Raw genomic sequence first — 72,089 nt, forward strand, 5'->3', positions numbered from 1 at the left:
ACTCAACTTCAAAATGTTGTGAACCAACCACTAAAAAAAACAGGTCATGTCTATGGGATTGCTTTCTAATTTAGATACCCAAAATAATTACAAAGAAACCAACATGTTTATCAATATGTCCAGCACAAGTCTGAAAAAAATATAAGACCTAAAAAACCAATAGGCAGAGCAAAAGAGGAAAGCATTCTTTCATGTCTTAGGTGTGCAGCTGCTTTGATTTTATAGAAGATGGTCTTGGTAAGAGGTAAAAGAGCATCAGCTTGTACTTTCAGGCACTTGTCTTTGTTCTGCAATCAAACAGCATTCAGTCTCATAATTAAGAAAGTCACTGGGTGAGATTTACAGCCTGATGCCTTTACCAGGATATTTGCATCAGATCCTGTTTCAATAGCAGAGATGTCGCAAATTTAACTGCAGATGCATAGTTGGGGTTCCCATGCTAATGTTCTGAGAAAAATCAGCACAGAGATTTGGCTTTAAGAAATAAAGCGTACCTGACTGGCAAAGTTTTACTGTTCAGAAGGGGTGGGAGTCGATGCGCAAATGAGAACCTGGTTGCAATGAAGTGCATGATCCAGGGGATGCAATTCCTGAGCTGAGCTTTCCGTTCCCTTGCAGCGCACCGTCCCACAGAGTGCCCCGGCATGGGTGGGACATGCATTTGCAGAGCAAACATGCTTGGTCTCCCTAAAGCTGGGCTGACAAGCAAACACTGAATCCTCCAGAGTGCATCCCTATGATGCAATACAAAGAGCATCACCACCTCAAGATGCAAGGATGTGCCTTCAGGCTTGTGTTTATGAATCAACTGTTTGATAATTAAGCGAGACTGAAAGATGAGAAGTCTATGCAAAACACAAAGATGTTAACTCACTTCTTACAGCTCATTAAGTTGGGAATCACATGCAAAAGCAAAAGCTACTGAGAGTAAGGAAGGAGGATAATTTACTTAATACCTACGCTGTGTACAGATACAGGATTTCCAGAAAAGCTAACATTAGAAAAGCAAAACAAGGATATTCTCCTCTTTTATATCTTATCTGACCAGGGGATAAATCAAAGATTTTTGTTTCCAGTAAAACTGCTGCTGCCTCCAGGAGCACAACAGATCTCCCTTCTGCTAGCTCTCCTTTCTGCTTTCTCAATTAAAGCCGACTTTGTGAAACAGAGAAATTTTACGTGGCGCTTTTTAATCCTGTACAGGATTCAGCCCTGTTTGACATGAAACAAGATCACAGTTGGTAGCTGATTTATTCCTAATACAGCTTTCATTTCCTCCCAGCCTTGGAAGGACTATTACTGCAAAATATATTTTATGTATAAACTAGATTTGTCAAAATGACAAGTTAGAGTTCTCCACAGTCTTTGCTCCTCTCGGTCTCCATCGCAGCACCATTTTGTGGACACACTGCAGCTGATAAAGTACTGCACATGATCTGGGAGGCCTGGCTACTGCCTACTGCTCATCAGCCATTGGAAATGATCCACTCCTGAAACTTCTTTTTATTTTTGCTTTCCTTTTTTTATTACCTGCTCTGGGGAGCATCTTCTTCCCGCATATTAAAACCAAGCACCTTTCAAAATTGTTTTCTTTGAAGCACAGTTTATTTTAGAAAATAACTTTTTCTTCTCTCATTATTCGGCTGGTCATTTTTTCAGCTTACTCCAGACCTGTGTATGGTAATTTAAGATTTGAAAACAATTTGCAATTGACTTTATATATAACTCAGGGTGACAAAACCTGCATGACTTACATAAATCATTTCTTGTGTTTGACATCATTTTCTATTAACCTCAGGGTGAAGACTGAACAACAACAACAGAAAGTAAACACACTAAAATTGGTTGTGACATTTTTGACTATTCAGTCTTTCAATTAAACATCACCGGACAGTTTTATAAAAGGTCTAATATAAGGCAGCTACAGAAGGGGCATAGCAATGTTTGCATAACTGAGGAGAGAAGGAGACATAAAATCTATACTAATTTCAGTTTTGCGTCATTAACCATGAAGTATTGATTATTGCTCCTTGCAACAAAATTTATGAAGCTAGCTATGCTGCTGCACCCACAGAAAGTGATTCAAATGCTCAGCCCTCAGCCCCCAACGCAGTAACTGATGGGTGGCAGTGACAGCTGCGATGCTGCTCTTCCAACCCACAGGCTTAGGAGATGCATCTCCCAGGACTACACCAGGAGTGACCCAGCTGCAAGCTCCAACTTCAGAAAATTAAATTGGAAGGGATCCATACTTCTGCTGGACACATGATGAATTACAATGCCTTTACAAAACCAGTTATAATGTAAACATACTGTAAAATTTACTACAGTTTTTGTTTTCCTACTTCATATACTTCAAATACAGACATTAATAGCAATCAGGTAGCTACAGACACATATAGGTACCTAAGGAAAAAAAAAAAAAAGCCAACAATGAAAGCTTGAAGTGCAAAAATGGTGTTAAAAGCAAACTAACGTGCTTTTCTAGTCTTTAATGGGTGCATTCTACTTATGCATTAATTATTTTTCAGCCTGTATATCTGTACTTTCAGGAAACTATTGTGATGACCTAACTATTGTCAGGAAACCCTGTAACCTTGTGGGACAGAAGAGATCAAGGGGCCCAAATCTGTAGAGTCTCACCAGGGAGAAGCCTATGTAAAAGACCTGTCTTGAGCTGCACAGTGCAGCACGCACATTATAAAAGCCTGCTTGGCTTTGCTGTCAGCATTTAGAGAAAAAAGATTTTAGGTCCCTCTGCCTTTTTCTGCTGCAAATCAGCTGTTTGGCTCCATGCAGACCAAGGGCAGGTTCTATGTGTGCATGGCCAGCACATACACACAGAGCATAGATTTAGCAACCTCACCCAGCTGTCTTCAGCAGTTTTCAGGGTCTTTTTTTTTAACTGAGGGACCCAGAGATCTCTGCAGACTTTGCGTGGTTCATGTCTGGGCTTGCACTGAAATGTCACCTCTTGTTTGACCAGCCACAATGATGATGCCAGCAGATACAGGGTCATCGAGGTAGGCAGAGGAGCAGAAATCTAAGACAAACTAAACACACTGGTCTCTAAATTCCCTTTGAAGAAGTCTGTCTTAAAAACCAGTTATTACTACAAATTCTAACGAAAGAAATCTGCAGACATTAAACCACACCTAGATAAATATTTACCTCCAGTAGCAGGCAATGATTCCTCTTTTGTTGCTATACCCAAAAGTATCCTTTCAGGTCTGTGGGGATATTTAAACCCGTGGGCTTAGACTAGCACAGAGAAATCAGGGCAGTGGCCACATATTAAAAATTAATTTTCAAAATCCTTTTTGGACATGCTTGTTATTGTTCGAGTACCTCTGCCTAAGAGGTCTGTCTCTTGCTGCTGAATAACAATAGTGCTTCCCAAGAGGTCAGAGAATGGAGACAGGAAGAGAAAGCTCTGATTTCAGTAGAACCACAGCCCAAAGATCGTAGTAAAAAAGGTTCCCCTCAGCTGCTTTGGGTAGTTCTCTCTTTCATTGGTGCTCTTCCAAATTTCAATTGAAATTTTGTTGAATGGTGGTTTTCTCTTATGTCGAAAAACTTCCAATCATGTGCATTTTTTCCTCTCCTTACTTCCAAGTCACTTGATGAAACACCATGATGCCAATTTGAGATCTTCCTGACACAGAAAGGCCACAGTGGCCAGAGAAACCCTATGTTAGAGTGGCATGGCTGCTTTTGCTCCATCAGAGCAGGATGCACCCTTCATTTTTGGCTGCGAGGTGCTAGTGAGCACAGGGAGGAGACTGGAAAAGAGCTGGAGCATGAGCACTGCCTGACAGCACCTGGGCAAGATGCAGGAGGGAAGAGCACAGCCCAAATGCTGCCTTGAAGAACTATGTCTCATCAGTCTGCCAGTGCTGTGCAGGGAGGGAGCTAGAGCCAAAAGCTTTAATATGAGAATTTCAATATGGATCACTAGAGCTTTCACAGCTGCCAGTGAACATGTTAGTCCATCTTATCATTACAGAGCCACTGCATTTAAAGACAAATGTATGAGTTCTTCTCTGTGTTGCACTGACACAAGCATGTGCAAACCCAATCATTCCTTTCCCAGCACCACTTCTGAAGTGATGTCATGGCTAGGACAAGCACAGCTGAAGGCAGTCTGAAGCCAGAAACACTGCAGTGCCTTCTGCCATGAAGGCCAGAAGCTGTGCAGGGTCCATCCTCTGATCAAAGCCACCTGATGCCTCTTTCTGTCACCTATTAGGAAGCCAATTTATGGGCTTTAAGTTTCTCACCTCCTGCCATTTTCCAATCCTGTGGTGATCAGAGCTGAATACAAGATAACGAAGCTCTCCCTGCTGGTGCTCACCTCACCTAGTCTGCCATGCCCATCTGGGGACAGTGCATGCAGTGCTTAATGACCTTTAGGACCAGCTCTGATCCATGTGTAGTTGATATTCCAGCACAGAAGCAGCAGCCTCAGCTGCTTTCTAAACATCCCAACTGCTTGTTGTTACTGAAAACAGTCCATTGTCAATGCTGTTCTGAGCTGCTTCCACCCTTGTCTGCTGTTACCCATATATTTAAGAATTTGTTTCCTATTTAACAAATAATTCCCTCACACACTCTTTGTGTGGCCAGGAAACATCTTGGGGTTTATTAATTTTATATTTTTTCATATTAATTTTATTAATTTTCATTTATGTTTTGCCCAGCTCTCCCTGGGAAAACCATGGCCCATGTATTAAATGAGGTAGAGTCCTCATTTCAGTCTGACAAGACCTGTCAAGCAGTGTGTTAATTAAGCCTTTTAACAAGATACAATGCGTCTAAAGAGGATAGAAAGTTCAGGATCCTTTGCAGTGAAGGCTTTTACTCACTACTACTTCAGGCACCCATCATACTGGCATGGAGGTGCTGCTCCAGTGGGAAATATACCGGATTACTTGAGCAGCCCTCTAAAGCTCCCATTCTCTCTCAGTAGTCAACAGTGCGGGCTGTTCCCAAAGGAACATCTCCAGTGACATCTGTGTGCCTGGCATGGTGGTACATCAGAGGTACAAGGAGCCCAGTTATGGGCAGACATGAAACCATCTGCATTAATTCTCATCTCAGGGATGTGTAGAACATTCAGCATCTCATTTCAGGGGCTGGAACTTAAAAGCTAATGCTATGCCCCAAATACACTGAGCATTCCATAAAGTTGATAATTAAATCTCTGATGGTAACAACTTCATATTTTGGAACAGAAAGACACATTGGTTGATAGTGGCTTTTGTATGCTGGGAGGGGAAAGATCCTATTTTATTTGCTCTGGCAACCCAACAGGGACCTTCAACACTTCAGCTATGAATGTTCAAGAAAAGTACATGAACTGCAGAAGATTAACATAACTACAGGGACTTCACAATCCACAGCTGTCAGAGCAATTTGTCAGGTAACTTTACAAAAATTATGCCATCCATAGAGTTACCTAAACCTACTTAAACAAGTTTCACATTCAGATTCAGAAACAAAATACAAATCGGAAACAAAATATGAATTAGTCTCATTAAACCAGGGAGACACAGCATGGACATTCAGGTTGGAACCTGTATTCTAGCCTGCCACTGATCTCTGATGGCACCATAGGTCTTTCCACCTCCTTTCTTGTTTGCACCTAGCCCATTTGGGTCATGATATCTTCAAGGAAGGGAACAGCTCTTATTTTTTGCTTCTGCATTAAGGCTCTGATCTTGATTAAGTAAAATAATAAAATGTGGTTATTAACTACAAATTAACAGCAAACAGCTACAGGCTCTTCCATTGCTCTTCCATCAAATGCTGTTTGTATTTCCCTTCCATGGTTCACCTTCACTGTAGGGGGACCACAGACCCTCTGATTACAAAGTTTTCTCCTGGTGAGCACAGAATGTGTGTGCAGGCTTTGTCCATGCACTTGTCTTTCCAAACACACCAAAGGAGGTGTCAATCAAAACCCAAGGACTGCTCAAGGAAAGAGTGTCTCACACTGAACAGAACATTAGGCCAAGAGGCAGAAACAAAGGGCAAGCATCTCTAAAGCATTTCAGGGTGGAAAAAGGCTGCCACTAATCAGAGTGCCACTGGGGTGAGCATTAAGCAGCTTGGCTGTTCAGCGCAAACAAGCATGCACTGATGCTGCAGCAAGGTTTCTGAGGATCTAGCTGATAAATGGAGCACAGTAGCCATTAGGTAATTAACTCCCACAGTTTACTGGTCATGTTTCCATTATTCTGAATACTTAAGAGATACTTCATTTAATATGCATTTTCTTAGCTTATTGAAAATCAAAATTATGCTTGTAGAGCCCAATTGCTACAATTTAGGTTTTTCTCCAAGAAGGACTACATTGCTTTCTACTGTTCTTCAGCACAGGCCAAGCCTCAGGGATTTTTTTTCCAAAACCAAGTTTCTTGTAAGTTCACTAGCTAATATCTCACATATTCACAGAATACGGTCTAATTTTGCAGAAGTCCCCTAAGGTACTCCTTACAATGCAACTCTATTGACAAGTCTTTTGCGGCTTCTTTCTTGCTCAGTTTGGAGTGTTTAGAAATCTGTTGTACCATTTTATACTTTTTTATCATTGTACCATTGTTTTTTATCCCCATCCTTCACATATAGTGCATATCTATACGTATACATCTGCTGTAGGTCCCCACACACACGGCAGTGCAGCATCATCTAAAACACTAGCACTCAGAAGTCCCTTCTGGCTAAGCAACTTCTCAACAAAGTGCTCTGTGCTGGTTTGAACTGCTTTCAGATTAACTCCTAAGGTTTCCATGGGAGTTCAAGATGGAGCTAGGGGTGCACTTTTGGGATCATTTGAATCAGTTCCTGTAACACTGCAATAGAATCAGAGTTTGTGTTGGAAGGCAACTTAAGGATCATGTAGTCACAAGCTTCCTGCCATGGCAGGGACACCTTCCACTAGACCAGGTTTCTCAAAGCCCCATCCAAACCGTCTCACAGAGAGAATCAAAAAAAAAAAAAAAAGGCGGGGGGGACGGGGAAGGGGCAGCACAAATTTCTCAGCACTTCTGATAGTTTCTGGATTGCTGCCTGCCTTTTGCACCCTGTGCTGTTCAGCACATGGTGCGCCTGCACAACTGGCAGCTGAGTAACCCACACCAGTCCTGCCTGCTAATCCAGCAGCAGCACAGCCCCACCTCCCACTTGGGCCTAGCTTGGGTTTCAGAAGCTGGAACCCATTGCTGGGTTGTAGGTATATCCCTTTGTTCTTTCACTGAAAAGCTAACAAGGCAGAGAAAGAAAAGCTTTGTTAGAGCAGCGGGTTTACTGTTCTGCCAAAGGTAAATTCCTCACTGCATTGTTTCTCAGAGTTTTACTCATTAGTGTTTGAAATTCCCATGGGATGCATATGCCTCCTATTTCACAGGACACTTTCATCACTAAATAGATGAATTAGAAATATTTTTATTTTCTTCATGTAAAGCCCTTCCTCCATTTTTATACCCTACGGACATAATATCTAATTGTTTCTCTTCCCAATCTTGTAAATCATGACATTGCTCTCTACTTACTCATCATTTTAACCAAGATAGGAATCAATGCAAAATTTCATTGACTAAGTGTAAGCCGAGCATAAGGAACAAAACCAGAAAGTCTTGGCCTTCGTATATTTGAACTGAGCTTGTGCCTAATCCTTTTGCTATGGTTTTGGCTACATAAGGAAGCCCAGGACAGCTGATGTATTAATTTCTCTCATAAGTGGGTGTAAATGGCCAGAAGGGAAATGCATATCAATGGTGATATCTCCCAGGGGACGGGAGCACTTACAGGATGACCTGTTGAGATCTTCTCCACTTTCTGTGACATCAATAAATTGTTTTCTTTTCCTTCCTTCAACACTGCCCTCAGGAAGAGTAATCTATCGCACTATGGCTACAGAGCATTATTTCATAGTTACAGCAGCTCTGGAAACCTTGCACAAGGATGAATACCATTTCAAAAATCTTGGATTACTTTTAAAAAGCCTCTTCTTTCTGATGCTGTCACTGTGGTCAGGGCTTTAAACAGTACCACTTCTGCCTCAAAATACACAAGCTTTTAACTTTTGCCAAGGAAACCAACTAGAGAGAATGAAGCCTATTGACATCTTGGCATCTCTGCTGCTGCCGCCAAAGTGCTTCTGAAAATACAGCCAGTCTGAACCCTGTAGGAAAGGTCTGGAACACAAGTGCTATAGGAGACTTGGCAAAGAGGTGTTTCATAGATTATAGTCCAAGGGACACCCTTCCTCTTCCCCCCTCCCCTCAACCCAGAGGAATCCAAGTCTGTGGCAAGAAAGCCAATTTCTTACTGAAATACAGAAAATTTTGAACTCAGATATAACAGTTACCCTGTAAGTGGCAGCAGGCCCTAAATGGGGCATGGGATCAGGAGGTGCTATAACTGTATCTAGGATTTTAATACCATTTGTATGGCACCTGATGTAACAGTGCAAAACCTGGTGTAAATCACCACAGCTTGAACAAAGCGGAGAATGTGTTCCATGTTGTCCCTTACATGTTGCCTTTACTACAGCGACAGCCTACTAGAGAGCTAGAGCTGGTGAAGACAGCAACCAGCATGCTGTAGGAAACACTGATTTGTTTTTCTTTCAAAAGCAAGTTTCCATTTGGAATGAAACTCAACAATTTTGATGTGCCAAATACCACCACACACACTGTTAGAGCAACTGGCCTTCCCTGAAAGCTGTGGACAGCAAAGGCAGCCACAATGGAGCATGTCCAGTGCTGGAAGAGCCATGGAGGCTACAGGGAAGAGCCTACCAGGGCTGACCACCCACTGCCAAGAGGGCAGCAAAGCCTAACAACAGTATGTTTCAGAAGAAATGAAGCTTTCTAACTCAGTACTGAGTTATGTGAAATGGTATTTTAGTCTTTGAAAAAATGAAAGGAAAAGGCAACCCTACTGTTGTATTTTATTTTATGGCACAAAAGCTGCATTTCAGAGAGAACAGCATTAGTCAAATTACATGGGGAATGGTAGGAGAATGTTTTTGTGAAGAAGACACCAGTCCATCCTTAAGCGTTACCAACAGTCCAAGTTTCTTCATCTTTACTGTTACTTTACCCTTTCTCTGAAGGGCTGCAGAATTATGTCTGCTAAAAGACACCAGTGTTTTGGTCTAAGGGTTACTTTCCCAAGAACACAAATCTGCACCCAACCCACCCTGCTGGAAGAAACCCACATCTTCCATCTCCCTCTAAGGTTTTCATTGCAGATTACAGTTTTATCCAGCTTAATTTTGAGAAAAATATGATGAGATTGCAACCAAGCCAGTGTGAATTTCAACATGCCAGGAAGGGGCAGACAGGGTGAAAATTTGACATGACAGATCCATCTTCTGAACTCCCAGTGGAGATTTTTCACCCCCAGAAAAAAAGTAGGCAGCTCTTTTTATAGCTCATGAGCATATTACTTCTAATGGCAACAACAGAGGACTCTTAAAACTGAAAAGAAATATATTAATCTAATTTTCAGCTTTTCAGCATGAGGTATTGTCTACTAATTTTCACAAAAGAAGACTGATGAGCTATTTTAAGAATCAGAAAGTTACCGTAAAAAAAAATAAAAATAAAAATATCCGCACCTCTATTACAGAAATGCTTTTCTACACTTCTTGCATTTCTGAAAGGCCCATTTAGGCCAGCAGTATGTATCTGGTCTCAAACCAAAGGAGCTGCTTTTTGGAAAGCATGAAAAATTATCTATTATATTGCACTGCAGCAGTACTTACAAAATGGTTCCCAAGCCATCAACTTCACAGGGTCTGCCTTTGTTTGGACAATGCACCTGTAGGGTTTAATGCCAGTGTCGGACTCCAACAGTACACACATGAGCATACCAATCCCTGGGCAGGTACCAGGGTGCTGAGGACAGAGGTGAGGCAGAAACATTAAGTAGCTCCAGGCCATGATAAGTGCAGATGGGACTGCATGGAGGAGGCTGCCAAGGAGAATGGATCCAGCATGGCATGGCTTATTAAGCCCTTCTATGCCATGTAGCTGATGTTTATACAGCACCTTTGTCCTTGGCCACAACATCAAGGAGCAGAGTTGGCTCCCAAAAGGTGCCACCAGTTCCCAGCCAGCCTGAATGCACAGGCCACCATGCTTTGCTCCAATTTTCAGTGGTTTGAGACATTATCACCAACATGGTCATGTCTCTTGTGAGGCATACAAGTCAGAGGTGCCAGCACAGCTGAGAGCCACAGGAAATCTCTGTTTGAGGACCCTAGAGAAGTCCCGCCACATCTAATGATTTTAGGTTCATGGAAGAATATGTGCATTCACGAAAACCGTTTTCTCTGTTACGATGAACTACATACCAAGCAATTTGATTGGGGTGTTAATCTTTACGTATATTGTAATTTCCAACAAATGTTATTGTGCTTGTCTTCAACATGAGAAATGGCTTTTCTATGCTGATAATAATGAATATACTCACTCATTCTCATGCTTGTAAGTATGCAAGCACACCAAGAAACCAGCAACCTGCTTATTAATGTGCCAGCTGAGCTGTGCTTGTTAGAGATAGTAAGCATAAATTATGTCAGTCTCCATCTCCGCACTACCTTTCTTTCCATCCCCAACATCTCTTGACCATACAGTACTATATTTTCTAATACAAGTGGAAAATATTTTATATTTAGAGTCCAGCAACTACTCATCCATGAAGATCATTACAAGTGAAGAAACACAGAAATAGTCCTCAGAAGGCAAAGCCGTCCTGCAGGAGTGCACCCTGCATCCAGCCTAGACATTGTCCCTCGTCATCCATCCCAGACATGACATCCCAGAAGTTAGGCAGTTACAAAAGTTTTGCATTTTTCTGTGTAGATCTAACTTCTGTAAAGCTTCCTGAGCACTCCCAAGAAGTAAATCTGCATCATATCTGTTTTAAGGATGGGCATAATTACACTAGGACACATGAACAGTCCAATTAAATCACTAGGGATATTAGCAAAAGAGCTTCCCAGGGTAAAGCTAACACCATGGTCCTCGCTTGGATTCCAACACCGAAAACATTTTAGGATTGAGATAGGAGCATCTTTAAAATCCATGTTTCATTATCACCTTGCAGAGCTGAGCTGTAAGCCAGGGAGCCAACATGTGCTCCTCATCAGCTACTGTTCTTTCGTGAGCCAGCAATTCCAACTAGCAACCTTTCACAAAACTCAACAGTTCAATTTTCCAGAGATTTTTTTTTTCTCTTTTTAATTGTCTTCAGCATTCATCTGGCTGTATGCAAACTGGATAGCAGATATATCAAGGCAGGGACCCCATGCTGGCAGAACGGTCACCATTTGTATGAGACTTCATATAAATAGAGCACCTTGACAAGAGATTTTTTTAAACTCCTTCAAAAAGAGATTGTTTATGCCCCAGCATTTCAGCCCAACACAGTTGGAAACAGCCACAGTACAACTTAAGAGGGGGATCACAGCAGAAATTCCTCTAACTTCTGTAGCACTGCTGGGGACCACTATAAAATGGTACCAAGCTAATTAGACAAGTCATAAAGATGTTCCCCTGGCAATCTCACAGGTGAAATAATCTAATCTTCTACACCCTGCCTTCCTATTTAATCTCTTGATAAAAGTCATTAACACAATTGCTCAGTCTACTGTAGTCACTTTGTAAAGTGCATATAATTTACAATCCCATTAAAAAGATGCCTACAGATTAGTCTCAAATTACAAAACTATTCAATTGTGGTTTTAGCACATTAGCTATAGCTATATGAATCCTGAAGGAAAAAAAAAAAAAAAATCACAGAACATTGCAGGTTTCAGAGCAAGTATACCCACCAAACCCCACCTATCTAATTTTCTGTATAAAAATTGAATATAATTGCAAATTGTGGGATATACTGTGCAGCAGCTGAGCAACCATGTGGACCTTTTTCTTTTGTGAATAGCAAGGGAAAAAAAAGTAATAGGAGAGCACAAAAGGTATACAAAGTTCTTTCATTTAAAAAGCTAGGATTTAGTTACTTCACACCTTATGATAAATTTCTGCTGCTATTCAGTATTCAAGTTATTTCTGTTATGTAATCTGAGGTGCTGGAGGATGCCAAGCATTAGGAGTTCCAACAGAGAGGAAAGAGTGAAGGCACTCGACCTTGTGAAAATATAATGAAACAGATGTTTGCTGCTTTTCTGTATTTATGCTTCCTAGTATTGACTTCTAAAATCCAGCATATGGAAGCTCTCAATATTATCTACTTCTTCCAATACTTCCAAGCTTCCAAACCCACCTTCAAGAAGCTCCCTTTCATCCAGGGAAGTCATTAGGAGATTGTTTCAAAAAAGCAGTAGAATACTCTGGTTTTGTCTGGGCTTCTCCAAAAGCTACAGAGGTCCTAAACAAAATGCTTGAGATAGACTCCGAGGGCACATATACTGTAAAACATCTACATCAGAGCCATGGCCCTGCCTGAAAATAGCTCGGGTGTGATTTTTCACAGGATACAAGAAAAAGCACTCAGATCCTATTAGTTTTCCACAAAGGTATTTGAGCACATTGGAGATCAGAAAACAGGATTTTCAGGGGTTAACATTACTGAACTTCTCAATGCAAAAGGCCTCTCATTCTTGTATTTCTAGTCCCTTCTCAACCTTCAGCAGCGCTTTACCTTCCTAAGTGCTCTCCATCTGTTTGTTTGCATTGGATTTTTTTATTTTCATAAACAATAAATCAGCAGAGGCATTTACGAAATTACAAAATTGATAGCACATATTTCTATTTTGTAAAAGAAATCCCCTCATATTTCTACACCAGCTGTAGGGAGACTTAAAAAGAAAAGCACACTAAAAGTGATAGCGCTTCCTAATAAACATCTTCCTGTTGCTTTTTGGAGGAAACTTGAGGAGTCTGTGGCACTTGGGAAGCAAAGGCTGCGTTTGCAATCTTTTATGTGAAGGTGTGCATCACATAGAGCATGACAATCTTCAGTCCATGCTGGAGTCCTTTGGAGTAGAAAGAAGGGACAAGCTATGACCATCACAGACCAGGGAAGATGGAGCAGAGGCAGGCAGTGGTGATGGACAGAGGTGGCAAAATCCTTTCAAAATCTAGACTTAATTCCATTTTGATAATTCATCAATTCATGAGAAGTATAAATGAGGACTCTTCCAGCACTTAGATCTGAAATCTGTGCGGAGGATAAGGTTGAGTCTTTCGCATTTCTATGCTTCCCAGGCCAGAAGTCAAAAAATCCTGAGGTCAGAGTTTTGTTCAAGCCTCCCTTCCACCTCAGAGTTGTCTGATGTTAACAAGATGCCTGCAACTGAAAACATTTAATGACAAGCATGTGCAGGAGTCAGAGCACTAACTTGGAGAGAAATAAAATAGAATTCTCAAGCTTTATATTATAGGTGAAGTGACAGCAACCACTGATGTAAAGGAGGAGGGATCTCTAGTACTATCTGCTAGGTTCAGAGGTTGCTCTTGTTTGAGCTCCTGAGGAGTTAAACCTAATTTCTCATATGCTGCAGATATCTAAGAAGATGTTTTAATTGAAGGCAGTTGCTTAGCAACTACCTCCTGTGTGCCGCAGCAATGCTTTTCACCTGGAGCAGATAAACATCAGGATGGTACTTTACAAATCTGATTAGCAGCAATGAAATAGCTGGCTACAACGAGCTGCAAGTGCTTTTCCAGAAGTTATACTTCTAACCTGATACCCATCAGCAAGGAAAAACCAGTGAAATTCATTTGCAGGTTAGAAGAATCTCTTCTCCTCTTGCCCAGCAAACATTTCAGTCTGATTCTCACAACCAGAGCTTATCAAGAGGGAAATAGCATTGAAAGGATTTTTCTTATTCAAAAGATTTCACTGCAGTTGAACACATAATGATAAAATACTAAAGCACTTGCAGCCATGCAGAGATGTTTTTCTGAACAGGCCTACGATTCTTTGAAAAGCATCAGGAAAAGCACATTTCCAGTCTGTAAACTGGGCATTGCTGCTTAAAGACTGCTACAATACTAGCCTTTAGAAGCTGTTTAAGAGCTGATTATTGGTGTATTTCTAACAAGGAATATTAAGTGCTTGAACAGGTCACTTTCAACATCTTTAAATTATAAGGTTAATATAAACATGAACATTTATACCTTCCTTCTGTCATGGTAGTGATCTGCTATATGGGGGTCTGATACAAGGTGACCAATTAAGCATTTATGATTTAGAAAAGATTTGTATGCATTTTTCCGTTCATTGCAAGGAAGCTACCCATCCCTGCATTATCAAATTGGGATCTGCCAAGGAAATAAAGGCAAGAAGAATAGCCTTATGTTCCAAAAATCCCTAATACCAAATGCAGAATAACAGGCTACAAGTACCCAGAGAGCTGAATGTTCAAGTGCTCAAACACATGAGCATGAGATTCACTTCTCAGGGCTTCAGATACCGCCAAGGAATTGTTCACCAGCAGCATTCCAGCTTACACGGTGTGGAGCAGCCTGGCTTAGGACCATGGGGCCAAGAGGTGGCAAAGGGGGCTGGTGGGAGTGCAAGCTTGCTGGATTGAGGATCAGGAGACATTCTGAATTAGCTTTAACATGCCAAATACCAAACCAAAGGGCTCCCAGGAAGGTCAGTCTTTTCTGGAAATATACAGATCTATACCCTGGGCAAGCACCAGAAGAAGATGTGCTGGGAGGGTTTTCAAGGGAAGTTTAACTTAACCAGCTGGGATGTGAACACCCAACAACCACAGAGGTGCCAGTTCAAAAAAGTCCCTTCCACTCTAGCTGGCGCTTGAACATCTGCTTAGATTTTTCATGTTAAATAAGACCTAGAAGAACATATTAATTTGCTGTACAGGATTAAAATGAACTTCAGCCCTGGAAATCTTTGTCATGATTACATGCACCAAGCTTCAGCCTTTACCATAAGAAGTATCCTTCGGCATAGCATCTCCATATCACAATACAACTATGACCATATACAGCAGGGGTCCGTCACGTCTTCTATTATCACACTGAAGTACTGAGCCAAGAACATCCTTATCAGAGCTTGGCTACAGTTACTGAGCTATTTGCTGAAGTCCATATTCTGGAGGGCTGTTACTGTAATGTAGACAAAGTAGTAATTAGCCTGAACCATAGAGAATTTGTCCCAAATGTATTCTTTATCTGTGGGATGATTCATGTTGAATCATTGGCTGTAACTCACACAAATCAATTAAGCTATAGGCAAGAATTTTTTTTTTTTTTTTTTTTTCCATTTAATCTTCTGTAATCTCTCAGGTAACTCTCTATTCTTTGTTATTATTTCTTGATTTAAATCTTCATTCTAATCTCAGCAAACGGCAGAACTACTGAGAAAGAGGACATGACACTAGGCAAGTGTAACACACAGGAGTAGCTTAAGCTTGTTGCCAGTTTTGAATGCTGCTCAGGTCATGACAATAAGGTTGTAATGCTTTACATAAGAATGCTGTTATTTGGTGGTTAAAAGAAAAAAAAAGTTAAATTAATATTTGTAAGCTCTTTTCTTGAGCTACTCAGGAAAAAATAAAGACAAAGAAAATACTTTCCTTCCTCAAAAATAAGATACTATAGATCTGATTTGTTGGGGGTTTTGGGGGTTGTTTTTTTTTTCTTTTTTTTCTTTTTTTTTTTTTACCAGAATATTGCTAGCAATATATTCAGACACTGATATTTTGAGTTCCATTTAGAAAAACTAGAAGAAAGTCATCCAACTAAGATGTGGCCCAGAAGCAAAATTTAAAGTCCTGTGTAGTCATTCATCTCAGACAGGTACACTCTAAGTATGTCCTTCTAATTATTAAGAGAGCAATCAAGACCTGTGTTTCAGGATTCAAGGAGCTCCAATAGGGCCAGAAAGACATTCCCTTCCTTCATTGCCATCTTCAGACTGGATTAGCTGAAGGCAGGGGTAGGAAAGCTAAACCATAGTACATTCCTGTAGCATCACACGTTTCCTGTGGGGAGGTTGAAGGGGTGGTGGATGCCCTGGTTGGACCCATGGCAATGTCTGGGGCACTGGGATGCAGAAGATTCTTAAAAATCAACACATTCATTTGGAGCTAAAGTGATAAATACTTTTTCCTTGGAGCCAGCACTCCAAAGTCAAAGCTGAACCACAACATTATTTCCAAGGTTTCTTAGCTCTTCAGTTAATACATTCCCTTGTTTCGTTGGCCCACCCTTCCACCAGCTGCCTTATTTGCTGTGTGAAACCCTCAGTATTAACCATAATACAGGTTCTTAATGTTTAATGTGTGGCTGATAGAATCCTGCAGAATCCAGCAGAGCCTTTGAATAAGGAGCACCCTGTAAAAAAACTTAAATGCAAACAAAAAAGGAGCATGTGAAACCATAAGATAGAAGCTGGTCACATTCAATCTCTGAAAGCAAAGAGCTACAGTTTATATGAATAATTCAAAAACAGCCTCAGACAAATGATTCCAGGTCTATAAGGAAATAGTAAAGCCCCTGGAGTCTGCAGCTCTTTTTATTACAGCCTGCTTCATGCTGAATGTTGTTTTCTCTGGGGTTATTTTTTACTCTTTGTATATATAGATATATATATGTAAAAGAACAGTCAGATAGGTTGTTCAGATAATATGTACAGTTCAAATAACATGTACAGCAGACCCCAGAGAAATATTTTAATTTTATTTTCATTTCTGACTTGCAAATTATTCATTGACATGGGTCCTGCAATGGGGTAAAAATTAAAAATTGGCAAATTAGTTTTCATTTGTTTATGTTAATTATTTAGTGTTCTTCCTTTTTATTAGAAAAAAGCACAAAGGGAGATTAGTCTTGTTCTGATGATCTGTGTTTGCTCCCTAGACAACACACAAATTAGCATTGCTATGGCTACTTTTATGCAACGTCTATAGAAATATGACTCCACTGCCCAGATCTGTTGCCGAGACATTGTGGCATATGCTGGATTTCTAAACTGCAAATCTGCCTTTGGACGGTTTTCAACATCACTTTGAAAAATAGGCTTTTGGGTCTTTATTTACAGATTAAATCAACAATTGTTTCCATGACCCTTCCATGAATTCAGCTGCGCTCTCCAGCCCTTGCCAGCACTGCTAATCTCCTCCACTGCCCCAGGGAAACTCCAGGCAGCGGGAGTTTTACCTCCAGATTAAGAGACAGTCAATTCGACTTTGATACAAGGTTTCAAAGATAGGGGGTCATCTCCAGGTTAAGGTCTGTTGATGGATTTAACTACATAAAGAAAAATCCAAGGGCCACCACAGCACACATAGTGAGAACCTGCTGGGTTAACTACTTTGTGTTTCCTGAGCAATGCACATCAACAGTATCTGTGTATTCAGAAACACTTATCCATTATTTTTAAATGTTTGAATGGCTTTTTTTTGTTTACTTTAAGATCTCTCTTGTTAGAAAGCAAGGACTGTGTCTACTCTCTACACAAGAGCAGTAGGACAGATGTTTTGCAGCTAGCTATGGGTCTGGCCCTGCTCAGGTTCGAGTTCAGGTATGATGTGACAAGGAGCTTAGGTTGCTCACCCTCCTCTATCCACATCCCTACTCCACCATTGCTTGGCTTACAAACCAGGTTTATTCAACCCACTGAGCTGCACTTGTCACCAATCCCAGATCCCAAGAGGAGAGCTAAATACACACTTCACAAGAAATTTTTCAGTGATATGTTATATACTCAGTGTATTCACCCTGCCCAGGTTATTTGCCTAGACATCAACTAGAGGTCATGTTAGACAAGGCTTTGAGTGACCTGGATGGTGGAAGGTGTTCCTGCACATGGCAGGGGGCCTGGAACTGCATGGTCCTTAAGGCCCCTTACAACCCAAACCATTCTATGATTCTATGATAAAGACAGCCCATTTTGTGTGTGCTAAGGTTCATCATGGTCACTCACCATCTCCTCTGTTGCTCAGATACTTCCCACCCAACTCACAGAGCTTTCTTCAATTGAAATCACTGGCAGCTGGCAACACAACTTTTCCACTCAGTACAGAGAGGGAGCATGAAGCACATTGTCTCTTCTTGCTCCCAGACACTTTTGAATACTAAGGAACACATTCTTCATGGTCAGTCTTCAGCTTTGCTGCTTGCTACGTGAGTTTTTAATATAATGTCAAGCACAGAAAATGCTCACTCATATGGTCTGGCAAGGAAAGTGAATAACCATTAACATGGTGCAATTCTGGTAGCTAAAAGGTTGCCTTATGTTACAGAAGGAATCTAAAACACTCCCACGCACATTCCTAATTACTTTGGATGCAAGAAATCAGTGCTGTAGGCTCTATAACTGCTACAGAGGGTTATAGATCAATTAATGATATCAGCAAATTAAAAAGAAAAAATATAAAATGAAAGCCCTAATACATATATAATGCGAGTCTTTCTCTACCCAAAAACTCATCACTTTTGCAAGATAGCTTCTCCTAAGGAATTAGGATGAGAACAAAGTAAGAAGACAAAATGCCAAAGCCCAAACCACAACAGTGAAATGTATGTCAGAAGCATTTCTAGCATTTCACTAGAATGTGACATATAACAATATTGATTAAAAACATTTTCCTGAGCCTTTAATTCCATTATTTCCAGGAATTGTCCCTGATGTCTGTATAAGATCCATCTTAATCTAATTACTGTGGGTAGATCCTCAAGGTAAACAATATTGCTGCTGCTTTTCAAAAGAAGAAATACAGCATGTTCTTTCCTCTGGCTGCGTTTGCTAGGCTGGATTTAGAGAAATTAAGAGCAGTGAAGATTATCTAAGGCACTTCAATTGCCTCTGCTGCCTGAAGGCGGAGGAGCTTCGTTGGAGCCGAGATTCACTCCCACCTCCAAGGTGAAAGCATGGTCCCTCACATTAAGGCTATTTACGAGAAAATTTTGTCCGTCTGACTTAGTTTTTCTGCATAGCAAGTATAAATACAAATAAACAGTGCAAAGCACATTGCAGCTCTTAAAATTTTCATGGTAAAAAGCAGAAAGACATTTTTATGAAGTGAATAATTAAAAAACAAGTTTCCTCCTTTGACCTACGTCTTGGAAAAATGCAGCAGATTTAAATTGTCATCAGAAACAACACCCCAGAGTCATTTTAAACCTGTGATTTACGCTTCACTTTGCACAGAGAGTCACAGTGTTTAAGTTATGTCTGTCCGTGGGACTCCAGAGCCTTCCTTGTTGTGTTAAAAACTGGGGTTGCTCATGCATGTTCTCCCCAAAGTCTAGGAGGGCTCTGCCCAGAAGTAAATCCTGGATTTCACGTAATGCATTTTATGACAAAATGTGAATTCTCCTCTGAATCCTAAATAAATTGAAAAGAGAGAAGAAAGAAAAAAATATACCCACTATTTTTCAAGCCTAATTTTGTAGCTAGCATATGTATATGTAGAAATTCCAAGCGTTTAAAGTCATGTATGAAAAGCAACTGCTGAACAATCACCCATTTAGGTGAAACACTAGTACTGCTTCCAGGTCCTTAATCCTGGTGGGATGAGAAAAGCAGTTGTTGTGGAGGAACTGGAATTTACATCAACCACACAGTATCCTTCTCTGCAGCACTGTGCTGTCTTCCTGGAGCAATGAGCTATGCAGATGCTGGCAAATACCACAAACCTCCACCCCTCTCCCACTGTTGGTATACATCAGCACTTCCACACTAGTGTGTTTGTGCACAGGTTTGAGGTTTTCGAACTTGTCACAGAAGGTTTTACACCAGGATAATTGGCAGACAAGCTCTCGGACGATGGAAGCAATTTTCATTATATCAGTGATATTCCCTAGAAAAATATCCCATTGGGAATGTTCATGCACCTACACATCAGGCCACCACACAGCCCCACAGCTCCTGAACCACTTGGCCAAACACTGACAGGCTTGTGTATCCAGGAAAGCCAGGGCAATTTGGCTGTGGGCCAAAAAGTCCAGAAACATCTTTGCAGCTGGAAACCAGCAGCACTTCGCAACATAGCCCATCTAAGTCGTCTTTGAAACTAATCAAGTTTCAAAACACTTTTAATGGAAAAAAGATTTCTCACAATAAAAACAATCCCAAGAACATTTATGGCTGCAAAGATTTTCAGAGCAGACCTAAAAACAGTTCTTCCTCCACTTCTGTTTTTTGCACAATAATGAGGAAGGTGAATTTCCATGTAACTAGAAATATCTTTATACAAATTAAGTTTTGTGTTAATTTAGATTTCTTCACCAGGAAGCAGATACATTCAGAAGACAGATGTAATTTATAAAATCTGGCAGACATCATTACAAAGTGGGGAAAAAAAAAAGAATTTAAATAGTTTCAAGCATAATATTGGTTGCACATGGCTAGCTTTTATTATGGACCTGTGTGAATACAATATCTTAATGAAAATTAATGGGGAAAGACTGTTTCACAGACAAGAGTCCCAAATGCAAGTAACTTTTTAATAGAACTTCACCTTTAGAGAAATTAGTTATAAAGCTTTGTTCTCTTTGATGCTACAGAAAAAGGAAGAGTCACCAAATTAATTGCTTTATGGTTGTCGGATCATATCTTTGAAAGCAAAAGTTCTATTAATTGCAATAGCAATTTACCCTGCTAGAGATGACACTTGGGCAACGCTTCGTTTCTGTTAGGTGGCATAATTGGTACTTTGTAAGAACAAGAAACAAATAGCTCTAGTATCATAATTCTGTAGAAATTATTTACATATTTGGGTCCCATACTCAAATAATTATAATCAACACTATTTCCCAAAATGAATTCACAGTTTCTTGTAACTCTAGAAACGGGGTTGTCATGGTGAATATTTATGAGGCTGATAAAACAATCTTATGGATACTGTTCTCTTTCAGACACATACATGATGCACAATAGGAATTTCTGCATTTTTATACAAATTGGTCTGTTAAAAAAAAACAAAAATCCCCCCAAAAAACCCACAGCAAAAACCAAAGTTTCCATAGGCCCAGCAGTTCCTGCACAGCTCCACACCCTCTACATGTCCACTCCATAGTTTCAGCTCTTCAAAGCATTGCTGCCCTTCCGAGAATTCAGCCCAGCTACTCACCCAGCTTCTTCCTTTCGACTTTCGCAAGAAGCGTGTCTGCACTACAAGGGGAATGAAATAAAAATATTCACAAGTAGCTGCATACCTCCCAGCAGTTAAATTCACTAATTGGGATGAGCACCTTCAGAGGTGACAGTCGCTTGTACCATGGCTTGTGAACTTGAAGAACCTTGGTTTCAAGAGCTTAGTTGACTTTCCTTCACTTAACATATGCCTAAAACAGCATCACTGCAATGAAAGAGATTTTACTAATGGGGTTGTCCCAGCTGCTCTAGTATAACTCCAAATATTAACTCTATGTATTTAACAGAAATTTCAATAATTTATAATTTGGATTACCAGAACTGCCTTATCGCTTTCCCTGTTAAGTCTTAATGCTGAGCAAACTGACACTGAACAACTCATCTAAACAATTTCATTCTTTATATTTACAGTTATAATTGCCAACAGGAAAAGCTCTTTTTTGTTCTTAGAATGCTCTGTTGAGTGATTTCACTTGTTTAAATCAACACTTTCACACAGACCCAAAGTGGTTTATCTTTAAAAATCTGAACCTGACTCCAAACCTAGAGAGGGTCATGCCCTGGTTATGGAACTGATGGCCTCAACTTCCCAATTTCTGTGAAATTTCTGTCCTTTTAAAAGAAGTGATCAGCATGCGTGCAATGCCTTTGGTCTAAACCTGTTTGGTTTTTTTTAATTTGGAAGATTAATGTACTTGCTTTTATAATTTAAACATGATTCTAGTTGCATATGTTGTGTCTTGTATTTACTTTGACTCATACTGTTTTCTTTTCCCCGAATGATTGAGTAACAAACAGATTTCAGAACAGAAAATACAGCGTTAAAAAAACTGTCCCAGTTAAGGGGCTGTGAGGCTGGCCTGTGAAACACTGCCAGAAGCTGCTCAAGCCCAATCATAACAGGAGACAGTCAGCTAGCCCATGCAGTCATTTGGATAAGTACACACCAAAAGAAGAACTATCACCCAATACTGATTCTCAACTTAGTACCTGCCAGCTCCACTGTGTGTGCCTTGGGTCTGTTAGTGGAAGAGGCTTGATCCTGCTCATCCTTTTCACTGCAATCACGGTTAGAAACCATCTACCATGTTCAGCCTCAGTTCTTTCCTTTGCGGACTGAAGAGCCCTTGCTTATTCATCCATGTACAACCCCTCTACAACTGACTTTGCTGCTTTCCTTCAAAGTGCTTCCAGCTCTGCTCTTCTCTGTCCTGTTGAGATGCAGGGTCACCACTGCAATCAGTAACATCAGGATAACATCTTCTCTGTTATTTTCCTAATAATGACTAGGATTGTATTTCCTTTCCTTACTTCTCCCAAGCATAGGGTTGACATTTTCTTCAAAATATCTATTACAGTGCTAATGTCTCATTCCCCTGTGGTAACGATCAGCTCAGAGCCCATCATTTTATATGTGAAGTAGAGATTTTCCCACCCATACACAGCAATTTACATTCTCCATAGTGAACTACTTCTGCAAATGTAATGCCTGGTCACACACTCGTTTAGCCACTCTTTACAACCAACCTACCCTCACTAACCTGAATAATGCAGCATCTCCAGGAAACATTTTCACTGCCCTAGCCACCCCTTTTTTCAGAAAGACATGGAGGGACAAAAACTTCAGACAAAATAGGCAACACATTGACCAGTGATTTGCCAGTAAATAAATATTCAAACAACAACTTAATTTTCAAAGCTTACTGCTGCCATGAAATTTCATCTTTGGATGATACAGTGGTAATTAGGTGTATTTATTGACCTAATCGGGAGATAAAAGTCCATTTTTCAGGACAGGCCTGCAGAGAAATTACATTCTAGTAAGATATCTACATTTTTATGGTCATGGAAAGAAGATTATCTAGTTTGTCATCTACTGCCATTTCATACACTAATATTTTCTAATGGCAAGTTTACAACTAGATAGTCATATTTGTTCTAATTCAGAACTCCAAAGGGAGAAAGGACATCTTGCTTCATTATTCATCAACCTGAGCAGAGTTATCTGTTCCATTCAGCATTTAAGAGAAATGTTTTAATATTAACAGAAAAGTAGACTTCAAAAACCTGGCAAAAAGAATTTCTTAATCATCAAGACTTTAAATCATAAACATATTTCAATTTTCTCTATTCCACTTCAAGTCTGGTATAAAAAGAACAAAATAAAAAAACAAACAAACAAACAAAAAGAACAATTCCAGCCTTCCCAGTTTAAAAGTGGAGTGAATTTGATTTTGCTTATGAAAATGGAAATTCTGTACAGTCAGAACAAGAGAGCTTACATCCCAGAGTCAAAAGTCAAGATTCAAGATCAGTTTAAGCATGACGGGAAAATGCAACCTTTCATTTACCACTGGATCTGAACCCGTCTGTTTGATCCACTGTTTCAACAAAACTCCTACTGATATTACCGTATGGTAGTGTGGGGTTGTTTTTCTCCCCTTGGAGTTTTAAGTCCAAGCACAACACATACTTATATTTAGAATCATAGAATGGTTAGGGTTGGAAAGTACCTTAAGATCACTTAGTTCCAAGCCCCCTGCCATGGGCAGGGACACCTCACAGTAGACCTGGTTGCCTAAGGCTCTGTCCAAACTGGCCTTGAAACTTTCAGGGATGAAGCATTCACAGCTTCCTTGGGCAGCCTGCGCCAGTGCCTCACCACTCTCACAGTAAAGAATTTCTTCCTTACATCTAACCTAAATCTGCCCTGTTTAAATTTAAACCCATTGTCCCTTGTTTTGTTGCTACAGTTGCTGATGAAGAGTCCCTCTCCAGCACCTTCATAGGCCTCTTTCAGATATTGGAAGGCTGCTATGAGGTCTCCACACAACCTTCTGTAGGTTGAATAGCCCCAACTTTCTCAGCCCGTCTTCAAGGGGGCTTGAGCATCTTCTATATATCTTCCTTCTGGCCCTCCTCTGGACTTGCTCTGACAGCTTCATGCCTTTCTTATACTGAGGACACCAGAACCGTACGCATTACTCCAAGTGTGGTCTCGCAAGACCAGGGTAGAGGGGCAGAATCACCTCCTTCGACCTGCTGGTCACACTTCTTTTGATGCAGCCCAGGGTACGGTTGGCTTTCTGGGGTGCAAGCACACACTGCCATCTCTTGTTCATGTCTACTTTATCTGTGCATGTGTATGTACTTTGGATATATTCATATATGCACACACCCCTATACATACAAGCCAAAAAGCTCACAAAAATATTTGTTCAGGTCTGAACTTCTTTTTTTCTTTTCTTTCCCCCCTACCTCACACCTATAAATGAATTATTCTTTCTCATGTTGCAATAAACTGTTCCAGAAACTTAAAAGGCTGTCTGAGGATTTACATTCTTCCTATAGTTTTACCATCAGGAAACAGATTTGAACCAACAGATTAGCCTTCAAAGGAAGAAAAGAACAAATATTTGAAAACAAATGCAGAGCTCAGTCTTGCAGCTTGCTTGAAGCAGAAGCTGAAGTGTCATCAGGAATTTCTGGTACCTTGCAGTGTGAATCCTCATTTTTGTTTTGATCTTTTATCCTGATTTGTTAGACCAACAATGATTTTTTTTGTTTCACAATTTAATACCCTGCTTTTCTACAGTGCTTACCGAGAAGAGTGTAGTAATAATATTGTAATATTCTGAATATCCCCAGAGAAATTGAGGCAAACTTTCCTGTTTGTGGACTGTGGAGGTCTCCTCATGTCTCAGCTGGAGAGGGACTGGCAAGAGGCACCATGGGTCTGTGGGAGACTTGGGGCAGAGAAAGGTACAGAGAGACAGACCTTGGGCATGGTGGGAACAGGCTGAGGTTGGGCATGAGCTCAAGGCTTGATTTCATGGTCATGTTGGAGAATAAATCATGCGCAAAAGGGACTACAGATGTAGTCATCCTCTGGGCTCAGAGGAACAAGTTCAGAGGCCACATAGAAATATTCAGACATGGTTTTTCCTGTTCCTATAGATATCTTTTGTGCATTCCTACATGTCACCATGGACAAAGGTATCAAGGTTTAAATAATCTAAGGTCCTACACTGCTAAGTCATGGTATGCTATTTATGCTTATGCACCTTTATGCCATATCAAATTGCAAAATGCAATAATACAGTAGTATCAGAAAAAAAAAATGCCTTTTTTTGCGATCTTAAAGTAAATCTACTCATGAAGACCTCATTCAAGGTGAGAGCAATGGGAGAGAGGGAGGGAGGTAGAGAAAAAAAATCCTTGAGGACAAAGCAAATCCGTAAGCCCCCATTTGGCTTATTCTTTAGCACTTCAGCAGTGCTGAAATGCAGCTAGAGACCTGAAAAACACCTACCAAAAAGCTGCAGTTTATGGAGCTGTAGACATTTGTGAGTTTAAATAATGTCAGTCAGATAGACCCACAGAGCAGTTATACAGGGGGGAAAAAAAAAAAAAAAAAAGAAAAAAAGAAAGAAAAAAAAAAAAAAGTCACTTGGCTTTCACACATTGCACTCGGACTGTTTCGCATTTCCCTTCAGAGCAAGTCTAAAAAAAGAGAAATGAAGGGAGACTCACTAGGGCTGATAAGACACTGAATCCTTTCTTGGAAGCCCTGACCCAGCACAGGACTCTAGCATCTTCAGCCACTCAGTCTTCCCATTCACCATACACCCCAGTCTGCTGCAGGGCTTCCTCCCACCACCTCCCTCCTTGCAGACTTTCCCATTGATGCATTTGTTTGGGCAGGATTTACAGAGAGTTTGAAGTGATGGGACTAGATGTAGTATGGATCAACAGGGTTCAAAGAAACCCCAAAACTGGTGTACCTTTAAAGGTACACCAGTCACAGCATTAGTGCAAAACAGATTCCTCTCAGGGTGCAGATCCCAAAGCCTTAGCCATATGCAATTAAGTGTTCGCATCAACCTGTAATTGTTAAAGTGCTTTCAAGTAATAAGAAAATATACATGTATTGATGTTTAATGGACAGTGGAAATGGGATCCTCTCCAGAGAAATTTTGTTTTGATTTTATAGACTTGAAGCTCTGAAGAGCGAAAGTCAGGATAAGTTAATCACAAATGTTGAAGGCAGACTAAAAGTGATCTTTTCTTCAGAAGTCTCTAGGTCTCCCTAACCCTGCTTCTCACTTAGAACAGTTTTATGTAGCTTCACTGAGCTGACCCAGAGTTGACAGGAATGTTTGTTTGACATCTCATACAATTTTTGTTGCTTGTAACATCTGTGGCTGCTCTGTCCTTGGAGCTTGAAAAGCTCTCCCTCCTCAAAGCTTTTCTACCCAAGCAGACACACAGCTCCTAACCTCAATACTTCTACAATACTGCATAAGCAAAACCTGCTATGGGGCCACTCATATACCTATGTATATGAGATGCCAGTATAAAGTAATTAAAAAAAAAAAACAACCAAAAAACCCCAAACCCCGACTTTATGGGAGTCCCCAATCTGACAAGGCTGTAATTACTTGAAATTTTAAACCGGTTACAGATTTCCCTGAGAGACAAAACTGCACTTGCTGATGCTCAGCCAAGAACCAAGAACAAATAATCCCAGCTGAGAAATAACAGGGGAAGTTTAATTCTGCAATCACAGAGCAAAACATCTGTCCTTCGGACTTGCTGCCTTTGCGCAGCCTTTGTGCAGCATCCTTGGTCCACTGAATTTTCTTGCTGCAAAATCCGAAGGTGACTTCATGAACTGCATTATCTTCAGCTAATTCAGTCAGATGTAGTCAGTCTATAATGACCACATTATACAATATTGGCTTGATTTGGTTTGTTAATTCTGCCCTCCTCATTTTAGACGTGCAACTGTATTGTTGCAGATTAAATGTGCAGAAGGAACCTTTTCATATTCCCAGTTTCCTGAAAACATACATTGTTAGGAACCTTTCAAAGACAGATCCAACAGGACAGGAAATTAAGGCCCCATCTCCCAAACATCATAAGATCAGATAAAGAAAGAAAGAAAAAAAAAAAAGAATCAAATCACAGTGTTTCCAAACAAAAGAACTGCACATATTAAGCAGCCAAAAGATCAAAAGATCGTGTCAGCTGGGAAAGGTAAAACCAGCCCATTCATTTTAACATTTAGGTTTGTTAGTGTTTCAAGGATGGGCTTTGGACCTAACACATAGGTCCCATTAAAATCCTGAGCCATAGCATGGGAGCTGTTATGGTAATAAAACTGGCCTTGATGCACTTGTTGGAGCTGCTGGTGGACATCAAGGCTTCCCTCCTCCTTTCCCAAGCTACACCACCACTATGACCAATGTTTTCCCTGATGGCAAGCAGAAGACCATGGTGGATGTACTTTCTGAGCAGCGCCCGGGGCAAAGGCAAAAAGCATGCCCCCAGTTCAATATATTCTTGTAAATACTTTCCATCTCTTTCACTGCATAATAGGGATCAGCAGAATGACATCTGAGGATCATTAGTAAATCAGGCAGGCAGAACACGTAGTCCCCGTTTCCACTAATGAGCCTATTAATTTGTGCTCTAAGAGAAGCTTGGCTGGTCAACGAGCAGAGAGACTGAAGTCTTTGATACAGTGTGCAAATCCAGATAGTCTGGGGGACATTAATGTGGGCTTGCTTTGAGGTAGCCTACACAGCTGGAACCATAATATCATTCACTGTGCAAGATGCAATGCGGCTGTGGCTTGCACACTGTGATAATGGTAATTAAGGTTTTGGATGGCTTCAGAAAAAAAGCAAACACAAAACACCAAAAAAACCAACAAAAAAACAGAAAAAAAACACAAACAAAAACAACCTAACAGCAACCAACAACAAAGCAACAACAAAATAAAAGCAAACCTGCATCACTCTTCACTCACCGAAAACTCGCAGGGGCAGTATCACTAGTGCTGGTTCTTATTTAGCTATATTAAAAAATTCTGACATAATCTGGAGCTCCATATCCATCTTTTCTCCAAACTAAACAAAAATGCTGAAAAATTACTCCTAGTAAAGTAAAACCCAAATACTTAGTAACAAGCAAACCCCTGTCCTCACTGTCCAGTGTCACCACACAGATCTCTGCCACGAATGCAGGTGCATTAGCCTCTGTGTTGGGCTCCCAAGCGCAAAACCAAATATAACTGAAATGACAAGCATGAAATGACAGAAACAGCACAGCAAGAAGCCTTCCTTTTAAATGCCTGCATCTTTCCTCCATCTAGGTGGCAGAAAGAACAAAAACTCAATTCATGAGAAGTTTGAAATTTTCTGTCATCAAAAAGCAAGATAGTGCCTTTAGTTTCGCACATGAAAGAATGTGCCTGATTATCTCTCTTCTTTGCAAGGGGCTTTTATAGTGCCTTCAACTTTTAAAGTTAGCCCATTACACCAAAAATCTTTCACAGCTGAGCCTACAAGTGAAACATCCCATTTTTGCTAAGTTTAATAGTACAAGAATGTAAGAAATACCACTATCATAACACAGAACCACTGCCAAGCTACAATAAGGTCACAGGAATGAGCTTTATTGACTGAAAAGCTGAAGAAAAGGTCAAACGGTCACAAAGAGTCACATCCCCACAGATTCAGTTTGTGTGTGTGTGTGCATGGCGGGGTGAAGGTGGAAGCTATAGTGAAATGTTATATAAATGTTAAGTTGAAGATGCTGCCTTAATGCTACGGTTATATCTCTGGAAACTGCAGGATTAACAGGATATATCTGTCAAAATCTAGAGATTCAGGTTTGAAAAAAAGCAAATGTTGGCGCTGGGTGTTCATCTGCTCCATTTATCATGGTTTGCTGAAAGCAGTAAAGGTCAAATCACTGCTTCTACAGAAAACTCTTTACAAGTGGATAAAGTTTGGCCATGGGAAAGAAAGGTCAGATCAATAATGCTATGTAATCTCTCAGAGCCAGCAAACACTCATCATTTGAAAGATTGCAAAGATTCTTTCATTGCTGGGGCAGTTTTGGATGCATCAGCAGGTACCAGCCATGCAAAGGAAAACAATCTCTTCCACCTCCCATGCTGGGCTCTCTGGTGTGAAATGGAAGTATTGACTGGGTTAATTTTAAGCACATAGTATTCCATCAGACTCTTCTGTAAAGCAATAAAAATTGCCACAAAACATAAACTCTAAGCTTAAGCCTGGAAGTATCAAGTGGTTATGCAAGAGATTTCTCTGGCTCATTGAGCACTCCCTTGCCGAGCAGCCCATTTTCATAGGCAGAGGAAGCCAACACAAAATGCAAGAGTATCGTGATCCCAAAGCACTGCCATCCCAACCCAAGGAACTTCTGCTGAGGCCCAAGCCTTACTAGCACCTTCTCCTACTGGAGAAAGAATTTGGCATATGTGCCTCCAGCCCAGCAGCATTTCCTGAGAAGCCAGGAATAGCTTCAAGGCCAAAGTGATCTTATGCTGTACCCTTACAAGGGGACTTACAGTTTCAGAGGTAAGTAAGAATTGCTGTGCTTCTCTATGAGCACAGCCAAGCTCATCTCTATACAAAAGAAAGCCAACTACAACTGGGATGATCTTTGTTGAACTTCATGAAGTGAAGTGCAAGGTCCTACATCTGGGTCTGGGCAATCCCAGGCACAGCTACAGGTTGGGAAGAGAAGAGATTCAGAGCAGCCCTGCAGAGAAGGACTTGGTTGATGAGAAGGTTGGTTGATGAGAAAATGAACATGAGCTGGCTTCAGTGTGTGCTCACAGCCCAGAAAGCCAACCGTATCCTGGGCTGCATCAAGAGGAGCGTGACCAGCAGGTCGAAGGAGGTGATCCTGCCTCTCTACTCTGCTCTCATGAGACCCCACTTGGAGTATTGTGTACAGTTCTGATGTCCTCAATGCAAAAAGGACATGGAACTGTTAGAACAAGTCCAGAGGAGGGCCACGAGGATGATCAGGGGACTGGAGCACCTCCCATATGGAGATAGGCTGAGGAAGTTGGGGCTGTTCAGCCTGGAGAAGAGAAGGCTGCGTGGAGACCTCATAGCAGCCTTCCAATATCTGAAGGAGGGCTATGAAGGGGCTGGAGAGGGACTCTTTGTCAGGGACTGTAGCGATAAGACAAGGGGTGATGGGTTAAACCTTAAACAGGGCAGATTAAGGTTAGATACAAGGAAGAAGTTCTTTACTGTGAGAGTGGTGAGGCAGTGCAGCAGGCTGCCCAAGGAAGCTGTGAATGCTTCATCCCTGAAAATTTCAAGGCCAGGTTGGACAGAGCCTTGGATGACATGGTTTAGTGTGGGGTGTCCCTGACCATGGCAGGGGGTTTGGATCTTAAGGTCCTTTCCAACCCTGACCATTCTATGATTCTATGAGGTATTTTTCTGAAATTTGCTTAGTGTTGAAATACCATTTTAAGAGCAAAATACCAAAAAGAAGCCTGGTTCTCATCAGTCAAGGCTCCTGTCCAGGTTGGCATGGATTATTCATAATTGCTTCTTTAACAGAATACAAGGAGCTACACAAACATTTGAATATCTATTATAAACAATATGCCCAGATGTTTTTCCTGTTGTGTGCAGAAGAAAACAAAGATTTTTCAACAAGGCTTTCTTGTCTACCCAAGAAACCCAAACCGTCTAATAAACAGAAAGGTTTACTCAGATAACTTGTTTCAGACTTGTCCCCATACTATAGGGCAATATGAGCTATTATGTGTTACAATGCTACTTGATAGCAGGAAACACTTGTGCTTCTGCAGAAAGACTGACCCCTGGGGATAGAGCTACCAGGAGAAGGAAGCACATTGTTACAGCACAGAGAACTTAATTATCACTAAATTTAGTACAGAGGCAGTAAAAGCTATTGAGAATGAAAATGGTTTTCTATTTAAATCTTATGTTTCCTCCTTCTAATTTCACCAGACAAAGAAGCAGCACAATACATTTAATCAATACTTTTTCTGTCTACAGTAGAGTCATTACTTGGCTTGCCATTGCACATTAGGTTGTTGCATGTTTTCAAAACCTGAATATAGGTAGCATGGGCTTCGTGAAACACCCTGGAGTGATGGCCCCATCTATAGTGCAGACGGAGGAGGAATTCTGGGCCTAATTCTTCTCACAGGTAGAACAAGCTTTTCTACTCTTATCCAATCAGATGCTTCTAATTAAATATTATAAGGTTTGAAAATATATTTATAGCATATTTAAGACCATCGCCTGGCTAAAACCTGGAGACTGATCCAGCTAGAAGAGCAGGCTGGTATTTCTTACACCAAAGCACCAAGGTATTCATGCGTAGCAGTTTCATATAATGAATTTCTAAGAACAATTGCTCAGTCTCATTTGCTATTTGACACAACACACAACTTCCCCTATCCATTCCAGCACTGAAGACCACAACCCCTGGCTGACCAGACACCTCTGGTAGAATCTAGGCCCCCGAACCTTAATGGAGAGACCTCAAGAAAGAGAGGACTCCCCACACCCGTAGGTGGCTCTGGTCGCTTATCCTTATAGCTGTCATTATTTTGACCTAATTTTCTACCTGCATCATCCTTTCTGTCAGCTGAGATATAAGGGCTTTCCAGGTGAGGCTGACCTATGTCCTGTGGAGATGCAGTGCTGAAAGCAGAGAGTTGTCAGCTAGGCTCATGCACCCTGGAAAGTGGATGTTCTGCGTCAATTCCTCCCAGCTGAAACTACCTAAAGGAGCCTAATGGCATCAAGTACAGACATAGTCATTCTTCTTCTAGGACTGTCCACAAGGAATACAGATTTTGCTTGGTTTGGGGGATTTTTTTGGGTTTTTTTTTGGTTTGGTTTGGTTTGTTTGTTGGGGTGGGGTTTTTTTTCCCTTTTTTGTTTGGGTTGTGTGTTTGGTAGTTTGGTTTTGGGTCTGGTTTTTTTTTTGTTTGTATTTTTTTTTTGTGGTGGTGGCATTTTGGTTTTTTTTTTGTAAAGCTCAGTAATGCCAAAGTGCCAGGAAGTGGCAAACAGAATGCATGTCCTTGTGCTGCACACAACAGCCCTGGTTCAGAAGAGCAGCCCAAAGACATGATTCAGTAGGAAACGCTACTCTGTAAGAACATGACCTATGGTGGCAACTAACTACTAGTGGTGTGGGCTGATGCTGGTCTCTTTAAAGGATCTAAAGATGAACCAGGGAATCTAAGCTTGAATTACTGCACAGACTTTGGACTCCACTGCAAGCACTGATTTATCCCTTTGGTCCTTTCCTGCACAACTCCCACTGACCAAAGCTATGCTTTGCCCTGGCTCTTTGAGGAGGTGGGAGTGACTCACAGCATGCAGCATGGGGCTGATGTGTTTCCTCACTCATTATCCCTGCCACAACAGGCTTTACTGATAACCTCTTCAAAGCTTGCCACACTTAGCTTGTTTCAAAAGAAAGACCAACTTTGCCAGTCCATTAGCTCAGTAATGCACAACTGAATCCTCAAAGAGTTGAGCATATACAGTGAAACACAAACCTGCAAAAACTCCAAGCTGCAGAGGCTCTCCTCTTCAGAGCTCTGTAATCTTCAGTTTAACCAGCATTGTCTCTGAAAACAATTCTGCTCCTCCACTGTCCAGCAACCCACTCTATAAAGCTATTAATACAGACTTTTCAGTCTAAGGTAAAAGCTGTGCCTCACAATATTGCTGACCCATTTCATTAAAGAGCAGTTTAATAAATAGCAGTAGAAACAGGCAAGGCACTCGGCTGCTTTGCAAGTTAGGAGAACAGTGAGCAAAAAAAAGAAAAAAAGGCACTGTGAAGTGTTTATCTGTTCAGCTCACAAATAATTATAAGTACATGAGATCGTGTTATGCTTTTTAAATAGGCTATAGTAATGGCATGTGGGAATACAATTCAGTGACAGTAGTTTATCATGGTAAGTCAGCTCTGTAGGGTTACAGTATGGCAAGTCTAAATAGGAACCACTGGTTTACCTTCTACATTGCAGCAGAAGCTTGTGCACTTTTTATGGGAGCATCATTGACAATCTCCAACTGTTATTTTTTTAAAATTAAATGCTGTGCCTTCTGAGTTAATAGGCATGCAGTCAGTAAGGTTTCTCTATAAGATCCTGTAATAGTGCACACAATACTTTGTAGTAACAGATAATAAAATTTGACAAAGCATTCTGTAATTACCGCTCTGCTATACAGATATTACTAATACGCATACGGTGCTGCTTCTGTAATGAATGACACATCACCAAAAGCCTGCTGCTTCCTTAAACTGGAGGCACACAAAAGTAGCTGAGTTGAAACATGTAAGTGCATTTGTTGAAAAGCCAAGAGGCTTTACTATTTGTGAGCATGTGAAGAACAAAACTGCACCTTTCTAGGCAGTCTTGTAAGTCCTTATCCCCAGTCAGCACCAATTTCTGTAACATGCTCTGCAGAAGTCTTGCCTTGGGACCTCTTGGGAACAAAAGACAAGACAATACCTGCTCATAAAGGGACATATTGCCCAGAAAACTCTCATCATTAGGTGATACAACTCTGAGATGTATGCTCCTCCAGCTCATGGGAGCTCTTCCTTTGGGAAGAAGAAACCAGACAAGTCTGCTCTAACAAAAGAGACATGGGGACAGCTAACATGCTAGGGAGGCATTAATTGCTGTAACCTTTTACCTGTCTAGTTCACATTTACTGCAAGAAATGTTACACATAGGATGGCTGCAGAACCTATCCTCTGCCCAACAATTTTCCAGCCAGATCTCATCACTTTTCCTCCTACCCTCACATTGCTGACTGGCCCCTGCACTCCTGCAGCTCTGGATATACCAGCTTTCCTTCCTGCTCCTTCTTTGCATCCTAACCTGCATTTTATTTGGTCCAAATAACAAGGAAGCCTTCAAACTCCCAAGTAGCTTTAAACAACTGTTTCATTCCTACTAAATTAAACTGGCTATTACAGAAGAATAGCTTTACCACTGGACTGTAGCAGGTGAATAAATTTTCCTAGAGCAGGTTGGTTTTATTCCATCAACCCTTCTCCCTTTTCAATGATACTCTGTCCCTCACATTGCCCAAACAGATTTTTGTATGCATAACTTTTTCCAGATGGCAGATCCAGTGCAGACAGTAATTTACATAATTTAAATTTGCTTACTAGCATAAATTATATCACAACACACTGTGGTTTTTTCTTACAGCTCCCTGTGATGCTTGCACTGAGGTCTCAGTAGTGCCTGTGCATGGTGGTGGATCGCAGGTGGCCTTGGAGGGCCATGCTGGGCTGCAAGCTCAGCAGTTGCACAGGGCAGCTCTGCAGGTGGAAAAGCTGAGTCAGAAAAAGATTTATTCATGGCTATAATTCATATCTGAGTGTGTTCCAAACAGCAACATCACTGTATTAAAGTGAACTCCATTAGTATACTTAGCTGGATGGCTACTTTGGAGCGAGAAGGTCAAGGTGAGCTTCTGGTTACATGTTTGGATTTTCTCACAAGGAAAAATGCAAAGGAGGTTGTGTTCCAAACAGGCTGAAATCAATACACTGTCAATGAATATCTTTTTCCTTACAATTCCTACACAAAGTATGTGTACAGTTCCTTAATTAAAAGAAAAGAGTTTTAATATTTTTAGTTTTAGCATTTATTTAATATTAACTTCTGAGAAAATGTAACAAACTTCCCTGCAAATATTTTATCATTTAAGCCTATTTATATCAAGTCTTGATTAGTCTGTTGGTCTTTATTTGGCAAACCATATCGTTACAGCTCAAAATAAACACTAAGGAAAATCTCAGAGAGACACGGGGATCTTCAGGATATCATCACATTTGCACCCCAAATGGGGTTTGAAGGGGAATTTGTACCAAGACCAATGTATTTATTCAGGCTTGCACAATGTACCTGTACCTACACATATGGCCACAGATAAGAAAAGTGTCCACATGATCAGCAAGTCAATACAAGAAAATCCTGGAGTTTTTCCATCTCTCCCCATGCTTCCCTGTGACACAATGCTTACAGCATTACAGAATAGCTTAAAAGCAGAATAAAAACAGAGCTATGCTTTGTTGAACAATAAAGACAACTGGCTCTAAGAAAACCCAGTTGCTGACTCTCCGAGAAATTGCAGACAAAGGCAAGGCAATTATTCCCACTGAGCCTAAAATGAGCAGAAAGGAAGCACTAAGCACATGATTTAAGACTTTCAGTAAGAGCAACTTAAGACTCATGAAAGTGATATTAAACCAGTGCAAAGTGGCTGTGCTTTCACATCAGTCTGCTTTCATTAAAACATGGGTAGGTAAGAGTAGGAAACATTTTAGAATAGCAGAGACAGGTCTATTCATACGAAAACGTGAATATCCATTTTTCTGCTGCTTTAACAAGGGAAGTCTTCCATGTCATACAACGGTCCCTACCAAAAAAAAAGAAAAATCATTCTGTTTATGGATATATAATAATTTCTCAACTTCCTTGCAAATTGATGGAGATACTACTAAGAGCAAGAATTGAAAGTCATGCTAACCACAAAAATCTGTTAGACCAGTGCTTTCTTGACCTTGTCAATAAAGTAAAGTAGATTAGGACTTTGAAAGTAGGGTAGATTAGGACTCTGAAAGATACCACTGTCATGCCTGCCTGGAAAGCTGGGATGAGCAGAAAAGTCTTATATCTTACATGTATAGCAAAAAAAAAAATGATGTCACACTAAATGTCAGCATTTATGTTGCCTGAATTAAATGCCAAATTAAATGCTAGAATTAAAGTAGCCTAACCCAAACACTCAGCCCCCTCATGCATTCCTGATACTTTTTCTAACTATACAACCCAACTGTATCCCACCTCTACCCTATTCCATAAGATGGGGCCCATCAAAGTTAAAATTATACCACAAAAAACTGTTTTATTACATAAATAGTATTCTATCCTATACAGCTTGCTTTCTCCTCTGTTGGTAAGGTAACCAACATCTTTGCACATACATTTCAAACTGTGGCCTACATTCCTATTTTTCTTTCTGGTCTGTCTTATATGTGTACTCATCACAATTTCATCAGGGTATATCATTATCCAGTCTGGGAAAGAAATTGAAGCAATTTCCATTTTGTATAGTGAATCAGAGCACAGAGAGACCAAGAGCAAATCTCTTCCTTCATTTTGTGTACACCGTCTGGAGTCAAGAGCAGGAAGGGAGAACTGGCAAATACTTGGATGTACTTCTAGATTTTAGCTGCACCTGTGACTTCTCAGACCCTAAGGTCATGAGCTGAGCATCCAGAAGAGTAAAGATCACAGCAGGATCTCCAAAACACGACCTGAATGGCCCCCACACAAATGCTGTCGTTGGAGAAAAGCTCAGAGGACAAGATTCCACCCTCCCATCCCTTCTCCTCCTTCCCCCTCTCCTCCTGTCCCCAACATTCAAATCCATTAGCTAGGATAATGCTTTTCATCTGTCTGCAGTCCCTTCTCTCACCTACACACTTTCCAAAATATTCAACAGGTGACATAGGGCTTGGCCAGTTATAACCTCGTGCACGCTATAGCCCTGCTTTATCTTCAGAACTTGTTCATAGTCTGCCTTTTAGTCACCACAAACCAGGCTGAGCTCAGGGCAATTGCCTCTTTGTAATTCAAAGCAACTCATTGATCAGAAATGCACGCCTGCGTGGCCAGTTGGGATGCAATCACTCAAAATAGAAACCTACTGCCAAATATGAAGTTACTTACCTTCTAGAGAGCCCAAGTTTATACTGAACATTTCTGTCCTGAAATACACCCAGTAGCAACTGAAACATGAAAGCACTCAAAACAAACACGAAATACAAATTTCATCTTCCAGAGAGCCCCACTATGTGCAGAACATAAGTCTGAATCCCAAAATAATACCCAGTACCAACTAAACCACACATATTTCCCCACATCTTGTCTTGCTTCCATCAATTTAGCACACAATGAAGCAGTTTCCATCGTTAACATATGCACCGTATTAAGGCTAGCCAAGATTTAACATTCTTTTGTTAATTTGGCAGAGGGGAAAGACACAATAGAAGAGAGCCCTACAATTTACAGCCATCTGCGATACTGAAAACAGTAATAAACTTGAAAAGTGCTGTTATTATACATTATCACTTGTAGCAAGCCAATGTCTTCAAACATTTATGCCTTTTATGTCTAAATTAATGCCTCAATTTCTGTATGAAGAAAATGTTTTCAAACTTCTCATTATACGATCATTAATCTTGCCCACTGGTTTGAGCTCCCCTAGTGCAATACAATTTACACCGTCAGAGATCACTGGATAAGTCATACTCAATTACAAATGTAAGATGCTAAATTACTTAATGCTCTTATTTTTAGGGTTGTGACAGGCACCACTAGTACTCAGTGTCTTAGGCCACTTCATCTTCACACTGAGAAGAACACCTCCCAGTCTGATGGGGCACATCCATCACTGAAATCATTGCTTTGCTTATAAAGTGAACATGAAGTTCCCCAACAGACAATTAAAACAATATTTTAAATTAAAATTTGTGTAAGAATATTCAGAGGCTTCTCATAGTGACAGGTCTCTGTGTAATTGCTTCTCCCACTCCTGCTTGAATATGTTTGCTGTCCTGATGATGAATCTCCCATCTACCTTCTGCTGGGGAAAAATGACACAGACTTTCCAGCATGCAAGCCCCACAAGTCACATCTATCATCCCCAGGCCTCAGTTTTACTTTTAATTACAACACTTCACTCAGCAACATTACTTCAAATCATAAAACTAAGGAGAAAGTAGCTTTTAATTTGCAGAACAGACATTAAATTCTTTGCTTCAGTGACATTAGTTTGCTGGTGTTTTTTGTACTAAGGAAGAGATGATGTTACCTTGCTTTCAGACTTCATGAAAAGACAAGTTTGTCCAAAGTCATGATCACTTTAAAATTAGTTGCATTTTAAGGCCACATGCTTCCTGTGATACTGCACGTAACTAAGACCTCCACTGAGAATTTTTTTCAATTAACAGCAATGTTTTTAAATGGATAATATAAGATCTATCATTTTGCTCAAGACACATTTCGGTTTTAACACTGTGGTTTAATTTTACCCAGTTTAGGTCTTTATTTTTATATATAAGTAGATCTCATTTCTGTGAGACCATTGTGATGAAGAGATTGACACAGGTTTAGTATGTTGCTGAAACACCAAAAAATTGACCTGAAAGTGGCTTACAGACATACATACATTCCTTGGCTCTCTGCTGAGCCTAACCCACCAGTGTCTCCAACCAGCGTCTCCAACCAGATTTTGCATCTCTTCCTTTGTGAAAGGACATTTTCCATCACAATTTCAAAGCAAATATGTGGCTGCCCAGATTTCAGATCAATAACCACTACAACAGCTGTGGTGGTTATTGCTGTTTGATGGAAAATGCCCCATCAGTCACTGCTAGCTTCGTTGGGTTGCGTCCTGCACTCCCTGAAGAAAGAAGGAAAGAGGGGCTAGAGCTCAGGCTATTTTGGGGAGAGGAAAAACAAGAAGGTAGACTAAATACTGCCATAAAATTTAGACACCTAGCTAAGGACTAACTTGGAAAAATTGAACGCTGCATTTTCTAGGTTCCTATAGAGTAGGAAATTATAGTTTCAAGGATCTTTTGTTGTGGATTTAAAATAAAGCATTAAAAAAAGGCAAAAGATAACAAAAAAGTAAATGTTTTAGTAGTGCTCAAAGCGCATCTACCATCACTGCGTAGTTGAAACAGAGTCTTTAAGATGGCATTTGCTCTCACTAGCAATTTTCATCCAAGGCAAGAGAACAAAAATAAACAGACAAAATGACTAAAGTCACACTGCTCTCTCCCAGGCAAAAGTGGTGAACAAGGTGGGGAGACCACAGAAATAACAAATGCACAAATGGGCTGCCTGAAAGCCTTTCCCAGTCCAAGGGTTCCAAAAGGTGCCCACTAACTCCAGAGATAAGCACATGAAAGATCCATTCCTCACCCAGCCGGGCTTTCTTGTCTGTCACACCAAGCGAAGATGCAAAACCACACCCAAAAAGGTAAAACAGAAGGAATATTTTTAACTACATATTTGGATTACATTTGAAAAATCACCTGCAGAACTTAAAGGCCAAAATGCCACTCAGCCTACAAAACCAGTAAGGCTTCATATTTGAGAGACAAGTCCAGCTTCACAAAGCACTTTCTACCTCTTTTTGATGGTATGAAAACAGGTAGGACATCCCAGACTAGTCCTATGTTGGTATATGTGTCTCAGAATGTAAGAAGGTAACTTAGCTGTTTGATTTATAATAATTTTCATAGTAAAACTGAAATCCTAAGACCAAAAATTATACACTTCTTTTATGATGTCAAGATTTTTCTTAGTTGGTTTTTTTTTTTTTTTAAACTATACCGAAGGGAATTTTAAATGCTCTCAGTATTTGTCTCAGCCCATTCCTGGTAAGGTCAACACAAAAAATCAGTATTACTGCTAATGAGAACATTACTTTCAGTGAGAACAGAGAGAACAAACCTTTGGGTTTCTGTTGCTCATCTGAGTTTTGAGGATTTTTTTTTTTTTCCCCTGCTCCCTCTTGCATGGTGAAGAGGTGGTGATTTCACCATCTTGTGTATCACATGCACATACATGAAATTCAGATGAGCAATGTATGGACTGGACAGCAATGACAACACATATTTCCCACATGAAGCAAAGCCCTGCATCAACTCTAGCAAGTAAAGCATTTAAGTTCAATACAGATGCAGACACCATAAGGTCAGCAATATTAAGGGTTTTGAGCATTTCGATTTACGCAGCAAGAACCAGCAAGAGCAGCCTCCTTCAGAATGACAAGGGAACAGCAGGAGGAATGCTTCCTAAGGTAGAAAATAGTATTGCTTTGCCACTTTTACTTCCATATAAATCAGAAGTTGCCCACCTAGGAGCACTGCCGATACCAAATTACTTTTTTACAATGAGCCTTTGCTCAAGGAAAAGAAATTCTTTCAGATATGCCTAAAATCCAGTAACCTTTTACCAGAATTAAGACTATTTGCCGCAAAGCACAAATGCAGAATCACCTAAAATGACTTTCTGACCTCAACCATGTGTTTCTATGGGAAATGCACAAGGCTGTCTTAAAACAAAATCTTGCTTAAAGAACTGCTTATTTATTCAGTTATGAGCATGTAAAACATTTTCAATACTTTTAAAAGGTTCATTAAAGCTGTTTAAAGCATTGATAGGAAACTCATCTGAAATGTCTATGTATTTCTGAAAGCAGCTGCTTTACACTAGGTTTTTTAAACAAACTTCGACAAATATTATTTACCTGTTTTTAATTAATGTACATAATATTCTGAAACAGGGACAAAATAGCAGTAGTTGAGGGATAGCCAAGATATACACAGCTTAAAAATGAATTCCCTGACTATCAAGATTTATACGTGCAGCATGCAGGAAAAAGGAAACAAAACTTCCACAGCTTGAAAAGAGCTCAACAGAGCTTCATAGCATTACTTTTATTATTGATACAGAAAACCAGATGAGCAGCAAGGGTGAAAGATTTGCAGGATTGACTGAGTAGCATTTGGTCAAACCTAACAGACCATAAAGAACGCTGAAGTTTGGTAAAATTGAGGGCAGATTAAACTTACCTATAATGAGTGAAACAACAGATACTGGAGTCTATAACTAGATTTATATGCAAACCTAATGGCACTAGTGTATTAGACCTACGTTCCTTCACTGAGAAACAAGAGCTTGGAGACCAGTTACCAGACTGGCCAGGCTATGGAGAAAGTTCATCCCCAGAGAACATGTTGGAGCTTCTCCCATCAGAAAAAGGATGGAGAGAAACAGTCCCCCATGAAACCTCCAGCTCATTGCTGGGACTTTAGGTCAGCAGTTTTCAGTACTGGGTATTAGCATTCCTTTGAAAATAAGCAGCAACTAAAAAATGACCAGAAGAAATGCTCTCACACAATGGGCTCTGAGTTTAGAAGCTCCTTGTCAGGAGAAGATACAGCTCAGCAGTATGCTAAGGGCAAGACAGGTCTAGATGTATAGGGAGAAAGGATAACACAGTGTATAGGTTACCACAGAAGGATGTATGCCCATCTATGCTTCTGAACTATGAGCTGGATTGTTACACCAAAGAGGATGTGAACTGCCCCAGCCACCACCGCTTGGGATCCAGGCTACTGCTGCAGTGGGAGCACTTCTGTATGATGGCCAGAGCAGTGCCCTGAGCCCATAACCTCAAGAAAAGATGGCTCTTTTTAAAAATAATGAAAGGAAAATAAGAACAGAGCAGGTTCCCCCTCCCCCTCAAGGCTGCACATTGCCAGTACAACACGCATAATGGCTGGTAAATCTAGATATTCAGACAATATAGTCTGACCATCTGACCAGAATTGACTATAACAATATAGTTAAAAATAAGCCTACCATCTATCACATTTTATAAAAAAGGACAATGCTGTACTCAGTCACTGCATGAAGGACTTGGAGTAGGAAGGAGATGAAAAGGGAAGAGAAAGATAAAACAGTAAAGATTTCAATTTTACTTTATTTCTTCTTTGCTTAAATAATTTCCAAGTAATTTATGAGATGAGAGGAAATCTCTTAAAACAGGATTCATAAAATACAGTTATATTTCTTTTTTTAAATAATGTTTTTCACATGGCAATTTATACCATTTATGATTAACTTACAGAATCTGATAGTGTTAGCAATTTGCAAGATACTTCAAAACCACTATTTTATCATTCAAAATCCATAAACCAAAACACCAAATGTCATGAAACTCAATTAAAAAAGAGTTACTCTAAAAAACCGTAAATATTGGTGTTTTATTTGCCTCTGGGGTTTTGAGCCTTTGGGCTTCACATTTGTAAGCTATCCTCTGCAAACACAGACAACCAGAAATATATTTTTTCATTAAAAACGTGAAGCAAGAATATTTCTGTGAAACATGGAGCTGGAAAACAAACAGCAAGCTCTTCTTAATACTGATGCATCAATATGTTATCCAACCCTGCCAGCAGATCTGATGCAAAAAGCTCTGCCAATCTGCAAAGTGTGATTTTAGCCATCTTCCCTCTTTAGGTTTTGCTCTTTCAGTACATTTTTGATGGTATAATGCTACACTAAAACCTGCCGTTGGGATTCACACTAGAGACTCAGAGACATCTACCGGCTTGAGAAATAAGAGCTGAGGTCACATTTTTGACTACAGCATTTCCAAACCTGTTCACTTCTACTGATGAATTTTATTACTAAAGGATGTTCTAACAGGCAGGGTCACAGGAAGGAAAGGGATAAATTAAAAAATTTGCATCTGGCTTCAAAATACCTTGAAAGTACCCAGGAACAAGACAAAGCCTTTGCTGGGTTCTACTACTGCTCTTAACATCCAGGCTTACGCAAGAATTTATCCAGAGCAAGATATTAACTGCTGGGAACATACAAAGGGGAAACAATACAGCTCTTACTGGAAGGGGAAAAAAAGCAACAAAACAAATACAACCCACAAAACCCAATAGCTGCTCTGCTTGTCACTGCTTCCAACAGTGTCCACAGTGTAGCTACAGATCAGGCAACACCCCCAAACACCTCTGCTTCCCCACACCTTCAAACTCCGTCCCAAAGGTTTTAAATTCCATTGTTTTCCATGAAGCTGATAAATTGGAGGGAGGATGCTTTGGCCAGCAGCTCACACCTGCTAACCCTTCTGGAGACAAGATGAAATCAAGAGCAGAGACAAGCGCACCCTCCCAGGGAATGACTGGTAACTCTTTGTGCACTAACCAGATGCTAGCTGCTCTGCAAACCTTCTTAGTGAAATACCATTTGCACAAGGACTAGAGTTTTTTGAGGAAAGTTCATTCCTGTATAGCCATTATTTAGCTATGCTTAATTGTGCTTTAGGAAGTAGGTTAACCAAATTGCATCACTCAAAAAGACTTAGGAATGACTTTGCTTTCAGAGCTGTGCACTCTGTGTTCCTAGAGAGCACAGGTATGTAATTTTTCAGAAGAATGATGCAATTTTCTTCCAAGGATAACAACAGTGACTTGAAGCATTTGACATCTGGCGACCTTTGCAGCTGCAGCTACATCCCAGAGAAGGATACGAAAACAAAAAGAAGAGGAATCCTACAGCTGGTGACAAAGGCACATCCACTATGACCCACTCCTGTCAGAAGTGGGTACCAATAGGTCAGTGATGGGAATAGCACACCAAGAACATCATTGGTTGTCCTCCACTGTTTTACAGGTTGTCATGCCCTGTTAATCTCCATATTCCTTGAGTTTGCATTCAAAGTATTTTTTTCTTTGTGCTTTCCTGGATTAAGTATGAAAGCCTGCAATATCTTACATTTCACAAGATGGGCTGTTGGCCACATCACATCATACCAGCAGAGATGGGTCAGCTGGGGAACTAGCCAATGTCATCCACCACCAGCCCTTGAGCTCCTCCTGCAACACCAGCGTCTGACTGATACCCAAGTATCAACACAGAAGTAGTTGCTTATTCAAAACTAGTCTACTAAAAACAAGAAAACAGAATATTAAGAAGGGTCCAAAAGGAAACAAGAGCTGATGAGTTTTGCTTTGCACTCATGAATAACCTGTTTCTAAATGGATGAATTCAGCTTGTTAGGCCATTTGTCGAGGTGTCGCCATTATTCCTGCTGCTTCCTGGCAAGGGACATGTTGGCAGGCAGCAAGCATAATCACCAGCCATTTTTGCTGAAAGGTTTCCAAACCTAATGTTTCTGGGATTATGCCTGGGATGGCAAAAGAAAGATCAAGCTCAGCTACCTCCGGTGCTGCAGAAATTGACGAGAGGATATCTGCCAAGAGGCAATCTGAGGCAGGACTGCAGTAGATGTTAACATGCCCTAATTTGTTTCATGCTTATCAAGAATAAACAAGATGCAGTACTTTAACACACCAGAGTTAGAACTCACTAACAAGGATGAATGTATGATAACGACTTGTGCAAGGAGGTGGGGGACGGGAAGGAGGGAAAGTCACTCCAAAAGGATTTTCCTCATTTCTGATCATTCTCAGAGTGAGTAGAGTTGTAAAGGGTAGGAAACAGCATTTTTGGGGTGTTTTCTAACATTGTATAAAGATGTTTCTGCTCCTTAAACAAAGCTAGTACAGAAAAGCCTACAAAGCAGTCTGTTAGGTCTTCATCTTCAAAAAAAAAAAAAAAAAAAAAAAACAGGAAAGGATTAAAAAGTTTCTAGCAAATTGATTTACCTTTTCCTTAGGAGCTTCTCAAAACACTCCTAGCAGTCAAGGAACAACTTATATTTTCTATAAACAAAAGCTTCTGTTATCCTGAACAGTTGCAACCCCAGACATGCCTTTGCAAAGGAGAAACATGGCCACTTACTTTCAAACAAGTAGAAGTTGATTGCAAGCTCTTGGAAATAGATATTTGCCACTGTACAATTCATCCAGCAGGAAAGCTGGAGCTTTGAAGGGCAGGGACTAATATTCTACGGAGGGCATCCTTCCAAAGGGTATCCAAAGACTATTAAAAATTAATATCGAGCTTTACAATGCTATACCATATCACATCTCGCTCAAATGCTACAAACCATATTAGTTTATCTGCAAATAAACTGGCTGCAGGTAACCCTTGCAACTCTTCCAGAAGGCATTGCATTGCCCAGCCTATCTTTAGTACAGCAAATTAAAAATATTGTGCCCTGAAACTGCAGATGGAACAAAATCACCTGTTTCAACTTCCAAACGTTGTTTTCTCTCTTGTGGGAGAGAGCAGGTTTGTGGGCAGATCTAATCTTTCATTAACACCTGCTGATGCTGCTGGAAACACTAGCCAAGCTCCCAGACTCAGGAGCCATCGTCAGTGCCAAGAGAGCTAATACCAGACGGCAATGAAAGACACACGATGAGAAATAAAGCTCATCCTGTAGATACACAAAGCAAGATGACCACAACTTAGAGCATGACCCTGCTAGATGGTATAACAAGGACATGAAGGACACCACAATGCTGCCACCACCCAATCCCTTTCCCTCCAATTGGAGGGTCTGGCATGGCCAACAACAACCCATGCATGTGTGAAGCCACCTTTAACCACCGTGAACTTTCTATTTGGAGCCCATCCCACATTAAAGATTTGTCAGGATTGTGGATTATAGGTGATGGTTCATATCTGCAAGCTATCTCACCCATCTGTAACACTGCATTCTGTCAAAATATCAGAACATTTCTAACTTCACCCATGGTTTGGAAACAGCACGACCACAGATCTTCCACTATAACGGTACCAAACAGTTATTGCGACCTCTCAGATATCAAAATGCTGCATAGCTTCCAGACAAAGAGGCAGAAGTTTTTTGCCTCTTCCTTTGCTAAACCACTGGTCTCTTCCAGATCTGATCACAGCCCATTCCTTGCAGGTCTTGCTCCACAGGGAAGGACTGGAAGAGGGATCTTCCTTGATCCCATCTATGCCCAGGAGCCCTGGCTGCACCCCTTTGTGAGGGGGTAGCAGGTAGAGAGCATGGACCAGAGCCACACTTCCAGCATCAGCACACACCAACAGAATATCTTCCTTGCATTTGGCACCATTAATAGCAGAGGGCATTTTATAATTAGCATACACACACCATACCTCCCACTTTGTTTGTGATCAGGGAAACTGCTTCCTCTCGAATCTGGACCTTACCAATATCTATCCCCAAAGAAAATATTACCTTGTGTTCTTCAGGAAGACAAACACACCATGTGAACATCACAAAGTACTGTCCACTCCCTTGTGTAAAAATTTGATCAAACACAGCCATTACATTTGGAAGCAGTAACACAACTGAGGCTAGGTCAGGAACATCTTACTGACATCTAATAAAAAAAAGGCACTTAGCTACAGGGCCTGTGGAGGTAATTCCGCTTTAGGTTGCAGAATCCAGTGCCCGGAGTCACAGAAACTTTGCATGGACAACATGATTGTAAGCTACTTGCTCAGAAAAGCAGGTTCTGCCCAAGAGTATCTCAACAGATTTTCCCATTCTCACCTCACCACCACCTAGGGAGAAATGCTGCTTTCCAGAGAGACATAGGATAAATGCAGCAGCACACCAGACCCAGCTGCAACCTGTGCAAACAGACAGTGTCAAAAAAAACCAGCCATCTCTCTCCAGAGTCTGCAGGTTATTGCTATATAGCAAGTTACACATTTTCCCTCCTGTGACATGCTTTAATATTCTGTTTTTAAGGTGCAAATGTGAAAGAAAGATAAATAACCACAGGAGATCTCTCTCCTGCAAGCAGGCACAGCACTCACATTCCCAGCCTTACCAAGAAGAGGAATAATACTCTCTTACCATAATAATTACTCCCCACCACTACACAAGTACCACAGAAGGTAGATGACAGCTCTAATATCTGGCAACAGAAAGGCAAACCTGCCCACTCCCAGGTCCAGAAAATAGTGGATCTCACTCAAAGGGACAAGCAGAAAAAAAAACAACACTAACTCCCACCCCACTAAGGTGGATGCTAGCACCTAAGTAATTGGCTTCCTGCACTCTCAGCCAGCCAGGCTGAGGCTAATTACAGGCATTTCAGGTGCAGCAATAAGAGTAATTACAACCAAAACACTGCAGTAGAAGCTGCCCTTGGTTTCAGCTTGATGCACTAAAATAGTACTCAATGCATGAAGACGAGAGCATTTCATAAAACCTCAGAATCACTGCACAGGCTAAACCTTCCAGGAGGGGAGTGTGCTCGGAGACCACCAACACATTTAATTTCTTCCTGTTCCTGTGCTCTTTGCCCAAGAATGGGAGCTTTGGACACAGAAAGTTCAGCAAAATGTCTTGCGGTTGGGAGCAGTGGATTCATGCTGCCATGAATACTACAAAGTGGTTTTACAAGTACTTTTGGGTAATTCTATAGAGTGACTGGCAACTGTGCTGTCACCCCTCAGAGAGGCAAAAGGCTTGGGAGCACCTTCCTGCAAATGCCTTTGCATTTAAGTAGCTTAGCTGTTTTCAGATCTGTCAGTTAAAATTGGGCATGGTGGGTTGATTACACCAATCTCCACATCCAGCTGGCTAGCGCAGAGCATCAGATACAATATGTTCAGTCCTGTGCAAGAATTATTGGAAAAGTTTATCATGTTCTCCTAATTTTATTGTTCTCATTTCTTGCCAGAAAGGTTGAACAGTGCTGCTGATGTGAAAATGCACCTCAGCTACACTTTGCGTTTAATAGTCCTGTTGAACACCTATATTTTATAGGTGTTTTAAACACTTACAATTTAATAGTCCTATTTAAACACCTCATTGAATTCTGAAAATAACTTCAAGTTTTACTACATATTTCTTTTGCCACAGAACGGTAATAGAGATTTTTTTTTCAAATGAATCCAGTTGCCTCATCCAACATGTGCCATATTCATTTGGGCACAGAGCTTGTCACAGCTCTTTTTCAGTGCTTAAGTAGTAAAATTTCATTTGGCTCCCTGTAGAGGTTATTTTGCATACTATAAAGAAGACCATACAACAGGAAAATTTTCCTATATTCAGCATAACTATGCCTTCATCATCTTATTCATTACATCTCTTCCTACCACAATAAATCATTCCTTTCAATTCTCTTCCTTGAAAGCTACAAAGTTTCAGACTGATGACTGGTTTATGTTCCAAATCCTTTCCCCTTTAGCCCAATTATATGTACTTCACTTTTAACATCTTCCCAGGAACCAACTCCTCTGAGACATCATGGCCAGCAGGAGGGCTGACCACAGCTGAGGTGCATTGTTACAGTCAATGCTAGGGGTGAAATGCCATCTCCAAAGGTGGCCACCTCCACTCTGAAGCCTCTTGCTTCAAGATATTTTTACATCCATCATGCAAACTGCATGGGAAATGCACCCAGTCTTATGGGCTGGGAGCTTCTCTCCACTTTGCCTCCCAAGAGCTCAGGCTGGATCGTCTAGTCCAATCTAATGGCCCATTTCAGTGACTACAAACCATGTTAGCCTGGTTCTACCAACACCCACTTATCATCATTCACAGTTTTCCTAAGGACAATTTTAGGCCACGTTTAATCTTCACTTCTTTGACATACCTTTAAATGAAGTATTGTCTTAAGTTCAATTGACTCTCCTGTTCCTATAGAGATGCTGAAGAAGAGACTTGATTATTACTCTTGCCTAGTAGATATTTTCCCAGCATTGTTTTTCCTCAAAACCACATTATATACTATTGGATTTATCTGACCTTGCTAAATGAAAATGTCTCCATGTCTAGCTTCTGTCAAATCCAGGAAGAGCAGAGCTGACTTCATCTGTCTTGTGACCAAACTCTAATTAAACTCCCTACATCATCATTGTTTCATTAGAAATTTTTATGTTATCTCTGGTGTTGCTGCAGGTGATTTTGCACATTGTATTTACTCATCCAACCTGTTGTAGAGGAGTGTATCTGAACTCAGTTGCCCTTGTTGCTCAGTCGACAGCATAGCAACTTGGGACAAAATCTGGAGTCTACACTTCTATCCACCTGAATTACTGCCTTTTCTAATGCTCTGAGATGTAACAATGCAAGCTTTTCAGATATAAAAATTGTTAGGTATTGGTTTTACTGTAAAGCTTACATACAGCTACAAGTCTGTATAATAGTTACAGGCATTCTGAAATAATACGATTTCACCTTCACAGAGCATACTAACAAACTATGTAATTTATTACTCTATTTTCTTTAGGAAAATCCAGGGAAATTACTGTAAATGAAAATATTTTCCTTGCAATTTGATCTAATTTTTTGTATTTCAAGCTTTTAAACAAAACAGATGGTCTAGCCCTTAGGCACATAAATAGCCTTCTTGGTTTTATTGAGATTACACAAGTCCACAAACTGCAAAAGTAAGAACCTTCAAAAGTAAGGACCCTCAAGTAATATAAAATCAGAGTTTTAAGAGGCCAGAGATTTAAAGCAAGTGAAGGTCTCATACAGTATCTGTACTTTGAATGCATAGTGCAAGCAGGTGAATCCTAGCATCCTACTACTAAGGTAAATCCTTCGTGTATTTCTTTTGTTTGTAAGACTACCTATACAGTTTCTCTAGCCTATTGGAAAGCTGAAAAAACTTGAAACAGGCAATAAAGGGAATCAAAATACATCCAGCTCTAGGTAAATTAGATATTCCTAATGCATTCCTTTTTCCTGTGTAATTTAGCAAATTAGTTTATATTGTCTGACAAGTTGTCCTGGAAAACAGAAAAGCTCAGATTAATTTTAGCTTTGTAGAAATGATAATTCAATATTTGCTTATTTACATCCACCCACACTAGAACTAAGAGCCATATCTTCTATGTCATGTCAGATATATCAATATCAACATGTTAAACCTCCTCCTCCTTTCCCACTGAATTAAGAAAAGCAACGGATGCTACGTGGTGAAGAATTGCTTGTGCAGGATGTATCCTCATCTGCTGCATCAGAACCCTCACTGTGAGATGCCTGAGCTACCACTCACAATTAGCTTTACCTTCAAATGTTGTCTCAGAAGCAGGTTAGTCTGTTCTATCTCTTCAGAGTTAATAGCACCTAGTTTTATTTTTTACTCTGTGGTGTTTACATATAGTCATTTCAATACATTGCCTTCTGATGGATAGCTCTGTAATGAGGCATAAAACATTTAAGCTGTCTGTTTGTAAGCAGAAGAAAATGAAAAAGCCTCGTGGGCTATTTCTGCACTGTACTGAGATGATGTACAGTTTATCATCAGGTGTGAAGATAACACACTGTGTAAGCTAGTCTTGAGGGAAGTCTTGCTGAAGGAAAACAGGCAGAATTTGCTCTTAAAAGAGCTCTGATGCTAAATACAGACAAGTAGCTCCTCCAAACTAAATCTTTGCTTATTACAATTACTGTTCTAGGAATGGAAAAAAAAATTAAAAAATAAATCTGAGATTAATTACTTCAGTCCTTTGACCACTGTCAGAGCCAGGATTGGTTCCCGCAGCATTTCCTGGATGACTTCATAGGAATCTAAGAAGCTGCTTGTACTGCACCCGATGAGAGCTGTGAATTTTTACATGTTGACAAACAGCTGAACTCTTGGTTACAGGAGCCCTACATTGATCTGCTTACTATTCAGAGGCTTCCATTTAGAGGAGCTGAAATGCCTGCTGAATACCAAAGCTGAAAAGCCCGGTAGGGTTACCCCATGAACCCATAGCCACATTATTTTCTAATAATTGCAGAGCAAAAGAAAAGGGCAGTTAAACCTAGGGAAATTCTGCCACAGCAGCATGACCACTGCTCAGCAGAGCCTTCTGAATCCTCAGGCATCTTTCTCAAACACTGTTTTAAATTGTTAGCACATGAAGACAATTCTTTCCTTTCTGAGCCTACAGCATAACACAGCCTTAAATTTCAGTTTCACTAATAAACTTACTGCAGCTCTGTGCACATTAGAAATTTCATCTGCTAATCTGTATTTGTTCAAGCTTTCTTATCTAAAGGAAAAAGTGCTGCTTGATCTAAGATTCCTTGAGGAAATCTGCCTCTACATCTCTGGCTGGAGAGTAAAACAAACAGCATCCATGTCCCAGTAGGCATCCGCCACCTCCCGACATCTCTTCATTTAATTAGTTGTAAGAATGCCGGTCTATCCAAAAGCTGACAAAGCTGCACGAGAGGAATGCTTAAGTATTTATTTAGAAAATTAAATACATTACCAGCCGCATTGTGAAGTTTCTGAGTCACCTGCAGGGAAACAAGGCAGAAATCCGATGTTCACACACTACTCCTGACTGTACCGGCACCCAGGCTGGCTCTTACAGAATAGCAGACGAGAGCGAAGCTGCAAACCTTTGAGTTGAGCTCACTCTATAGGCATCAGAAAAGCCTCAAAGAAAAAAAAAAAAGAAAGAGCCAGAGCGGGAGCGAGCAGCCCACAGACAGCGAGATGAGAAACTTCTGGCAAGTCTCCAGCGCAGGAATGAATTTGCTGTCATTCAGAGACGTATAGCGATGGAAATGAAGGGAAACTTGAATTTACAGGCGGATTTGGATCCTGCTCTAATCGTTCTGCAAAGATGTGCAGGTTGCAGCTCAGCTCATTTCACAAGGTTCATCTAGGAACAATGCTGGATCAGAAATTAAATAGCACGGTAGGTATGTATACACACACACATATAAGCCAAAGTGCCAGCACAAAGTTCAAATGGCTCATACCATCAGCTATTTGATGTGAATTTTGTTAAACCCAGCACAGAGGTACAGTGGCAACTCAAATTCCTGTTATATATGAAGGTGGATTCACAGGATTTTAGAATGCTCTTTAGTCACATAAACAAATTTGTTTAGTTTTTTTTTGCCAGGAAGCTAAAATACATTTTACAGAGATAATTCAGATGTTTTCAAGCATGTGGCAAAAGTGTCAGCACACTGAGACTAAACTTGTCTAAACATTTGTGTGTTTTCAGCCAACAGAAGGAAAATAAACAGCTCACAGCTGAAATAATAAGAAAAAATATTGCTAGTTGCAAATTTTTTATTGGTTATAAAACTCCATGAAGTATAATCAATCATAATCAATAAGAAAGTGTTTAAATATGAATTTGTAGAAAACACAAAAATTGGTGGTAGTAAATAGTTAATTTTGGTGTTGTGCACTGAATCCCAGCTCCAGCACGTCTCAGGGATGTGCTGTCTGCTGTGTTTAGATATTTTGCAATAGTGTATGCAAAGCGAATGTCGACTCAAGAAAAAATTGTAAATAAACACTTTCTTGGCATGAAAAGGGAAAAGAGGTTCCACACAGTGTGGGTTAAACTGTGCAACTGAATTTGTCTTCTTTTATTCCCTACCTTAATAACACACTCATTTAAAATCTGGTTACAAGTTCAGACAAGTGTCTTGGTAAATATAGCTCCTAATAATTACAGCTCTCCAAATTAGAAGTAGGGTTCCTGTAGATCTGGATTGTTTCTAATTTAGCCAACAAAGAAGAGTAAGAAGTCAAGCTAAGCTAAATAACTGGAGGGATTCTTTATTGCTTGTTTTCTTCCTATTAATAAATCAGTCCTCTGTGGGAAGAAAATCAAACGGTAACAAACAAACAAGAATTCATTGGTGACACAGAAGGCAATGCCATGGAAGGCAGCAGAGCTCCATGACAAAGAGCAAAATATTTGCTGCCCATTTTTGTATATATAGAAGCAGAAGCATCCTTAATGTCAGCAATGCTACAACATTTGGTTCATCTCCAGTGTTCAGTTCCAGCCCTGCAGATGGAGCAGCTAAGAGGTGCCAGCTGTGCCCAGCTGTGTGGATGTCAAGTTCAGCAAGGCACCGTATGGCTGTCGGAGCCCAGGCTGTCCCCACTGACCCAGTGCTAGGAACATGGCTGCATCTGGTAATCACCAGCCAAGTCCATCTGCCATTTGAATAAGCACAAAGGCATTTTTCAAATAATCCCATTTCTCCTCTCCTCTACACATCTCCCTTTGCATCAAAAGGCAGTGGCACACTGCAGCTGGATGGGTTTGATGAGGTCTATGATGCCGGAACCTATGGTTCTATGAGGTCTATTGATGAGGTCTATGCTGCAGGAACCTGAGGCTGGCTGGGTGTCCTGCTCAGGATCTCAGGTTATTTTTTCAGCACAGATACATGCATTGAAGCCAAGCTGATGCCATGGGTGGGCTGGGACAAGGAGGTTTCCTGGTGGTAGCTGAGCAATCAACCCACTACAGAACATCTCCTAAAATGTAAGATAAAAATGCTCTCCAAAACTTCCTCTCTGGTTTGCATTGCAAATCTGCATTTCTTAACAGGGAAGATGGGCATTTATATTGGTAGATAACATATTTTTTAATAACATCGTTAATACAAGCTACAGGGGGTGTCTCTAACAAATTAGGGAAGATCAGGCATTTCAGGACATGAAGAAATTGGCCCAGGCCAATTACTGTTGAAGGCAAAGGTGATGATTTGGACACTGCCTGTACTATCACATTCAGGTTGGTACTGGACACTTTGTCTAAACCTGTCATCAAACTCTACTTTGATTACAGGGCTGATGCCATTTTCTGCCTCCAAGCTGGATTGAAATTACTGAGCAAACCACAGGCTGGCAACACAAATGTAGGAAACTGAAGACTGGTGCAGAGGCAGGCAGAGCATCAGCGGGATGGCTGAAACCTGTAAATCTGGTTAAAAAATTGTGCTTCATTTCCTGGCAGAATCCCAGGTTGGGTGCATTGGGGTCAGAGCCCAGGGTGCTGCAGCAGAGCTAGCTGTCTCCTCACTTGCCTTGCCCACAGTACCATCACCCACTGGCTTCTCAGTGGGTGTGTTATTGCTGGCAGCAAGTAGGAAGGAGAACCAAGTTTGAGTTCCCAAGGCCAGACTGAGCTTGCAATGCTTGAATTTAGAGCAAGCCTGCTTTGACTGGTACACAAAGCAGCAGCAAAACCCCACCCCCTTATTTATTAGTAAAACAATAATGAAGGTAAAGGAACTGGCAGGAGCTGCCGCAGGAACGCACGCCTGAGCCAGGGACAGCAGAGCGAGGCCAGGCAGGTGGGGGTTAGCATGTGTCTTCTCACACCCGCTTGATTTTGTGTTTTTGATGTGAATCCATGCTGACCTTCAAACAATTGCTCATGCTGTCATTTACACCCACTTCTTTATCCACATTTCCCTAAGTTTCTCCAAAAAAAAATTTTTTTTTTTGAATTCCCTGGATTTAAGATTTCACGGGAATATTTTTTGTCTCAAGTTTGCTCTTCCACACATCTTCATTCACCTCCACCAACCACCTGAGAAATGTTTTCATTGGCAGTCTTGATTTGCATCAGACTTCCAGCCACCCTATTTTAATTTTCCCACCCTAACCTTATGTGATAGCTGCACTCTCCCCATTTTCCTCTCATACCACCATCAGCTCCCCGTCAGCCCTTCTTGTTGCCATGGTAGGAAAGGACCTAAGGACAGAAGCAGCCAGTTTCACCATCTAACAAGCAACTCCACCAAAAATTAAGAAAACATGTCGGGGCTATGAAAATAGAGAGAATCTCTGATTGCTTGGAGGAAGTGAAACCTGGGAGACTCAGGAAAGGTAGGAGCACAAATCTTATTTCAGCAGCTCCCTGACTGTACAGATGCTTCACACACCTGTGAAACTGAGTTTCTCAAGGGCTGTAACACTTGGGTCTAACTAATATCTGTGAGCTTAATACAGAGGCACTGGGGTGAGGCTTAATGGTCTGTGATGAAGAAAAGATCAGACCAGGTGATCAATGGTCCTTTCTAAGGACTGAGACTAAAAAAGATTGCCTAGCACTTGCAGGATTTAACCTGAGAAGTAATTGCGTGGCAGTAATTCCTGGGATTTGTGTAAGAGTGGGACCTGATGACTTCCATCCGCAGGTCCTGAAGGAGCTGGCGAATGAAGTTGCTAAGCCACTGGCCATCATATTTGAAAAATCATGGCAGTCAGGTGAAGTTCCCGACGACTGGAAAAAGGGAAATATAACCCCCATTTTCAAGAAGGGGAAAATGGATGACCTGGGGAATTACAGACCAGTCAGTCTCACCTCTGTGCCTGGCAAACTCTTGGAGCACATTCTCCTGGAAGGCATGCTAAGGCACATGAAAAACAAGGAGGTGGTTGGTGACAGCCAGCATGGCTTCACTAAGGGGAAATCCTGCCTGACCAATTTGGTGGCCTTCTATGATGGGGCTACAAAACTGATGGACCGGGGGCAAAGCAGTTGACGTCATCTACCTGGATTTGTGCAAAGCCTTTGACACTGTCCCACATTACATCCTTGTCTCTAAATTGGAGAGACATCCATTTGATGGGTGGACCACTCGGTGGATAAAGAACTGGCTGGATGGCTGCACGCAAAGAGTTGTGGTCAATGGCTCGATGTCCGGCTGGAGATCGGTAACGAGTGGTGTCCCTCAGGGATCAGTGTTGGGAAAGGTCTTGTTCAACATCTTTGTCGGTGACATGGACAGTGGGATTGAGTGCACCCTCAGCAAGTTTGCCGATGACACCAAGCTGTGTGGTTCTGTTGATACGCTGGAGGGAAGGGATGCCATCCAGAGGGACCTTCACACACTTGTGAGGTGGGCTGATGCCAACCTGATGAAGTTTAAGCATGCCAAGTGCAAGGTCCTACACCTGGGTCGGAGTAATCCCAGGCACAGCTACAGGTTGGGCAGAGAAGAGATTCAGAGCAGCCCTGCAGAGAAGGACTTGGGGGTGTTGGTTGATGAGAAAATGAGCATGAGCCGGCTTCAGTGTGTGCTCGCAGCCCAGAAAGCCAACCGTATCCTGGGCTGCATCAAAAGGAGTGTGACCAGCAGGTCAAAGGAGGTGATCCTGCCCCTCTGCTCTGCTCTCGTGAGACCTCACTTGGAGTATTGTGTGCCATTCTGGTGTCCTCAACATAAAAAGGAGATGGAACTGTTGGAACAAGTCCAGAGGAGCGCCACGAGGATGATCAGGGGACTGGAGCACCTCCCGTATGGAGACAGGCTGAGAAAGTTGGGGCTGTTCAGCCTGGAGAAGAGAAGGCTGCATGGAGACCTCATAGCAGCCTTCCAGTATCTGAAGGGGGCCTACAAGGATGCTGGGGAGGGACTCTTCATCAGGGACTGTAGTGACAGGACAAGGGGTAACGGGTTAAAACTTAAACAGGAGAAGTTTAGATTGGATATAAGGAAGAAATTCTTTACTGAGAGGGTGGTGAGGCCCTGGAATGGGTTGCCCAGGGAGGTTGTGAATGCTCCATCCCTGGAGGTGTTCAAGGCCAGGTTGGATGAGGCCTTGGGTGACACTGTTTAGTGTGGGGTGTCCCTGCCCATGGCAGGGGGGTTGGAACTAGGTGATCTTAAGGTCCTTTCCAACCCTAACTATTGTATGACTCTATGATTCTAAGTTTAAAGCATCCCTCAAAAATGACAGCTCCACACCTGGGGGAGAGCAGGAAACAAAATCTGTCGCAGCAAAACCACTCTGGATTTTGCAAAACTAAATCACAGTTACTTCTTTGCACCACAAGACTTTTCCATGCAGAGCCCCTGACATCTGAGATCCAGCCATGCAGACCCAGCATGGCTTCATGAGGAAGATGAGTAAATATTTAGAAAGTATCCTGCCCTCAGCTGCATTCCTTGTTGCTACATTTGCACATTTAGAATACCCATTTCTGTCAAATATCTTGGCATGTGGAAAGAAACAGGCACTTTTTTGACTGCGAAGATGCTGAAGCTGTCTTAATGTGTTAGAGTTACAGACTCCAGGCGGCTGGGCAGAGGAAGGAGCAGTAGCAGAGAGCCAGTGTGTGAATATTAGCTAGACAAGGGATTTTCCTAAGCTGGATTCTGTCTGAATTATTGCTCTGAAAGTCAGAAACGTGTAACATGCTCAGTAGATTACTTTTTTTTTAATTTGTCCTCTGTCTCCCTGTGACTGAAGAGACATCATCACCAACAGGTAATGAAAGTTGCCAAGCTGATGAAGCATATTTTGCTCGGAGCTAATGTCATTTGAGGTTGGGGGTTTTTTTGCTGATTTTCTATCTGCTGTTTGACAGCCCACTGTGCACAGCACTTCTCTTAGCCAGTGTGTCCCAACATCCATGCCAGCACAGCCATAACTCCCAGCTCCAGCACTTCTTCATTTATTCATGACATTGTTTTTCTCACAGAAATGGCAGAACTCAAAACACCCTGTCCTGGTACAGCTTTAAGGTCTCCGTTATACATCCTTTTTGTGCACCCAAGTTTGTCTTTTTCTCAGAGCATTGGATTTCTGCCTTTAGACACCTCACAAAGTTCCCTTCAGCAGACGATAGACTGGAAAATCTCTCTTCTTTGAGCAGCTTTGCAGAGAGCGGTACAACTGATACAGGTATATATAATCTAATAGCAAATGAAAATTAGTTGTTTGCACTCTTCACATGATGCCAATACCCAATTCCAGTGCCAAAAAGTTACAGTGCCAGGGGCTTGGACAACCATGAGGGAACACCGGACCCTTTCTCTGGGAAGCCTGAGGACACTGCCCACGCCCTCAGCCCCCACCCCCCACAGCTTCCTTAGCACCAGCGACAGCATTTCCAAATTCAGTCTTTGGTTTACACTTCGATTTCCAGGCTCGCTCATTTTTTATAAGAACACAGAAGTTCTGTCCACAAAAAAACGTGTGTCTAATCTGGATAATACTGGTTAGAGAAAATTTCAATTTTTTTCTCTCAAATAACAAGATAACTGGAAAGCTGCTCTTTGAGCCAAGTGCTGTATCAAGATCCCAAATTTCATTTCTGCCATTTGCTTATGCAAAAAAGGGAGGAAACAAGATCTTTGGCAGAGCTGCAGCTGCCCTGACCCACGTACGCTTACCCCCCACACCTGCTGCACTCTGGTCAGCTCAGTTTCATACACTCTATTAGAAGGATTTGGGTTTAACCAGGTTTTGTTCGTAATTACTTTTTCACATACTAAAATAAAAACAGTTTAGAAGAAGAAATAGCAAAGTAAACAGCAATCTTGTAACCATCTGCCTACCACGGATGAGCCATCTTGTGCACAAATCCATGTGCAGTGAGGGAAAAGGACTTTCCTCTGGCCTCGCTGTGATAAAACTAGATGCCTCCTCATGGAAGCAAGTTTTTGCCTGGACATCAGCCCTAAATTTTTTTATGCAAGTGATGATGCTTGTTGCTTCTTCCTCCAGACATGGGACCTGAACTGCGTGCATTGTCACCTGCCTAAGGCTGGAACCAGTGGGGCTGCTGGGTTCTCCCTGTCCCCACAGTGGGCTGTCTGTGGGGACCCAATTGCAGCATCCATATCCTCCTGGCAGACCTTGAACATTCCATGGCCACAGGCTACAGCCCCTTCAACAGAAGGACCAGCAAAATATAATTACACAAGACCTGTGGTGGTAACATGTACCAATCTGTCCTAGACAAGTCTATGGGAGAAAAGAAATGTGGATTTTCCTCTTAAAGAAAGGAAGACCTGGATATCTTGGAATAATTAATAAGCTGAATTACTCTATCTGTAAGATAATAATGCACTATTAGAAAAAGATCCAATTTTTATTATCCAATTTTTATCAGAAATTAAAATTAACTGTGGTTTAGTATAATTCAAAGTCAGCTAATTATAGCTCGGGCAAGGAGGAACTATTTTCTATGAATATACCAGCTTCATCAGACACAGAATGAACTGCTTCCCCTTGCCATGCCCTCCCTCCAGCCCTGCCTGGAGACTTTCATACACTAAGCCTCTTGCATGTAAAGGTGACCACTGTCCATGCAGTGCAAATCAAGTTCTCCTTTCTATTTACAGCAAACCTAGTTTTTAAGAGTCTTTTTGATTTCATAATAAACTGTGTGAATTAGAAAATAAATATCTACCTATTCCTGCAAATGAAGCCTGAGCACTGCTGTTTCACAGCCACTGAAAAGGTGCAAATTTTTTTTAATACCCTGTCTGTTTAAAGGAGGAATGAACAGAATTACTGATTTGGATTTTCCTATGGCTGCATGCTGCCTTTCTCTGCCCTGCAGTCGCCACAGGAGTTAGACATTGTACAGATGCTGCAGATGATGCCTTGCAAGAGTCAAGCTTGCCACATTATACCCTGATATAAAAAAAAAAAAAGACAGAGTGAAAATCCATCTCTAATATTAAATCTTTAAGCCTTTTTCAAGAAAGTTTGTAAGCCACACCATGAAATATTCCCCAGCAGGCTGCGCAGTTGCCTCCCACCATGCCACACAAAAGGTACATGTGCATCTGTTCTCAGCCACAAACCCTGATTTTTAAGCACAAAATAAAGCTGGAAAGATTGACAGTTCCCACATTGGGCAGTACATTCCTTAGTTCGTTCTCAAGTCGGATACCAAGAGGAGAAAACCAACCCTCAGTGCTTCTTCACACCTCCAAAATTCTAGTTTTCCATGAAGTTGTTTGGTCTCCTGTGCTTCAGCCTCTCTTCCTCACCTCTCCATGCAGGACAACCCTCACTACTCTCCCCAGGAGCCATGGTTGCCGTTCCCCACGTTCCCAAGACCTGGTGGGTCAGTAGCATGACCACAGTGAGAGCTTGATGGACGGACTTGGGACAGCAGATGGAAATGAAGAAGTGCTGTTTCCTGCTTGGTGCCTGGTAAAGCAGGAAGGATGCAAACAGCTATAGCTGTGAAAGCAAGGGTCTGTGCAAGTTGCTTGTATGCAATCTGCTTAATTCCTATTTTCTTCTTTAAATAACGAGGGATTTCTGCCCAACAAGCAGATTTTAAGACAGCCAGTCAGCCAAAATCCAGGAGCTCCTGCGTTCTTGTGCTTGTAAACCCTCTTGTAAATAGCCTTTAAAACAGGAGTTAAATTAACAAAGCTAAAGGCATATTTTCCTCACCCAGCTAATGCAATGTGGTCTACATGGCTAGTACTAAATATATATCCATCCATACATGTATATACATATAATTTAACTAGGGACAATATGGTTTAACCAGCTTTTTATGAAGAAGCAGTTCCCGTCTGCTGAAGTCAACTATATTTCTGGTATGTTTTACAAGCCATGGTGCTTTGGCCCTCACTGCCCAGGCAGAGCTGGAGCGGGGTGGTCCTGCTGGAGCAGGATGCGGCTCCTTGGCATTCCCAGGCACATCTCACACCTCTTCACCAGGGAATACCTTTGGCACAGGCAACTCCTCCTGAGCCATAGCCAGGGCAATCTGTCACCTATCACAGAAAAAAGGTTTTTAAGGTCTGTCCTTGACATCATCAGGCAGGATATGTGTCATATATGCTGTGTCAATACATCTTCACAAGACTGTAAGGCTATGTGATGAATTGTTTTAGGCTTTTGACCAGTGCCAGACCTAACAAGCAGTGCTTCACTGTAATCTGGTTTTAAGAGCCTTGAAAGGCTGATTAAAATGCACCTATTGCATACTGAAGAAATTGTATCCTATAAATAGCATATTAATCATTTATGGCGATCAGCTATGGCTGGAGATTTTAAGCTCTACACTCCTTGAATGCCAATGGAAAAGAAGAGCAAAGCTGGCTCCCTCTGCTCAAATCTCATACCTCTTGGGAGCTAATTAGCGTGGAAACACTTGCTGGAAATTTTCAGCAATCTCTTCGCACTGTATTTGTTTGGGATTTCAGCTCTTGGATACTAAAGCCAAACAAAAGCTACTGGACAGCTCTAACAGCCTTCACCAAATTTCAAGAATCAGACTTCAACATATGTAAGAATTCAATTATTAACTAATTATTAACTAATTCAAGTATTGTATTAAGAAAAAGTTGTCTCATCCCACCTGCACTCAGTCACTTCCAGATATATCTATTCAACAGAAAATAAATCCTGGTTGAGGCTCTCTGCTGTGTTATCACACAGGGGTAACTGTATGAAACTCTCCTTTCAAAACATCTGTTTTCATTTTAAGCCTGAAAAATGCAGTTTCCTAGCATCTCTGGAGATGCTGGTATCTTCTCCCATTTTGCAGAGAAAGGGGATTGAGGGGGCCAAGCACTACATACAAAAAGACACCTTTTCTAATAGAATGCAATGTGCCTATGCTGCAGAGCCCCAGTCTCAGTTCCCCCAAAATTTACCACTTTCAGACCTCAGATTTTGCTTCAGATTTCTTTGTCTGGATGAAAACATTCACCTATTTTGTGCATGAGATAGAAGCAACTGTGTATTTGAATAAGATTTTATAATTCAACAATTATCTTAAAATAAAATAATTCCACATAGAAACATCTGGCAAATACTGGATTTAGACATGAAAGCATCTGAAGATGACTTTGGATGCTCCCATCTACATCAGCATTTAGTGCCTGCATTCTGGTGGTGTGAAATTCCCCTCTTCAGAGAGGGAGATTACTAAAACCCAATGTTAAAAAATGTGTAATGGCTTAAGTGGAAACTGGTTTTATTTTCTCAACAGACAAAGAGCTAGGATTTACTATATAAAAGCAGAGGCAAGTGGCTTCGGCCATGATTTGCAGGTCCCTGCTGGCTGTTTGGGAGCTCTGATTGATTGATGTGCACGTAAAGATTTACAATGCAAAGTAAAGAATAACTGATTAATCCACAGCATTTCAGGACCTTAATGAGTTGTTGGAGGAAATCAATTTCCATGTTTAATATATGCGGACACTATGAGGAAATTTTAGAATTTAATTAATCACAGCATAAAAAAGTTATTGGATATAATTGTAAGTAAATACTGCTTAATTATTCTTCTAATACCATGGCTAATTTAGAAGTAATTTCCCCCGATACTGTTCCTGCTTCAGCCTGCTATATATTTATTGGTCCAACAATAGTCTCCACATTTTTTTTAAATAATGATACATTTTTGACATCTCTGTTCTAAAAACCTCTTTTAAGCCCCAGAGCAGATCTGTATGGTGCAAAGCCCAGCCTGCCCAAGAAGAGCAGCAGAAATAATGTATATTCAAATTAATTTCTCTTTAATTTTGGTGCTGTCATTCCTACCTCTTTTATTAGTTGTCATTTGTAATTAACTAGCCTGCCCAAGACCTATTTCAGCTATACTTCCTCTTTCTGGTTTTATTTTGAGTACTGTTCTATTTAGAGCTTTACAGTGCTTATTTTCTTCATTCAAGAAGCTTCCCAGAGCAATGATCAACTGTGTTTGGAGTGATTTATTTTAGAAACTCATTTATCTCAAAAATGTTTCTTTTGAATGCCCTTGCACTGTGCAAGACAAGTGGAAGCCCTTCGAAAGTATGATGTTTATCTTCCCATAGGCTACTCAGCAAGATGCCCTTGCTTGTTGAAAGCACAATCCCAACTGGATCCCATATAGCTCAGATCAAATTCAGACATCTCATCTGTCAGTCTGAAGTAGGAATGAATGGAAAAACCTCAAAAAACGTCCTGTTTCATACTGACTCAAGTTCTTTATAATGCCCTTTCCAGCCTGTACTTTCAGGAGTACAGGAATTACAGCCAGCTGAAACACCAAAGCTTTGCAAGGGAACATGAAGTCTTATGTGGATAAATACTGGTGTTGCATTAATAAAATGGTTTGGAGGTTTGGCTGCTGTTGAGTGACAAAACCCTTAAATAACTGAGTAATCATTGTATACATGCGCAGGTATCCATTGTTTTTTAGGTCTGCTCATTACTTCTCTTGCTTTAGTAATACCAGCTGAAGTCCACCACCCTTTCTGATTTTTTGAGCCAAAATTAATCTAGAAAAATTTAATCATCTTATTTATAAACTAAACCTTAATGTTGGTGAGCAAACTGCAAGAAAAGAAGTCATTACCTTGTTTGTGTCAGCACCCTTCTCAGGCCAGCCCTCAGGGTGCAAGCGTATGGGGAGATGCAATTCCAGGTGGTGGGGAGCTGCGTTTCTGCTGCCTTGCAATTTCTGCTGGTTTTGCTCCAGTTAATTATGGTTTTTAATTAGTCATTAGTGGTGCCTGGGGAATAAGATAAATGGTCTTTTCTGACTTATAAAATTTAAAAGATTGCATCAGTCTAAACAAAGTAAAACCTGGATTATCATTAATTGCGCCTGGATCTGACTGATGCACTGCTGCGGCAGCCTGGATGGCATCAATGGGGACCTCCTTCAAAAGGCACGGAAGGAACCACAATGAGGAACTCCACTGCCAGCATGGTATTCAAGACATATGGGAAACGCCCCAAAATAAGGAGCAGGGGAGATATATCTGCATTCCCTGGAGCACATGCCAAATGGCAGAGCTTGTAGCCCTCAAACAAGACAGGGTGCACTGCAGGAATCATTGTTTTCCAGTGCTGCAAAGACCTCAATGTCAGCACAGCAGCAGGCACCAGATTTGCAAACAAATTTTCCTGGTGGTAATGTTTAACTGAACCATAAAGGGCCACCAGAGGCTGTCACAGAAACCCACTACACAGGAAAGACAATGCCAGCAGTGCTAGCCCCCTTTGCAGCAGGATGTCGCCATTTTTTCTTTTTTTTTAATATAGAATCATAGAATAGCCAGGGTTGGAAAGGACCTTAAGATCATCTAGTTCCAACCCCCCTGCCATGGGCAGGGACACCCCACACTAAACCATATCACCCAAGGCCTCATCCAACCTGGCCTTGAACACCTCCAGGGATGGAGCATTCACAACCTCCCTGGGCAACCCATTCCAGTGCCTCACCACCCTCACAGTAAAGAAGTTCCTCCTTAGATCCAATCTAAACTTCTCCTGTTTAAGTTTTAACCCGTTACCCCTTGTCCTGTCACTACAGTCCCTGATGAACAGTCCATCCCCAGTATCCTTATAGTCACCCTTCAGATACTGGAAGGCTGCTATGAGGTCTCCATGCAGCCTTCTTCTCTCCAGGCTGAGCAGCCCCAACTTTCTCAGCCTATTTTCATACAGGAGGTGCTCCAGTCCCCTGATCATCCTCGTGGCCCTCCTCTGGACTTGTTCCAACAGTTCCATCTCCTTTTTATGTTGAGGACACCAGAACTGCACACAATACTCCAAGTGAGGTCTCACAAGAGCAGAGTAGAGGGGCAGGATCACCTCCTTTGACCTGCTGGTCACACTCCTCTTGATGCAGCCCAGGATACAGTTGGCTTTCTGGGCTGCGAGCGCACACTGAAGCCGGCTCATGTTCATTTTCTCATCAACCAACACCCCCAAGTCCTTCTCTGCAGGGCTGCTCTGAATCTCTTCTCTGCCCAACCTGTAGCTGTGCCTGGGATTACACCGACCCAGGTGTAGGACCTTGCACTTGGCATGGTTAAACTTCATCAGGTTGGCATCAGCCCACCTCATAAGCGTGTCGAGGTCCCTCTGGATGGCATCCCTTCCCTCCAGCGTATCAACAGAACCACACAGCTTGGTGTCATCGGCAAACTTGCTGAGGGTGCACTCAATCCCACTGTCCATGTCACCGACAAAGATGTTGAACAAGACCTTTCCCAACACCGATCCCTGAGGGACACCACTCGTTACCGGTCTCCAGCTGGACGTCGAGCCATTGACCACAACTCTTTGAGTGCGGCCAAACAGCCAGTTCTTTATCCACCGAGTGGTCCACCCATTAAATGGATGTCTCTCCAATTTAGAGACAAGGATGTCGTGTGGGACAGTGTTGAACGCTTTGCACAAATCCAGGTAGATGACGTCAACTGCTTTGCCCCGGTCCATCAGTTTCGTAGCCCCATCATATATATAGACATATATCATATAGACATTAGCATCTGCCAAATCCAATTTAACATAGTCCACAAGAACCGTGATCAATACCCACATTTAATATATAGGATGGCTACACTAAAAATAAACCAATTTGGAATAGGTAAAATAAAATAAATCAATGTTTTCCTTTGAAATATCAAAATGAAACTTTTAATGTAGAATTTTTCTTAAACAGAGGCATTTAACCAAAATCCGCAGGAATTCATAAAACATTTCCCTTGATCCACACCTACCTTTTCTCTGGGCAAAGAACCATAGCCAAAACATTTGGTTTTGACGTTAGAGGGACAATTTAAGCATTTTCTCCTCAGGTGACACTGAGGTACAGGGGGGCCAGAAAATGCTGACCTGTGTGAAATACGGCATTCATGTTGTGAATAAAATTAATTTCAACAGAAATGTACCATTTGTACCCACGCTTTGCCTTCACGTACATTTTTCAAGTAATGAAGGACTTGGTCACCACTTCCCACAACTGATACACTGACATGAGAAGCCCATTTCAAGGCCTGGTTTTTGAGAGAAGCGTGTCCATGCTGTGAGGAAGGGATGCAGACTTGTCTCCTGCCCAGCCCCAAGCATCACCATTACTTATCAGCATCTCTTGGCCTTCCTTCCCTGCAATCCTTCTCATGTGAAACATAAACACAGCTTCTGGGGAAAACAAAAATCAAACAAACAACTAAAGTTGCAAATATTACAGATTAGAGAGAGTCTTGCATTAAACGAGAACTTTGCAAACAGGTTTGAAAAATCAATAGCACAGATGTAGTCACAGGTAAGAAAATGACATTTCATTAACATGATTTTTGTTTTCTTTTTAACTAAATTCAATTAAAATTAGAAAATTAAAAATGTTTTGCCATTTTCAGATCATTTTGTGTCTGCCAAAAAAAGTAAGCCCTGTAAGGATGCAAAGCCCCGCTTCCCTTGCAAAGAGTGGCAACTGCAATGCTGATTTTTTCCTTCGTATATAAAAGGTGAATTCCTAGCACATTTCTACACACAGGTGCAAGCAACAGAGCCTACACCTGAGCAATTAATACTAAAACATGTTCTTCTTGCTCATACAAAGAACAGAGAATTAAGAATATTGCAATAAAGGCTGGTTCTTGCAGCACACGTAGGTCTGGTTTGTGGACTGACTTTGGGTTCATACTGTGATCAGTCCACTAAACTCACAGAAAATACTGCACCATGCAAAGCACAGAATCCAGCTTAAACTGTCATAGGAAGAAACCTACTAGAGAAAAGCAAGGTTTTTTCTTCCAGCACCAAAGAGCAGCTGCAGAGTTCCACTGCCAGGAAGGACTAAGAGGAATATTTTAATTGGACTTACAACTTTTCCTACTCAAACAGAACTAGAGCTGCCACAGACCAATGTGCCTGCAGAGCAGATACTCCTCTTACACATGAAATGGTGCAAAACTCTACAGAGGACTTTGTGGCTTCATTCCTTTTATTCTAGCTGGCTTTTCCACCCACAGCTATCTTGCCTAAGAGAAAGGACACATTTACTCACTATGCTCACTTGTTCTCTTCATCCTTACACAGAGAGGTACTTTCACAGAAGTCAAACTGAGGTTGAGGAAGAGAGAATCCCTACATCATCCCAATATTTTCACCAGCTAAAGTATTTCACAGGTCAGCTGTGGGATTTCACACGACTATGTACTAAGCTGCCAAAAGCAAGCTCAAAATTAAAACAATTTAACTTTCAAAGGCTTCACCCTGAAGAAAAGCATAATCTTATTTGTATTGAATTAATTTATTTTTTGAAATTAACTTTGTTGAAAGAAGCTTTTTTACAAGGCTTCTCTGATAAAGGACATCAACCACTATATAAATATAAATTATCCAATTTAAAAGCCTGTCTTTCGGCTCAAGGAAACACCACGACTACTCAGTAATTCCCCAAGGTGAGGCTGGGAATATAATGCACTGGTTGATATATAATAACTGTCTTGCATGTGAACAGTAAAGAGCCATTTATGGGATTTTAGCATGTAGGAAGACTAACATGTCTATTAAAAGAAAAATGTGAACTCTGGGTCTCTCATGAGGGACTCATCTAAATGCAATTTTGTAAATTAGCTGCACTAAGGATCCAGTGGAGGAAGGCCAACTGTAAACCCAGATGAAATAGTACTTCTTTGATAGTAGCAATTCATATTAAAGGACTCCAGTGGATAAGTCGTCATGAATAGGTAAACATAGTTTAAATACAATATATCCTAAAACAAGCCCCAAACTCAACACCTCATTCTGTTACCAGGTAAGCCGAGGTTTTACATATTTAATTGAAGAATTCCAAATGCATCATTTATATCTAAGCCATGAAGGGAAAGACATTGGGACCTGATTAATCTTACCTTAAACATATGTGAGACTTCAAAAGAGATTTAAAAGGCAAGAATGCTAAAACCATGGGATAAAAGGCAACATGTGTTTACCAAATGATACTAGATTAGCACAGTACTTACCTTTGATAAATTATTGCTTATATACAGAAGAAGCATCTGTATCGGTAAAGGTAAGTGGGATGGAAAACTTTTTTCCTTACAATATTTGATAATTTGCCACAACCCACCTGTTTGTGAAGGACCCAACATAAAAGCCTCCTCTATCGTCCCACTGGTTCCCGGGTCTGCAGCAATGGTTACCATCTGCCTCATATTGATATGCCTCCAAAATGGTGGTAGCAGTGAGAAGGCATATGCTAAGAAATAACTATAATGTAAATACCCCATTTAAAGTGATGCCATGGAAAGTTCCCCGTGCAAGGCGGGCAGAAAAAATTCCTTGGAAGGAAGGGGGGCTGTTGCCCGCTGGCAAGTGCTGTGAGATGCTTCAGGGAAACCAAAGTGATATGCCCGAATGCCCACTGAATGTAATTTATTTTAATTGGTTCACGCACAAGAACATTGGCATACTATTCATAATTAATAGTAAGATGATGGAGGAACTCTTCACAAGATCCAAGAGCAGGACGGAAAATCATCAGAGTCAAAGGAGCAAAAGGGGGGATGAAGCTTTCCAAAGGTTGTTTCAGCAAGGAAATTTCCTCATGACTGATAGGGACAGGTTAGACTCAGCCTGCCTGAAGACATAATCCGCTGTACTGACTCAGCAACACTGCCTAGATGGAATGAGTGAGATGGGTGGGAAAATTCATGCCAGGCTCCTCCAGCTGTAGCACAGGAGTGCGGTTTCACCCTGCCTTGGGCAGGATTTTATATGCATGCTTAGGCTACAACCCCAAGGGGTGTTTGAAGCTCACAAGGACATAATCCAGACCAGGGAGCAGGAAAAGGGTGGTGGTACATGCCTCCAGGATCCCTAGCTGCTAGTCCAGCAGACCAGGCAGGCTGGGCATCTCCCAGGCATCGCCTACATATCAGAATATAATGAATTTCCATTCATACTTCACATGTATTTTCGTTATTCCTAAGCAAGGCTTCTTCATGCTGATCTTATCTCACATATACAGAGCTGCTCAGTGGGCCAGGGGCTTGGCAGCTATGGGGAAAAACTGACAGCATGCAGACACAAAACAAAACCAAGATGGCAACCACAGTCTAAGAGTATTCTTCCCCAAAACACTGGTCTGCAGGTTTGGCTTTATTTCTAGCTTGCAGACACTGGCATGATCTTGGACACCCTCTGTGTGAAGAAGGGACACCAAGAGGTGAAGCACATAGAAGGACACAGGACTTCCCCATCTGCCCAAGCACAGAAAGTACCCACCCCGAACCCAGCAGTCTCAAGATATTTTTATGGGGAAGGACATGCATATTCAAGCCTTTTCATGTTTTCTGAATTAGGGCTCTAAAAAAAAGCTTTCACATTTCCTGTCTGCTTTGCATTTCAATTACAAATATAATATATTGGATTTCACTCTTAAGAGAACATTTCCTCTAATGCTATAAAAACATGCCCCTCATTACCTTCTGAAATTTAAAGATGGCAACACTTGGAGACAAAAAGGTTCATTCAAAGCACTGGGCAGTTACTACTGATAATCATAAAAGATTAAATTTTTAACATAATTAGCCAGTGACAGGTCAATAAAATCCCTGGGCCAGATGGCTTCTTAACTGAGTTTTCAAAGAAATTCGGTAATTATAGGAACCACCCTTAGATATACTCAACTTTTCTTTTTAATGAAATTGCGTAATACCAGATTATGCAAGAAAGACCATAATGAGTTTTAGCAAACTGAACAAAGACCTTTGCATCACCAGCTTCTGTACACCTCTTTATACCCATCACTCCTGCAAGAAACTCTCCTATTATCTGAGGCTGAAATCAATACATCAATCCATATAGATCAGTCTGGATTAACACGAGAGACTGCTTTCACATCACAACACTGATGGTTTTTCCTAGAGGCAATCTGTTACTACATACTATGTGATGGGCTAAAAAAAAATAAATCATCATTTCAGCTGGGTAAAACTAGGGTATTTTGATTTGCATATAAACCTATACAAAACATAGCACCTCTATACAGGGATTCAGCCTGTTAGCCACAAACATTCCAAGCAAAGTCTCCTGCCCCAGAACTGCAGCTCCACATGGGGCAGAAAGATTTCTGACTACTCATGAATGAATTTACATTACACTGGCAACAAGTGGGTTGATACAATCAGAGCAAAAAAAAAAAAACAAACACATCAGCAATGCGTTGCACCTTGTTTTATGGAATAGATGAGTAACTTTGAATTTCTTACTTTTTATGTAAATTAAATGTCACCTGGGAAAAATTCGCAATTTCTGCTCTGACTTAGAAAAATACTGATGAGCTGTTTTTTGAGCTGTGGTAACATCTTTTCTAATTCAAGTTTTGCTCGATGTTCTGCAACATGTAATAATCTCACATTAGGACATTCCCCCTGAGCCTCTTTTGATTTCTTGAAATAAAATTCAGATCCCAAGTTATAACCTGCCACTAAGCAGATCCCACCAAGCAGAGCAGTGAGCTGCAAAATGCATGTGCTCCCACAAGGTCTAATGCTGTGCTGCTGAAACCCACAGTATTTTATGAAGACATATCACCTCCACAGACATCAGCTAGAAACAAGCCCTGAACACAGCATGACCAGTGACCATGACGAGGATCTCTCAGCAGGCAAATCCCCAGACAGGGCTCACTGCTGCCCTTGCACCTGCCCAGACTGAGACACGGAACATTTGCCTCCCGCATTGCTGCCCAGCCTCTGGCAGGCAGAGAATAACACTCAACATTTGCTCCTTGATGTAATGGGGAAATGAAGTAAGATAAGCTGCAGCACGAACTGTAGAAATCAATACATACCCACAAATTAATGTGAGTTCAGATGCAGCCGAGTTGTCTTTCTTGTCCACCCTAACTGAAACTACTCTTTTTCTCCCTTTGTCAAATGAATTTCAACAAGGCACACACCTAACTTTTGAATTTACACTCCCCTGTGACTACCCCAAAAGTTAATTTCTGAGCAGATGGTAATCTTCTGATAATCTTCTTCCCAGGTCCCTGGCCTGGCAGGGACCAGCTCCCAGTCACTCTCCTCAGCATCTTCTTCAACATCCACCACCCCCAGGCACTGAGCAGCAACCAGCATGGAGTGCCAGGTACTTAAAGTCTTGTTTAACGTTAACAATTGGCATATTATCCACTGTATTCTTAATTTTCTACCAGCTTCTATATTTACAGTGAAGAATCTGCCCTTTTTCTTTACAATAACTTCTTTAGAGTACTGGATTTTTTTTTTGTTTGTTTGTTTCTTTTTATTATTATTTTCATTCTGAGGACTCTTATATTTTCACCATTAGATTAGCCTGCTGTGCCTGTATTGTTGAAAAATCCCTCACAAAATTACATATGAAATCATCTGTTGTAAGGGTTTGGATGAGAGCCACAGACAATGTGACAAAGTCTGTCTGAAGTCAAGCACAAAAGATCAACATAGTCTAACAGCTATGGAAATATTTAATTGTTTTCAAAATTTACTACATGATTCAAGTACCATAGACAACAGACTGGAGATTATATATCAAATAAGGGGCTACCTGTAGTTACACTAGATGTTGATAGAATTCAAATGGAAGACTATATTTAAAAAACAGACTCTTCACTGTGTAGGAAGAGATAGCTGGGGATTGGGTTGCATTAAAGTTCTTGTTCTTCAGAACAGAAATCCCCATCGATAATAATGTACAGAAGCAATCTTAAATAACAAGTTAATTCATGTATCAAAGAAAATTGTGATAGCTTGTTTATTACCCTTATATCTTAACTAATTAAGAAAACTACCTCTCTTGCGCTGCAAAGCAAGTGCTGCATTTATTGCTACTGACATTTCATCAATGCCAAGGTGAACTAGATCTCACTTTCTGTAAATCCCCACAACTCTCATTAGTGAACAGTGAAGATTCATATACAAACCTAGAAGTGTCTAGTAAGAAATCAGATATGTGATGAACTGTGGTTTGAACAATAAATCTCTGGCTGACTGATGACAGTTTGACTGTTGTATGTTAAATAGGGCTTTATAAACAGAAATGCAAAAGACTTGTAACGACAGCATGTATCACTAATAGACTGAGGTATAATCAAATTTGTTTAAATTCACATGATTTGTAAGTCAGCAGTGAAGATCAAAAGAGAGTTATGCTCATACTACTCCATCCTGTCACATCATTTATTAACGTTCTCCTGACAAGAGCAACCTGCCCCCAGTCTTTTTACTCTGCTCTTAATGCCACTTACCAATTCCCAGAAAGTCATCTACTTTCCAGACACGAAGATGCAAGGAATGAGAATAAAACACGCAAATGGTCTCCTGCTGTCAGCTGAGGATGCTGTAACTGCAAATGCCAGTCGGGGTTCCCAGGCAAGCTTGTGTCAAGCACAGCACTGAAACATTTTCACCAAGAAAAGAGAACTCAATGCCCAGTTAAAAATATATATGCATGTGACAATTTTTTCATAATTTTAAATGCTTGTAATGCAGCCCTGGTCTTGCTGCCATACAGGAATTAAATCCAAAGGTCCAATAGAAGGCACATGTGCCCTGTGCCTATTGACGTGTGCCAGGAGAGCTGCAGCAGCTCCTTACTCCAAATGTTGTCTCCCCTCCAGGATAGGGAGTCTTGGGGAGGCAGTTTGGGAAGTGGCTAATATTAGGTGAATAAGGCCCTGATTGCTTGAGGGTTGAGCACCAGATTGTCCATTCTGCTGCAGCAGAAGAAATGCAGGTGAGGTCTGTAAAAACATGCAATAAGTTATTAAGCTCTACAGACTTTTTGAGAAGTGTGTGCTGGAACTCTGAAAAGTGGGTGACACAGCTTTCTATTAGTCTTGCTGTTTATCATCAGGAGAAGTGGGCAGGCGCAGATGTAGCCACAACCCCCTCTCTGCACCAGCACTTAAGACAGGCAGTTCTTCTGTTATAACAGTTAAAAAAAAGAAATGGAAAATAAGCACCCAAACTCAAGCTATGGTCTCAAATGCCACCATCATATCCAATCTGCTGATCTGCCTTTGTCTTCCAAACAATGTGAAGAATAAATTCTTTCCCAGGGAAATAAAAAGCTGCATATTCCTTTGATTTTCACCTCCAGAAGGAGTCCTACACAAGTCCCTCATTACCTTCCCATCCAGCCCAAAATGCAGCACTCATCTTTGAAAGCACTTATGGCGTGAAGGCTACTGTGGAAAAAAGACTGAACAGAGAAAAAGAGGGAACAGAATCTCTGCCAAGAGGAAACACGAGTTATTTTCTAGGATGAATTCTGTTTTATCTCTGTGTATATATAGACATATATAAACACACATATACATATGTACAAGGTCTTTGTCT

Source organism: Psittacula echo (assembly GCF_963264785.1).
Source record: "Psittacula echo genome assembly, chromosome: 7".
Lineage (NCBI taxonomy): Eukaryota > Metazoa > Chordata > Aves > Psittaciformes > Psittacidae > Psittacula > Psittacula echo.